This window comes from Lissotriton helveticus, chromosome 3_1, assembly GCF_964261635.1.
Source record: "Lissotriton helveticus chromosome 3_1, aLisHel1.1, whole genome shotgun sequence".
NCBI classification, from domain to species: domain Eukaryota; kingdom Metazoa; phylum Chordata; class Amphibia; order Caudata; family Salamandridae; genus Lissotriton; species Lissotriton helveticus.
This window is the reverse complement of record NC_136061.1, coordinates 1,194,783,382-1,194,855,470: the sequence shown is the minus strand read 5'-3', so window position 1 is coordinate 1,194,855,470 and position 72,089 is coordinate 1,194,783,382.

Here is a 72,089-nt window from a genome sequence, read left to right as displayed (position 1 = left end):
CCACGCAGGGCTCGGGGGCTCAGAGACCCCGGATGCTGGGCCTCAGGCACAAGTGGGGCTGCCGGAGCTCTCGGGGCCCGGACACCCGGGGGAGGACTGCCCGGGACCCATGGAGCCCGTCCCGGGCACTTTGCAACGCCGCGGGCCGGAGGAGGGAGCCCCGGATGCCTGGGATGTGTTGCCCGGGCACAGCCCATCTGGCCCCCGGCAGGGAACCGCCTGCCCGGGTGGGATGTTCCGGTATACCCTGCCCCTAGTAATCCGGAGGGAGGCTACCTCTCCTTCTGGGAACCTGTGTGTACCGAGTGACAGAGGGGACCCAGGGCGCGGAGGCGCCCAACCTCCTGGAGCCCTGGCTGGGATCCGGGAGGCGAATGGCACCTCATCGGGAATACCAGGGAAGCCTGGCCATCTGGTTGCCCCATTGGAAAGCATTGGGTGCGACCAGATGGCCGAGGGGAGAGGTGTGACCAGATGGCTGGGACCAAAAGGACTCCCGTCTGCCCGCCCTGAGGCCTTTGCGGTAGGGCTCCCGCTTGCCCACAGAGGGCTCGGGGGCTCGGAGACCCCGGCTCATGTGGCTCAGGCACAGGTGGGGCTGCCAGAGCTCTCTGGGCCCGAACACCCGGGGGAGGACTGCCCGGGACCCATGGAGCCCGTCCCGGGCACTTTGCCACGCCGCGGGCCAGAGGAGTGAGTCCCGGACGCCTGGGAGGTGGTGCCTAAGTAAAGCCCATCTGGTCCCTGGCAGTGAACCGCCCGCCCGGGAGGGGTGTTTCCCGGCATACCCTGCCCCTAGTAATCCGGAGGAAGGCTACCTCTCTTTCTGGGAACCCGGGCACACTGAGTGACGGAGGGGACCCAGGGCGCCAAGGCGCCCGACCTCCTGGAGCCCTGGCTGGGATCCGGTAGGCGAATGGCCCCTCATCGGGACGTCCAGGGAAGCCCGGCCATCAGGTCGCCCCATTGGAAAGCATTGCACGCGACCAGATGGCCGAGGTGAAAGGTGCGACCAGATGGCTGGAACTGAAATGACGCCAATCTGCCTGCCCCAAGTCTCTGCGGGACTGCTCCCGCCTGCCACTGCAGGGCTCCAGGGCTACAGGGCTCGGGGGCTGCAGGGCTCCAGGGCTGCAGGGCTGCAGGGCTCGGGGGCTCTAGGGCTCCGGGGCTGCAGGGCTGTGGGGCTCCGGGGGCTGCAGGCTCCGGGGGCCGCAGGGCTCAAGGGGGCTCTGACACCCCACCCTGGGCCTCAGGCATGGGGAGGACCACCTGAGCTCTTGGGCCCGGGCACCCGGGGGAGGACTGCCTGGAACCCATGGAGCCCGTCCCGGGTACTTTGCGACACCGTGGGCCGGAGGAGGGAGCCCTGGACGCCTGGGAGGTGTTGCCTGGGCATCACCCATCTGGTCCCCGGCAGGGAACCGCCAGCCCCGGAAGGGTGTCGGGCACACCCTTGCCCCTAGTAATCCGGAGGAAGGCTACCCCTCTTTCAGGGAACCCGTGCGTGCCAAGTGACGGAGGGGACCCAGGGCGCCAATGTGACCGACCTCCTGGAGCCCTGGCTGGGATCTGGGAGGTGAATGGCACCTCATCGGGACTTCCAGAGAAGCCCGGCCATCTGGTCGCCCCATTGGAAAGCATTGCGGGCGACCAGATGGCCGAGGGGAGAGGTGCAACCAGATGGCTGGGTTCGAAAGGACTCCCAGCTTCCCACCCCAGGCCTTTGCGCTAGGGCTCCTGCCTATCCAAGCAGGGCAGGGCAGGGCTCGGGGACCCCGGCTGGGCCTCAGGCATGGGGAGGACCACCGGAGCTCTCGGGCCCGAACGCCCTGGGGGAGGACTGCCGGGACCCATGGAGCCCGTCCCGGGTACTTTCCTAAGCCGCTGGCCTCCTGGAGATGGGAGCCCCGGACGCCCGGGGGAGGACTGCCTGGGACCCATAAAGCCTGTGCCGGGGCACTTCGCCTTGCCGCGGGCCGAATCCCCCCTCGGATGGAGGAGAGGTGTTGTCCGAGCATAGCCCATCTGGTCGCCTGCAGAGAAGCGACTGCCCGGGAGGGGTGTCTGGGCATACACTGCCCCTAGTAATCCAGAGGTAGGCTACCCCTCTTTCTGGGAACCCGTGCGCGCCGAGTGACGGAGGGGACCCAGGGCCCGGATGCGCACGACCTCCTGGAGCCCTCGCTGGGATCCACGGGGGAGCGAGGGATCTAGATGGCGGTTCAACATAAGGAATGTTCCAACTCCTTCCCCAATCCCGACAAATTCGGTCGGACTCCCAATTCCGACAAATTCGGTTTGACTCCTTATCCCGACAATTTCGGTCGGACTCCCAATCCTGACAAATTCGGTCTGACTCCCAATCCCGACAAATTCGGTTGGACTCCCACCATCCAACCCGAAACGTAATCGAGCACTTTGAGTGCGCGACTCCGAAAAAAAAATGGAAAAAGAAGAAAATAATGTAAATATATTAAAATAAAAATAAAACAAAAAATTAAACAATATTTTAGTTTGAATGTTTTAAAAACATTTTTTTGCAATTTTCAGAAAAATATATAATGTTATTTAACCCCTTCCATGCTCATGACGAGCTCAGCTCGTCATGCAGTACACTGCTTGTGTGCTCATGACGAGCTGAGCTCGTCATGAACAATGGGATTTAAAGAGGGGCAGCACCAAGCGGGAATTGCCTTAGCATTGATGTAGTTAATGAATAAAATATTTATAAATAAAAACAGTTAAAAAACTGTAGAAAATCAGTACAAAAAAATAGGTATAATTACTGCGTGCTTAGGCCCCTGTAAATTTTTGACCACATAAGGTATCCACGCCAAATCTGCGTCCTTTTCTTCCAAAATCATGGGAATTCTAAAGGTACCCATGGTTTGTTGATTCCCCTGGAGGGGTCCCAGAAATTAGCTAAAATACAGCAACATTTTTTGGGGGGGAAAAATGGGAAAAACAGGCTGCAAATGAAAGCGTCTGGGTTTTTCCCTGCAAATGTTATCAAGAAAGGGTTTGTGGGGCTAAAATCACCATTTTCCCAGCTTTTAGGGAATGACAGACTTTTGTCAGAAAACCAACATTTTTTTACACAGTTTTGGAATTTTTATGGGACATAGCCTATTTTTGCTATTTTTTGTGCTTTCAACCTCTTTCCAGTTAATGGTAGAAAAGTAGACAAAATCCTAAATTCAGCAAGGGGTCATTTGTGTAGATCCACCAAGGTTTCTTCATGGAAACTAACAGTTAAATATAGGAAAAATTGAAAATTAGTTGAAAAAAATAGCCTTTAGTGTCAACGTTTTCACCTGTAACTTCTTCTAATCATGACAACTCTTTAAAAGCAATATACCGTTACATCCACTGGACCTTCCTGGTTGTGGGTATATATAGGACTTGTAGGTTCACCAAGAACCCGATGAACCCAGAGTCAAAAACTGAGCAGCAATTTGCAATGGCTTTTTATTATGTACTGGGTATATAGCAATTATTGTGGGAAAATGTATACATGGACAAATGGGTATGAAAGACACCTATATATTTCTGAAATGGGAACAAATTATAGAGTTTAGAAACACTAAATTTTTGCACATTTTCAGAATTGGGAATACTCATACTAGCATGAGAATTATCAGTCATTTTTCAAAATGACTTCTTTTTTACACAATGTCTTTCATTTGTAAGGCAGAAATGCATCACAAATCAATAGGTAATAACAGTTGCTTTACAAATCTGAATTACACTATGTCTCCCAATAGTGCCCACGACAGAAAATGGCTCAACACTCAACATGAACAGACCACATTTTCACAATGAAAATGTACCCTTTTTTTGCAAAGTGTCTAGCTGTAGTTTTTGAACACTAGCTCTGCCGGCACCCAGGGAAAACTAGCAAACCTATACATTTTTAAAAACTAGACACCAAGGGGAATTCAGAATGGGGTGACTTGACTGCCTGACACCAGGTTATGTTACCCAGAATCCCTTGCAAACCTAAAGATTTGTCAAAAAAACACATTTTCCCCACATTTCTGTGGTGGAAAGTTCTGTCATCTGTGTGGATCCACAATTTTCCACCCACCCTGTGCTCAGGAAAGTCTTCCGAGAAAAATGGTACCTCACTTGTGTGGGTCGGCCTAGTGCCCGCGACAGGAAGCTGTGCAAAATGCAACGTGGACACACCTCAATTTTGCAGTGAAAATTTACCCTTTTTTGGCAAAGTGCCTAGCTGTAGTTTTTTAACCCTAGCTCTACCTGCACCTAGGGAAACCTAGCAAACCTATATATTTTTGAAAACTAGACACCCAGAGAAATCCTTGATGGGGTGACTTGACTGCCTCTCACCAGGTTCTGTTACCCAGAATCCCTTGCAAACCTAAAAAGTTGTTCAAAAAAACACATGTTCCCCACATTTCTGTGGTGGAAAGTTCTGGAATCTGTGTAGATCCACAAATTTTCACTCACCCCGCATCCCCCAAAGTCTTCCAGGAAAAATGGTACCTCACTTTTTTAGGTCGGCCTACTGCCCACGATAGGAAACGGCGCAAAACGAAACACGGTCACACCTCAATTTCGCAGTGAAAAATGACCCTTTTTTTGCAAAGTGCCTAGCTGTAGTTTTTTAACCCTAGCTCTACCGTCACCTAGAGAAACCTAGCAAACCTATACATTTTTGGAAACTAGACACACAGGGAAATCCAGGATGGGGTGACTTTACTGCCTCCCACCAGGTTCTGTTATCCAGAATCCCTTGCAAACCTACAAAAGTGTAAAAAAAAAAACACATTTCTGCGGTGGAAAGTTCTGGAATATGCGTGGATCCACAAATTTACACACACCCTGTGTTCCCCAAAGTCTTCTGAGAAAAATGGTACCTCACTTGTGTGGGTCGGGCTAGTGCCTGTGACAGGAAATGGCGCAAAATGCGACGTGATCGCTCCTCAATTTCGCAGTGAAAAATGTAGTTTGTGAACCCTAGCTCTGCCGGCACCTAGGGAAACCTACCAAACCCATACATTTCTGAAAACTAGACACCCGGGAGCTTCCAGGCAGGTATGACTTGTGTGGATCCCCCGAAGCTTTCTTACCCAGAATCCCCTGTAAACCTCAATTTTAGCTGAAAAAATCACTTTTTTCACACATTTTTGTGTGGGAAAGTGTGGCATCACCGGGCTCACACAAATTTCCTACCACCCAGAGCTCCCCCAGGTCACCCAATAAAAATGCTGTCTCACTTGTGTGGGAGGCCCAAGTACCCGCGACAGGCAAGGACACAAAACGTTTTGAGGCAACATCAATATTGCCTATCAAAAAAATTTTGGGGCCCTTCCCTGTCGCGGGTACTTGGGCCTGCCACACGAGTGAGACATTATTTTTATTGGTAGACCCAGGGAATCGCTGGGTGGTGGGAAATGTGTGTGAGCCCGGTGATGCCACTACTTTGCCACACAATAATGAGTGAAAAAAGTGATTTGGTTCAGTTAAAACTGAGGTTTGCAGGGAATTCTGGGTAAGGAAACTTTGGGGGATCCATGCAGGCCATACCTCCTTGGAAGCCCCCGGGTGTCTAGTTTTCAGAAATGTGTGGGTTTTGTATGTTTCCCTAGATGGCCGCCGAGCACGGGCCAAAAACCCAGGTGACCCCACTTGCAAAACCAGGTGGTTTTGAGATAGGCAATTTTGATGATGCCTCACTACGTTTTGGGCCCTTGCCTGTCGCGGGAAATTGGGCCTCCCACACAAGTGAGGCACCATTTTTATTGGGAGATCTGGGGGAACGCTGGGTGGAAGGAAATTTGTAAGAGCCTAGTGATGCCACACTTTCCCACACAAAAATGTCTGAAAAAAGTAATTTTTTCAGCTACAATTGAGGTTTGCAGGGGATTCTGGGTAAGAAAACATTGGTGGATCCATGCAAGCCATACCTCCCTGGAAGCCCCCGGGTGTCTAGTTTTCAGAAATGTGTGGGTTTGGTAGGTTTCCCTAGATGGTCGCTGAGCACGGGGCCAATAACCCAGGTGACCCCCCTTGCAAAACCAGGTGGGTTTCAGATAGGGAATTTTGATGTCGCCTCACTACGTTTTGGGCCCTTGCCTGTCGCGGGTACTTGGGCCTTCCACACAAGTGAGGCACCATTTTTATTGGGAGATATGTGGAAACACTGGGTGGTAGGAAATTGGTGTGAGCCCGGTGATGCCACACTTTCCCACAAACAAAATGTGTGAAAAGTGATTTTTCAGCTAAAATCGAGGTTTGCAGCGGATTCTGGGTAAGGAATCTTTAGGGGATCCATGCAAGCCATACCCCCCTGGAAGTCCCTGGGTGTCTACTTTTCATAAATTTGTGGGTTTGGTAGGTTTCCCTAGATTTCTGCCAAGCACAGGACCAAACACCCGGGTGACCCCCCTTGCAAAACCAAATCGTTTTGACATAATTAGTTGTTTATTTCTGAAGCGTGAGAATTTCCCCAATATTGCAAGGAAAATGTGACAGACATTTTGAGGTTTCCAGGACATTTTGGATAAAATAAATTGATGGAATTCACAAGAGAGACATCACCATGTACTTCCATGGGTTTACGACAATATCTACAGTTGGTAGGTTATTCTTAGATGCAATGTACACCTTGGCAGAGAGACTAAAAAGACAAAGATTCCTGCACAGCCATCTATTCCTCAAACACACACACATACTGGTTGGATTTGGCATGAGGGCGACTGATGGTTCAGTATATAACATTATGTTAACAGGAGATTTCACAAAAATTAAATGCACTGTCAATATATAAATGGACAAAAAACCGTGACTCGCAGCTCTTGAGCTGTGAAGCCACGGCTAGGCACCAACCGCTTTACAGGCCATTCACACACCTTTCATTCGTGATACACACAAGACCATTCACACCACCAGGCACGAAACCAACACATCACAACATTCACAAAAAGGGACAAGGTACACCCTGCTTCAGAAAGACAAAAAAGACAAATATTACTGCACAGCCATCTAATCCTCAAGCACACACACATACTTGTTGGATTTGGCATGAGGTTGCGTGATGGTTCAGTATATACAATTGTATTAGCAAGTGATTTCACAAAAATGAAATGCACTGTTAATAACTGAAAGTACCAGAAACTGAACCACTGACTCACAGCTTCTGAGCTGTAAAGCCACGACAAGGCACCAACCTCTTTACAGGCCATTCATACACCTTTCATACTTGTGACATATACAAAACATTCACATTGCCAGCAGCGGGCCCATCCCATTACAACACTCACACCAGCAGATAGCGCCATTCAAAGGCCCATCCCTTTCACATGCCCACATTCCTGACACAGCAACTACACAAACTGATGGATTGCATGGAGTGGCGCTCAGCTAGCAGTGTGTGTAATGACCAGCAGCAAGTCACTACTCACACACCACCAGCCGAGCGCCAGTCCATGCACACTGCCAGCCAAGCGCCAGTCCACCCACACCGCCAGCCAAGTGCCAGTCCACGCACACTGCCAGCCAAGCACCAGTCCACGCACAATGCCAGCCAAGCATCAGTCCACTCACAGCGCTAGCCAAGCGCCAATCCATGCCCACCGCCAGCCAAGTGCCAATCCATGCACACCGCCAGCCAAGCACCAGTCAATACACACCACCAGCCAAGTGCCAGTCCACGCACAACACCAGCCAAGCGACAATACACGCACAACAACAGCCAAGCGCAAATCCACGCACACTGCCAGCCAAGCGCCAGTCAACGCACACCACCAGCCAAGCGCCAGTCCATGCACACCGCCAGCCAAGCGCCAGGCTACACACACCGCCATCACATTTAGGATTTGTTTATACAAAAAAACACAAACAAATTGCAAATAGATACAAATCTACTAACAGAAAACCTGAAACTAAATACATTGCACTAATGCCATCCTTTAAACAGAATAAACATTGTTAAAGAATACAGACCAGGCAGTTTACTTTACCACTCATGGATGCTCCCAAAAATTATTTTGCATGTGGTATGCTCTAAAACAAGCAGGCACACATAGCCCAGGTTTAGAAGGACATTCGGGCAGAAAAGACGAGTCTCCTTCCGCAAACCTCTTCGCCAACAGACTCTACATCTCCTAGTGGGAAAGTCTTTTGAAGATGTGGGAGGAATGTAATCAGGAAAGTGGCGATCTTTAAATCGAGCCACATCCTCCTCCACTCCAACTCTAGGAACACTTGCCTGTTCCACAACAACAAGGCTGCCTATCACAGAGTGCTGAAACTGAACAAATGTCAACTTTGATGCAGGAGCACACTCCTTGAACACAACAAAAGCGTTGAAAGTTGCTAAGTTGAAGAGATGGATGGCCAACCTCTTATACCAAACATAAGCCTTTCGAATAGCAGTGTAGGGTTCCATCTTCTGATCTACTCTGTCAACACCACCCACGTGCTTATCGTAGTCTTGAATGCACACAGGTTTGTGCACTTCAGCAACCTGACACCAAACAGGCATAGGTAAAGTACTCTCATTATGGATGGTAGTCAGCATGTACGCATCCCTCCTGTCCACAAATTTCACAGCTAGTAGTTCATCACTATGCAAGGAACTGCACTGTCCCCTCTGAAGTTTTTTGCAAACAAGCTCTTTTGGATGACCTTCACAGTTAGAGCGGATTGTGCCACATGCAAAAGTGTCCACTTTAAACAATTGCACAGCAGTGTAGAAGTTATCAAGGTACAAATGGTGGCCTCTGTTAAACAGTTTTCTAGCAAGATCCCACACAATCTTCTCTGAAACTCCAAAAGTGGATGGACAATAAGGGGGGCAATAGTGAAATCTCTACCAGTGTACATACGAAAAGTAAAAACAAATCCTATCCTACTCTCAGACAACATATACAGCTTAATTCCATAGCATGCCCTCTTGTTACGGATGTACTGCCTAAAAACCAAACGGCCCTTGAACAAGACCAAAGACTCATCAATAGATATTTCTTTCCCTGGAGTATAGATATATGAAAATCGATATACAAAATGATCAAGAACAGGCGGAATCTTAAAAAGACAGCCACAGTCAGGGTGAATACGTGGCAATGCCAAAGAATTATCAACAAAATGCAGCATACTTAGCAAAAGTAAATAACGATCACGAGTCATAACTGGAGGAAATATTGCTGTTGCCATCAAGGAACTGGTAGACCAATATGAAGTCAGGGATGGCTTCCTTATCAAACCCATTAATAAAGTCAAACCCAAAAACTTCTTAATCTCTTCCAGATTTGTGGGAGTCTACCGGGTAGCTCTAGAGGGGGGCCTAAGTTTGTCACTGTTGTCCCTCAAAAACTGTTCAGCATACAAATTAGTCTGTTCACAATCTCACCCAAAAATACATCATCCATACACAACTGATAAAACTGTATAGGCAAACAAATTTCACAATCTACTCTACACCCTGCATCACCGCTAAAGGCAGGCAACACCGGCTGCACCATGTTTGGATCAACCCAGAGTCCAGCACTTCCAGTAGGAAGCCTAGCAGCCTCAGGCTGCAAACCAGATGCCTCTTGCACCATCGGCACAGCAGTATCCTCCTCTAAAACAGGCACTTCATCCGCACTGAGAGTAGCTTCATCCACACCAAGAGCAGCTTCATCTGCACTGAGAGAACATTCATCATCCGATGATTCTATGTGGAGAGAAAACTCACTGCCTGAATCTTCCCCTCCCTCATACGTACTCTCATAATCCTGCTCAGAGGAAGATTCAAGAAGCATATCAACCACCTGCTGAGTAGTCATTCTATGGCTAGCCATAATGCTTACTAATAAAGTTAACTTGTCAAACATGTCAACAACAACAAACACTTTGTAAAATAAGTAATAAACAAAATGCACCTTTATCAGAAATACCTATATACTCCAAAATGATACCACTCACTTGCCAGAAGCAGCTAAACTCACCACCATCTACTCTGCACAGACACAGTATGGATCAACAATATCCTCCTAAAAAAGAAAGAGAAAAGGAAATTACACATAAGACAATGCAACACGCATTGCAAAGAATTTCATGCTCAAAACACTAACTAAATATGCTGCCATTATGACACCACTTACAAAAAAATAAATTCATATAGTACAATATTACTCATTTGGAGTAAATAAAACAAAAATGTTTCTCTTACCAAAAAATGCAACTACCCAAAGCTGCAGAACAACCACTGTTGAAATCTCAAAAAGGAATCAAAAGCTTTACACTAGGTTAAAAAGGAGAAGAAAACATTACAATCACATATGCAAATAATGCACCAGTCCACACACTGTCCACCAGCGAAGCTAAGGGGTAGGTGGGCCTAAGAGTATAAATTAAATATTCATCCCCATAAAAGGGGAGCAACCCTTGCCCTTGAGGCCACTCCCCAAAACAAAAATTAAAATAAACTGTGGTGTCTAGTGGCTTCTGCCCCCTTGGGTGCAGATGGGCCTAAAAACATACTGCTATTCTGCCACCCAAAGAGGGCAGAAATGGCCACAATCATCCTCCCATAAAGGGGAGCGACCCAAGACCAAGGGATCGCACCCCAACATATAAAAGACCATGGTGGCCTAGTGGCCCTACTAAAAAACAAATCAGCCGATCTGCCCTTCAGGGTGGCAGAAACAGGCAAATTATTGCTCCCCAAAGGAGACCAACCCTTGCCCAAGGAGCCACTCCCCACAAACAAATCCCTGGTGGCCTAGTGGGCCTAATTATTTTTAAAAACATGGCAATCTGGCCCCCTGGGGGCCAGACACAGCCACAAATATTGACCCCAAAGGAGAGTGACCCTTGCCCAAGAGGTCACTCTCCACAAATAACTCCCTGGAGGCCTATTGGGCCCTACATTAATAAATGGCAAAATCTGCCCCCCCATGGGGCGGACAGCCAAAAACATAGCCCCCAAAGGGGAGTGACCCTTGCCCAAGGGGCCACTCCCCACTAAACACATCCTGGTGGTCCAGTGGGCAGATTTTCTTTATATATAGAAAATCGGGGGGGGGGGGCAGACAAAGCCTAAAATAAACCCTGCATAAGGGGACCGGCCTCTTAGGCAAGGGCCGCTCCCCCAAACAAAACCTGCATGCATTCACATTAAAAAATGGCCACAAAGGGGAGTGACCCTTGCCGAAGGGGCCCCTCCCCACTTCATTTATTCAAGTGGCCGATTTTAGTTTAAATAATTAAAGCCCAAAATATACCCCCATTAAGGGGAGCAACCCTTGCCTAGGGTCCGCTCCCCCAAACAAAACTTGCATGCATTCACATAAAAGCATGGCCCCCAAAGGGGAGTGACCCTTGCCCAAGGGGCCACTCCCCACTACATTTAATCGATGTGCCGATTGTATTTCAAATAATTAAAATCTGTCCCCCCCAGGGGGGCAGACAAGGCCAAAATTAATGCCCCCAAAAGGGAAGCGACCCTTGCCTAAGGGGCCGCTCCCCCAAACAGCAAAACACACTCCACTAAAAAAAAAAAAAATTCCTGGCGCTAGTGGGCATTCCTGCTGCACGATCCTGCAGCAGGAATGCACAAAAGAGGCATCGAGGGAAAGGAAAACCCTTTCCTTCCCCCCGATGCCTCTTTTGGTTAAATCCCCCCCTCCCCAGCCCTAAAACTTACCTGTTTGTTCCCGCGCGCTGGAAGCAAATGGCTTCCTGCGCATCGGGGAACAAAGGGAAACCGCCAATGACATCAGTGCGCCTCGCGCACTGACGTCATTGATGATGTGGAGGGGGGAGGCAGGGGAAGGTCTTCCCCTGCCTACCCGGTAGAAATACCCAGATCGGCCACCCACGGGGGGAGCGCCTGCGCTTGCCCCGTGGATAGGTGTCTTGACGAGCTAGACTCGTCATGAGCACATGGCTACTGTGTGCCATGACGAGTCCAGCAAGTCATAAGCACGCAAGGGGTTAAAAAATCACCATTACAATTATAGACTCATTGATATAGTTACTCTCACAATCACTGACTCTTACATATACTTATTTATATACACCAACTCTCACATACAATGCCTTTTATTTTTTTACTTTGTTGAAGATGTACAACTAAAACATATATTCGCTCACCAACACACAAATAAATACACTCAGTCACCCAAACAACTGTTTCCACATGCACTCTTAAACCTATACACCTAGTCAATCAACCATTCACACATCTGTGCATAGAGTTACACACACCCCATCCAACCACACACAAACTCAGTGTCCCATACAAATACTCACCCAACTAATCAATAACTAATATACACACTCATGTAGTTAGTGACCAACTGATGCAGCATGGTATACAACAACATAGTTAGCTGGACATTTCACTCATACAAAACCATTGAAATTCCTCCGTTATAGTTAGTTGTACTAATTGTAACTCTCGTGCCCGCAATCCACTGGTGATGATGTCACATATTACATCATTCATGACATGGTCAGTGACATCACTGATGGCATCACTGATGACATCTCAAATGACATCACTGATGACATCACTGATGACATAATCCAGTGAATGTGGTTAGGTTTGTTATTTAAATATGTATTATATATAAACTAATCTGCATTGAAGTATCAGTGGATATATAAATATCTGGTTAGAGGATTTAGTAGCACTGTGATTGATTGTTTAATTGAGTAATTTATAGTGTCACACTAAATATATTAGATAGTGACTAAACTGTGTGAATATCTGTATTAGTTGGTCAGTTGTTGTGTAAGCTGCACCAGTTGGTTACTAGCTATGTGAAAGTCTATATTAGTTATTGATTAGTTTACTGTTTATTTGTAATGTTGAGTAAATGTGTGTGTGATTCGGTGGGGGATCTATGACTACCCAAAGATATGTGAATAGTTAAATCAGTTTGTATATGAGGTTAAAACTATGTGTTATAATAGTTGTTTGGGTGAGTGAATATCATTATGGGTGTGGTGAAGAGCAAAAACATTTCTCCATGGTACATATCCAACAAAGTAGAAAAAATAAAAAGACAGTGTATGTGACAGCTGTTGTATATAAATAAGAGTACATAAAACTCATTAATTGCATGAGTGACTGTATAGATAACTGTATTCTTGATATAGTGATTACACACTAAGTATGAGTTACTATCTATATGAATAAATGAACTGCTATTTGTATAAGTGTGTAGCTGAGTAAATGTAAATAGGACACATTGTTTGCAAAAGTGAGTAGGATGACTGCATAACTGAATACTATGCGGGCTGATGTGTAATGTCAATATAAGTGTATAAGTATATTTGATTGTGTTCTATTGATCATTGACAACATGTATGAGTGAATCTATAGGTAATTGATTAGATGTGTGTGTAGAACTAGGACTCGGAATCACTGAGTGGGTTTTTAGATACTTGTATTGCTGTGTCAATGGATTAAAATATGGTACTCAGTATTTCACTATGACTGATTATAGTAGTGTATGATGAGGTGTATCTGATTGTCACGTGGATTATGTCATCAGTGATGTCATTTGAGATGTCATCAGTGATGTCATCAGTGATGTCACTGACCATGCCATGAATGATGTAATATGTGACATCATCCCCAGTGGATTGCGGGCGCGAGAGTTACAGTTACTACAACTAACTAAAACGGAGGAATTTCAATGGTTTTGTATGAGTGAATTGTCCAGCTAACTATAACACCCCTAAAACCTATGGTTTTTTCAGTGAATTTCTAAGGTTTTTTAAATGCTAATTCCTAACTATAACCTGCCTGAAACCTATGTTTTTCAGTGAATTTCAAAGGTTTTTTAAAAGATAATTCTAAAGAATAACCTGCCTGAAACCCAAGGTTTTTTCATTGATTTCGAAAGATTTTTTCAATAACAATTTTTAAATGTATTAATTGTTATATTTATTTCTTTGATACAGATTTACAATTTTTTTTTAAATATATTTATTTTTAGATATTTTATTTTTTGATTACATTATACATTTTTAATATATATTTTTTGAACTGTAATATATATATATTTTTACTTTTGGTTTACAATTTTTTGAGCAGTCCCGCACCCAAAGCACACCTCTCTCGATTACTGCGCAGAACGTAGCCACCATTTTACAATTTTTCAGTAGGATCCGCGTAGGGTGTACGATGGGTGCGTATTTTCATGCGCAATTGCTATGGGACCCGTACGTGACTTCAAGCGCATTCGCAACATAGAAGTATCACGCCACACATGTTTCTGCATGACATCATCTATGTGTTCAACGCATTGGGCGCACGACTTCTGCGAAATTGTTCGATATAAAAAAGATATATATATGTATTTAATATAAATATTAAGGGGAAAAAATAATATTCTGTTCGTTTTAATAAGCATATATTACTTTTAAATGCAATTTAGAGAAGTCGCGCTAGATGCGTGCTGCGTGTACGTACCCAACGCGGATCCCATGTGACCAAAAAAAAGAGATTTCCTTGGTTTATAACACTTACTGTTCTAACCACGGAAGAACCCCACCCATTTCAATTACTCTTCTTAGACCTTCCTTAGGAGAAGACCTATCCCAAAAAGAACTTCATTTTTTGTTCATTGGAAACCTGAACTTCTTTTTTGTAGTCAAACATGGCTACACCACTGCAAGAATCATCATCTGATTCTGATGATTTTGTTACTGAACAATTTCTACCAGAACCTCCCCCTCCCGACAGATACACATCCATCGTATGGACATTTTTTACTTTTCCGGAGGGGCAAAAGAAATGTAATGTCACCAAAGTAACATGCAAGATTTGCCAGGCAGTACTGTCCAGAGGAGATCCAAACAAGAAATACTCCTGTGGCACTGCTAGTATGCGCAAGCACCTCCAATCCATGCATCCTGTGAACTATGCTCACGAAGAAAGTAGAAGCCTGCACCAAAATGCACCTCCACCACCGGCAATACCAAGTACCTCTGCTGCATCACCTTCACATCACCACCAGACATACGTCCCCAATTCGTGAAAGTTAGAATGCACTGCGTGAAGTGCAATTGTTTAATTTGTTATGGGGAGCAATCAGTAGACCTAGTTTGCAGAGCAATTGATAACCATCGATGCTAGTTTTGTTTTATTCGCTCAAAGTTCATGGTTTTGTTCGTCCTATTGACTTTTTTTCTTTCTAAAAAAAAGAAAAAAAGAAAAAAACTTTCAAAAAATCAAAAAAAATATAAAAGTACAAAAAACAAAAAAAAAGTTATTTTCAGAACTGAAAACTCTGTTTAAAGAAAGAGCTAAATTTATATGCTAGTGTGTGAAAGTTTACATACATGTATACGTACTGCATAGTTGACTAAAGAATGCATTTGTGGTGTATGGTGAATGTATAACTGCAGAACTATAAGGAAGTGCTGTAGCATGACACTAAGCTCTTTAGCTACAGCATGCTGAGCTACTTCCAAAGCACAGAGATGCAACATTTGTACATAAATATGTTGGAAGTGTGTCCTTCCCTCTGCACTGCTGCTTAAACTGCAGGCATGTGGTGATACAGGAACCATGGTAAAAGAATATCTGAGTCGTGTGGAGTTTGTTTTTGTGCAGGAAGAGACACCTTCCTGCACAAAAACAATCAGTGAAGGCATTTTTCTCCTACAATGTATGCTGTGCACTGTAGCATATATTGGAAGAAAAAAATGCGGAGAAATAAAAACAATTCTGCTGCAGATTTACAATTTCTGCGCCACCAGTACGTCACTTTTTGGGACGTACTGGTGGCGCAGGTTGCTCCTCTATATTTACACGGAGAGAAAAAGTTACCCTGCGTGACTATTCCTTTCCTTCTAAATACGGCCCCTTCATACACAGCTTTTTACGTATATATATATATATTACGCTCCATGGGGTTGTCCAAGTATATATATATATATATATATATTACATCATTCATGACATGGTTAGTGACATCACTGATCACATCACTGATGACATCTCATATGACATCACTTACGAATGTGGTTTGCTTTGTTATTTAAATATGTATTATATATATAGCAATCTGCATTGAAGAATGAGTGTATATAAAAAAATCTGGATAAAGGATTTAGTAGCAGTGTGATTGATTGTTTACTTGAGTAATTTATAGTGTTTCACTGAATATATTGGATAGTGACTAAACTGTGTGAATATCTGTATTACTTTGTCAGTTGTTCTGTAAACTGCTGCACCAGTTGGTTACTAGCTACGTGAAAGTCTATATTACTTATTGATTAGTTAACTGAGTATTTGTATGGGAGAGTGAATGTGTGTGTGGTTCGGTGGGGGGTGTCTGACTGCCTAAAGATGTGTGAATAGTTGATTCAGTAGGTATATGACGTTAAGACTACATGTCATAACAATTGTTCGGGTGAGGTAATATCTTTATGGGTGTGGTGATGAGCAGAAATATCTCTCAATGGTACATGCGCAACAACGTACAAAAATAAAAGGCAGTGTATGTGACATTTGTTGTATATAAAGAAGTATACACATGACTCAGTGATTGCATGAGTAACTGTATGGATAACGGTATACTTGTAATAGTGATTTTATAACACTAACTATGAGTTACTATCTATATGAATAAATGAAGTTCTGTTTGTATAAGTATTGGGGGTAGTGTTTTAGGGTTTAAGGTAGTGTAGTGGTGTTTGTGTAGCGAACGGGTTGTGCTGGGGATAGGTTTAGGGTTTAAAGTAGTGCATTGGTCTTTGTGTAGAGTGGGGGGTCGTGTTGGTGGTAGATTTAGGGTTTAGGGTGGTACAGTGGTGTTTGTGTAGTATAGGGAGTGGTGCTGAGGGTAGTGTTTTAGGGTTTAGGATAGTGCAGTGGTGTTCGTCTACTGTATGGGGTAGTGTTTTAGGGTTTAGGGTAGTGCAGTGGTGTTTATGTACTGTAGAGGTTCATGCTGGGGGTAATGTTTTAGGGTTTAGGGTAGTGTTGTGGTGTTTGTGAAGTGTTGGGGTTGGCTGGGTGTTTGTATTACCATTACTCTATGACCACCCTAAGCACAATTCTCAGTAGTAACCACCAATAAATTCCAGGTGAAGTTATCAGCAGAAAGCTAGGAAAACGGTTATCAATATTAAATGCTTCTAATCAAGTAAAATTCAAATCATCACATACAGTGTGCCACAAATGGTATTACAACAGCAGTAAGTCTCCCCAACTTAGATTTAAAGTGGATAAACATGTTTCATGTGACAGACCCTAGGCCAATGCTGCAGCTTCCACATGCTTCAACACTCTCCACATACTCAGCAAGACCTTCAAATAGACCCACCCCCCCCCAATCAAGGAAGACCATCACCTAAGCACTCATCACCAGCTGGCTGGACTACGGGAACGCCCTCTATGCCGGAATCAACAAATCTCTACTCAATAAACTTTAGACTGTCCAGTACACCACAGACAGACTCATTCTCAGCATCCCATGACAAGACCACATTACCCAGCATAAACGAGCACTCCACTTGCTCCCCGTCAAAAAAAGAGTGACCTTCAAGTTGCTCACACACACCTATAAAGCCCTCCACAACACCGGACTCCAATACCTCACTCTCCTTCTACACCCCCAAAAGAAACCTCCACTCCGCTGACCAGGCCTTGGCCGAAATCCTCTGTATCCACAGAACCAGAGAGGAGGCACACCCTTCTCCTACATCATGGCCAAGAATGAACTCCCCCTCAGCATCAGATGAAGCCCCACATTGAAAGCATTCAGGAAGAGCCATAAGACCTGGCTTTTTGAATGACCAAAGCTGCACAAATCCCCCCCCCCCCCACATACTCCCCCAGTGCCTGGAAACCGTCACAGGTGAGTAGTGCGCTCTATACATCACTAATTGATTAATTGATATGCCAATACAATGTGTGTTTGAGTGTTATCAACAGGCCCTGCCATTGGTTTGGCTGTCTATAACTCTTAAGGGTAGTGCAATGAGCAGTGCTACCTTCTTTAATGTACACTGAATCTCTGCGATTGGCTTGGTTTGGCTTCACCTCTGAGAGCTACTTTCAGGGTGCTGGTGAGCTACCAGTAGCTCCTGAGCTACTGGTTGGAGACCCCTTGTATGTATAGTGAGTGGGGAATTATAGTCCTGAAGTACAAATGTGAAGGTTATTACACCACTATATGCATAATGCATAGCACTTTGAATCACTCCATTCCCTAAAGCCTGTCTCACTGCATGTGTACATGCTTACTGACTGAATGATTACATTAATATAAGTAAAGACACTTGGGGAATTTTTAATTGGTTGACTTTTACTTTAGTGAATGAATTACTACATGGTACTGAAAGAGTCATTATGAAATCGCAACAGCAGTCACACTGTGTTTGCTGGAGTAAATGGATAGTGACTGGGGAATTGTAGGCCTGAAGCACAAATGTGAAGGTGGTTACACCACTACATGAATAATGCATAGGAGTTTGAAGCACTGCATACCCTATAGCCTGGCTCACTGCAAGAGTATATGTACTTATGTAACTGCAAACACATCAACCAACCAAATCATTCTCTCTCAATTCTGCCAAATGGACACTGATTCATAGTGTGTTTCTAGACAAATAACAGTATCCCTTGCAGTGTATAAAGAAAGATAAAAAATATTAGTTAAATAAATGTATTAAACTCGGAGTAATGGAATTAAATAAATTAATACTCGGATATAAATTAGAATACTCTAAGTTTAATAGAGAGTATCACTGGTACGGGATGCAGGGAAAATAGGGGTTTAGGGTAATGAAGAATAATAAAAAAAGTTTAAAGAAAAAAGTTACTAGAATAATAAGTTGAAGGAAAAAAAAGGGAATGAATGTTAATACTCGTATTTAAAAAAAGTAACCTATAGAAATGCTTTAATAAGAAAAACGAGTTTCAATAAAGCATTTTAGAAATGATACGAAAGTTAAAAAGTATGGAAAGAGGCACGTTTACATAAACACGTGACGTACTAAAACAGTGGAAATGAGAACACCTGTCAACTGAAAAATGTGAGTTAAAAGTGGGAGGAGCAATACATTGATCCCATAGAGTGTTAAGTAACCAAAAAGTATATAAACCACACCCGTGGGATGATTAGTTTCATTTCAGAGAATCAATACAGGCGAAGAAACTACGAGCAAGGTAATGATTCAGGGCTGCGGAAGCATCTTGAGAATATCTTTCATTTCCTCAGAGGGAACATATTGTTAATGTATATTTAAAAATACATAAAACATTATGTCCCCGCCAGAGGAGTTGGATGAAGTTCAACGGAGGAAGGAAAGAATATCGAAGAGAGGTAAATTATCTGAATGGGCATATGTTTGATATTTAAAAAACAATAAAGCAAAAATATTTAAATGATTACAGAATGTGGTATGATTAAGTTTAAATGGAATATAATAACGAGTTGATGAAAGAACCATTACAAGAAATATAGGTTAATTAAGGAATTACTACGTGCAAAGTAATTATAAGGAGCGATGCCATCATCTTGAGTTTATCTTTCATTTCCACGGAAGGATCATATTGTTAATGTATATTTTAATTTACATTCAACTTTATGATTCTTAATGATTGAAAAATGTAGTATAAATAAACTATCGACGAAAAAAGGAAATACTTTGGAATAAAGGAGAATACTCTTCTTCTTGAGTGAAAATGGGCTAAAAGTATTTATATTGAGTAGTGCTTTTACCAATTTTCACTCGTGAAGAACAAGAGGATTATCTTCGCAAGCACTTTTTGGGAAAAAAATGATATAAGTGTGGCTTCAAATGTTAATTAATAATGCTTTCCATTTTTTAAAATGATTGTTAAATGTAATAATGAAATGAAATGTACATAAAAAAAGAAAGATGAAGTAGTGAGGGAGTGTTTGTCGTAGCTTTTCTATTCTACTTTATCTGAAAGTAAAAAAAAGCCCAAACATTTAAATAAAGATGATGGGGCAACACTTATATAATGTAAACAGAAGGAATGAGTGCTTATGATAAAATAAAAAATATGTGGTCCAAGGCGTGATACCAATGAATGAAAAAAAGATTTTGCATTTCACCCATATGAATATAAAAGACTCAATAAAAATATTTTGAAAACATGAGCATTTTTCTTTCAAGGATGGTTTGAAAAATTATACATTTAATAAAAGAACATAGTACTCCACGCTAAAGGAGAAAAGTCAGCACAATTATGATAGAATAGAAAATAGAATAATATTTTTAAATACCTTTACAGTCAACAAACTGGTAAGCAAAGTACACAGTTTAAGTTAAAAACACCCTACCACAACTAGTTTTTGAAACGCATTGTAAAATAAAGTGCATTACAAAATGGGCTACGTACATGGTGAGGGTATCGTAACGTCACATAGAAAAAACAAGCCAATCAACATTAGAATCAGCAAGGTAGCGTTAAGCACACAACAGCCAATCAAATGTTTTTCAAAATTTGCGCAAGGAAAGGGATTGGTCGGTTTGCTTTTCCACATGCAAGTTGCAATCTCCCCATGTGGAAAAGCAATGCCGGCTCCCGAAGGACGTGGGGAGCTGGCGGGACCGTGGGGGCATTGTGGCTCCCTCCACGGTCCCCAACATTTTTTATAAGCCCCGAGGGATAGGGTCCCCGGGGATATTAGAAATTACTGATAGGGGCTATTTTTTATGGTAAAATTAAAAGTCGCAAACCCAGCGCAGCGCTCAGTGCAGCCCCCTGGTGTGCACGCGCTGGATGCAGGACTCATAATCTGTAGGGTGCGCGACTCCAGCGCCTTTGGTGCACAACTTCTACGCGTTTGGGAGCTGGCACTGCTTTTCCACATGGGGAACTACTAACATGCAGCTTCCCATGTGGAAAAGCAATCTGATTTAGATTTTGAAAGAGAGAACAGATTTCCTTGCTATGGAGGGCGAGATGGACACCCCGGGGGAGTGGTGGTCCCTGGGGCTTTGGAGACCTTGCAGCCCCCCAACCATTTTTTTTGTATCCTCGGGGGGTAACGGGGCCCTTGAGTGCTCCAGGAGGGGGGCCACACAGTCCCCCTCTCAAAATACATAAAGCCCCGGGGGTGGTGGTCCCCGCGGCTTTGGGGACCTTGGACCCCTCCCCCCACCATTTATTTTTTTAGCCCCGGAGGGTGACGATCCCCGGGGCTGGGGGACCCCTCTGGGCCCCCCCATAATATGTAATAATTTTGCCCCCGGTATTTAGCCCCCGGTATTTAGCCCCCCCAGGGGCTAATTAACAAAAAAGCACCATTTTATTTTATTTGTTTTATGGCACAGTCCGCGCACCCGACACGCACCTTTCGGGTCTTTAAAAATTAATTGTGGGCCCTGGGGGTCCTTCTGGGACCCTCTAAGCAGGTCTAGAGGGTAAAATAATTTCTATCCTGCCCCCTTTCTACGTTTTGCACACGTATTCCACTGACTTCCTCAGCCTTGCTTCTACTGAGGCACAAAATGGCTGCCAACAGTTCCTGGTTTCGAATGTTGACTATCACTTGACAGCCAATTAGCATTCAGCGCGTGATCGGAAGGGTGCGCTTATGGTACGATGACAATGCACGCAGACTCCGCGGATCCACCCGGCCCATAGATATATAAATGATTTTAACTGTAATTTTCTCAGGAACTACTGAACAGATGGACACCATTTAAGCAAAAGGCTCAACTCTGAAATGAGGACTACCTCTTTGCCAAATTTGGTGTCATTCCGTTCAGTAGTTCAATCTGTAGCAGTGGCTAAAGGTCCCATGGGAAATTGCATGGGGAAAGCACGTTTTGAGACCCCCCTTTTTTCTCAGCCCCCACTTGACGAATCACCATGATACTTTCAGGATAGGAGCGGACCAGAGCTGGCCAAAAGTTTAGATAATTTCGCAAAGATTCATCAATCAGTGCCAAAGTTATTGGGAATAGAATGTTGCGGATTTCCTATGGATGCCGCTTAAGTGTGGCGGGCTCAGACGGGGTCGAAAACCCGAATATCTCCACACAATCGTTTAAACAGTTTTGAAGAAAACCAAAACGAAGTCTGAGCCACAGATCCTTCCCAGCGTGTCTTTAATCACGGCCTGGTCACTCTACGCGTTTCGGAGGTAGACCTCCTTGATCACGAGTAAAAGTGCATGTGAATCTTCCATGTTGGTTCAATACATTTACTGAACTGTCCATTGTTGTCTTCGTGGCTCGACTCCTATCTGAGTCATAGACGGGGGCAAATGCATAAAAAGTACATATTGAGCTGGGTCGTACATCAATAATCATCAAAATCTTGATTAAGAGAACATGATGTCCAACGAAAAATACCGCCCGAGTGGGCCGAAACATAATAGGGTAATTTCCATGTGCCGCTGTATACACAGGTTGTAGATAGGACTTGCTGTCGGAAACATCAGCTCACACCAGAGCTTGTTTGAGAGATATAGCCCAAGTGGGCATAGTCTTTAAGCAACTCCTTGACTCGTACAGTACTATCCTGTGTTTCTTGGATCTTACCAAAAAGCCCGCTGTTGCCCCTGAACATTCTCATTCATGGTGATGCGTACTTTCAAACTTCATTACGGTGCCTACCCAATCTTTCATTCCACTCTCCTTTCTATATTCAGTGAGTAACTGTGTGAAAAAGTATAAAAATTAAAAATCAAAAGGTGAACATTCATTCTTCACGTACAGTTTCCATACACTATTAAACATTTAAAATGTTAAAACTTTGTAACAGAGCTAAGGGTTGGCGAGTCTAAACATAAGTACATTATTGCTAATGGGGAAAAAACTAACATACAACAGATGTCAATTGATGTGAGCTCATTTACCCCAAATGTACAGATAAGGCCTCATCGCAGTTGAGTCCTTCATGTTGCATGGTGTGATATTTAATGATAAACCGGGATTCTAATCTTCTCAGTTCTTGGGTCCTATCACCCCCTCTCTCTCTGACTGGGATGTTGTCAAGGACACAATATGAGATCAGACTGTTGGTAAACAAGGGGGGAAAAGAATTACTAGGAGGTATCAGGAAACACAGGGAATCCCGCTTTTGCGGAACTAGGGTCCTCACACACCCAGCAAGCTAGGTGTCATGCTTCATCATCTGGACCTGCTCCTCATTGGGTCGGCACTGCAATACCCTACGGGCACCCACGAAGGGGCTCTTTTTGGAGATCTTTTGTTCCTTTGCCGTTTGATGAAGTGGGGGTGTGTGGCCCGTGAGAGTGTAGATACAGTGAGGTGTGGTGAGTGAGTGCGTTCTTTAAAAAAGGTTGGATATTCCAAAGGATAATTTTATTCAGGTTGGTTATCCGCAATGGCAACGTCAAACTCAGTACCTGCATGGCATGGACTGATGCAGTCCATGCTATGCAGGTACTGAGGTGCATGCACACAGGGGGGCGCAGAGTCACAAGGGGGGGCCCCCTTGTTTCCTCACCACCACACTTTTCATGCAGTCACACGGCCATGAAAAGTGTGGTGGCGTGGAAACTCATAATATACTTGGCGGGGCCACAGCGGCCCCGCCAAGCAAATTGCGGCCTCACGCCTGCTGCACCAGTGCCCTGGCAGTTGCTGTAGTTCCAGGGTGGCTCAACCACCCTGGTCGTAATAGGGTGGTCGGAAGACTGCCACTGCAGCGCCCCGTGAGTCTGGCGGTCCGTGGACCGCCAGACTCTTAATAAGGCCCTAAGACAACAGGCATAGGAAGCTAGCAAACTAGAAACTGGAACTAAGTTAAATGGGAAGAAAAGCAGGGACTAGAAAAGTTAAATACAGAAGGAGATAGAGTTCAAGGGTGTGCTAATACAGTGCTGGCTCAAAATTCAATGGAACACTGCAAGTAGTGCTAGTTCAGGAACAAGGATTAGCTACAGCTCATCAATGAGGAATCAAGGATCAAGAGTAGCAAAACAAGGGACATGAGCCACTGCGCCTCTGCCTGCTAGTTAAGGGCGCGGGGGAGGCATGCTTGGGGGAACTGCATAAAAGGAAGTGTATATGGAACAGGAGCCACGGCCGTAAATCCATTCAAGAGGCACGGATCAGGGGCAGCCTCATCAAAATGGCAGCCACTGCCGGCTTGGCAAACTAATGCCGAGAAAATGAACCGGAGTACAAGAAGGAGGGCCGTTGGCACGGAACACGGCCTAGTCGGCGGTGAGTCCTCCAACTCACAATCTGGGGGCTCGCTGCTGGCCCTGGGGACTGTTGGTGGGTCAAGGCCGGAAGAGCTGATGACGTGACTGAAGAGAGATGACAGTGCAGGTTCCGAAGTGATCCCCAAACACAGGAGGCACGGTGAAGCCTGCAAACCTGAAGTTAAGGGAGGTCACTGGGGATCAGCTTTGGGAAAGCTCGGTCTCGCTGGGAGTTGGGAGCATAATCCCAGGGACTGTCTGCGGCCCATCATCGCCTCTGAGGAGGAGTGCAGTGGTGAGCGGCTGGTGGGGGAAGCCAGGATGGGGCCTGAGAAGCAGGAGCTGGAAAGGCCGCAAGGAGCAGACGGAACCCATATCCTGCACCGCCGTGGAATCTGGATAGTGGAGCAGATCTCGACGTGGGGGAGAGATATAAAGATACACGAGGTTAGAGCTGATATCAAATCTTTGGCCAGGAACAAAATGCCCAGGACTGATGGCCTAGCCACCGAGTTCTATTCCACATATGTAGATATTATATTGGGGCCTTGTTTAGCCGAGGTGTACAACCGGGGGAGGCAAGATGGGAAACTACCAGGATCCACGAGAGGAGCACTGATTATCCCGCTACTAAAATCAGGGAGGCAGGCATTTCATAAAACAGCATATAGGCTGCTCTCCATGCTCAGTCTTGACTATAAGATTCTGAGTAAAATATTAGCCGTGCGCCTCCTGCCTTAAATGTCAGAACCATGTGCACCAGGACCAGGCGGGGTTCATACCATCTTGCAATAAGGCAAGGAATGTTAGAAGATTATTACGAATATTGGAAGCAGACTCTTATTGAATTGAAAAGGCCTTTGACAGTCTAGAATGGCCATACCTCTTCCGGGTGATGCAGAGATTTGGGCTTGGGCCAGGACTAGAGTTAAGACAGGGGGGCTCGTATTGAACAGTTATCAAGTGGGTAGAGGAACACAACAGGGATACCTCCTCTTACCACTTTTATTTGCTCTGGCTATGGAGCCTCTGGGCGCTAGGCCAGAACGAGAATCCCCTATCAGGGCCTGGAAGTTTTGGGTCGGACTCACCATATAGCGTTATACGCAGACAACCTATTAATATTTCTCCGGAACAAGAGAGAAGACTTCAATGAAGCAAGGGAAATGCTTCCAGCCCTGGGAAGGGTTTCGGGCCTATTGCTGAACTGGAGGAAATCATGCCTATTCACAGCTAAGGCGGGACGGGAGAGACCACAGGCTGTAGAAGACGTGTCATGGAAAGCAGATGCTTACATTATCTGGGGGTTTATATCTACCATGACCAAGCAATGGCGCAATGAAAGTTTAAGTGGCCCTCCTGCTATGTACACAGAGGGGCCCCCACTCTGGATTTTATCCGGAGCGCTCAGACCTGAGTACTGAGCTGAGGGGGGCCCCTGCAGCTAGGGCCCCCGCACCACGGGGGATGCGGGCCCTGTGTTACACCCCTGCCACCAAGCGGACCTGATAGAAGGTAACATAGAAACAAAATTCAGGGGAGCAAAATCATGCTTTGAGTTTTCGGGGACCTTGCCCCTTTCAGTGTTGGGAAGAGTGGCACTATGGAAGATGGTGACTCTACCGAGGTTGCTATATTTATTTGGGGTACTCCTGGTTTGGATACTGGTGCGTATGTTCCGCCATTTGCAAACTCTGGTGACATCGTTCATATGGGGTGCGGGAAGGCGCAGGGTTGTACTAACTACATTCTCAAGACCAAAGGCAGCAGGTGGACTAGCACTGCTGGATTTTTAATATTACTATATAGCCGATATAGCCGATTGGCTGCAGTGGCTCACAAAGTGGGTAGCCGAACGGGTGCAGAGGATTGACCGCTTGGACACTACAGCCCCAAGTCTGAGCATATGATCTTGCCTAGTGCTGTGTCTGCCTGCGCGGTTAGGGATGACACCACCGAAATAAAAGTAATTTGCAAATGTTGGGCTAGAAATGGACAGAGGTCCAAAACTAAACAACCATATGCTTTGGACATCCTGTTGTCTAACTGTATGGAACTCCAACATGGAGGAGACCGGAGAGGTTTGCAGGCATGGATAATGGCAGGGGTGACTACTGTCAGCCTGCTATATGAGGACGGGTCCCTGCTACCTTTTAACGACTTCAGGAAATTATATGACATGCCCCAGGGACAATTTCTACTACATAGTGTTCTCATAGCGGCGATACGCAAATGCTGGAGAGGGGGTCTCTCCGAACCATTATCAGAAGGGTGCCAATATATAGTAACTGCCTCTGGGACATTCAAAGCAGTCAACTGCTTATACAGAGGCCTCCGTAACGAGACATTACCAGCACTCAAACATCTACCACTACGGTCGGAGGAAGATCTGGGGGAACCTATAGATGAGAAAGTATGGGATTGCCTAGTTGAACGAGCAACCTAGATCTCTAGAAATGCCATGTTCCAATAAATAAACTTTTATGTCCTCCACAGAGCATACCTCACACGAGAACGCATGAATAGATACTTCGACACATGAACAGCTACATGTCCCCGATGTGGAGAGGGAGGGGCCGAGTTTTTACATATGATCTGGAGCTACCCTGTGCTAGAGACTTTCTGGAGGACAGTGGCCACAGTACTGATGGAAGTAATTTGAAGAATAGTGGCCATAACACCAGGGTATTGTCTACTACATTGGTTCCCTCACACCTCTAAAATTAAAGTAACAGCTACATTTCAAGACTTGGGACTTGTGCTGGCCAGCGAGAGATTACTAAACACTGGACGTCTCAAGGAGGTCCCAGAGCAGACAGGTGGAAGAGTGAACTCACACAATGGGCGGGTTACGAGAGTGCAGTATGGCTGAGGGATGTCAGACGGAGTGGGGGATCTTTGGAGGCAGCCAGGTCATGGGACGCACTGGTGACACTTCTTAGGCACCCTGAGTCCGACTCAGATGAGGAAATGCCAGGGGTAACATTAGTACTGGGGACAAAGCGCAACTATTCCCATTTCACCATGAGATGTCAACTATAGGCAATCCCTTAGTAAATATTAGAAGTATAGCTTGAGAAAGGACAGAGCACATGGACTAGATATGTACATAGAAGCATGGTCTTTTTGACACATACTCTGTAAGGGAAATGACCAATCCATACCATGACATGCCTGGCGGGAGGGGGGAAGGGATGAGAGGGGAGTTATTGGTGAGGGGGGAGTTTGTTATTAAGTGTATGCTTTAACTGAGCTCTATGATATTGTTATAGGATATATTGAAATAAAAGATGATGGTGTAAGGACAGCCACAATGATCATGAACATATGATCTATTGTGTACTTGTGAATGTACATTGTTTATGACATTACATGCACCTTAATAATGCACGTTACAATATATGTCCAATGCAATATACTGAAATCTACTACCATATATTCCAAATGCATGATGCTGAAGGTATAACAAAATTCAATAGCAAAGCAAGAACTAGCACATGCTCAGGAAACAAACAGTTGGTCTCACAGGCACACTGCTAAAAGGACCTGCGCTGGACTGAAGGAAACTAGGGCTAAAAGAGTTCATTGTGATCACATTTATCTTGTGTGAGTAAGCCAGCACCTGCCAGTCACAAGTGTGCTGAATTCCTCTACCCATCCCGGACCTGCAGGGGCAGGGCCGGACTGGCCATAGCGAGCACCGGGCAATCCCCTGGTGCACCGCACAGGTGGGGGCCGGTTTTGTGCCCCTGGAGGCCGTTTTTGTTACAGGTCCGTTTTTGCAGAATAGCTGCAAAATCGGCCCTGTACCAAAATCGGCCAAAAACCGGCCCCGGCAAAGAGATCGGAGGCACCTTCAATCCCCCCCTTAAAGTGGGGAGGGGGGGTGGCAGAGCACTTTGCCGGACCGGTTGTGGTTCCCAGTCCAGCCCTGTGCAGGGTTGGAAAAAAAGCAGTGAGGAGGGAATACTAGGCAATGGAGTTTTTAGCATGAGTAGACTGGCTTCCACAATGAGAATTTCGGAATATTGTCTAAGAGACTTAAAATCAGTATATGAATGGATTGGAAGATTCGAAAGCTTATTAGAACACAGGAAGGCCCCGTGGTGGTGGGCATCAGAGAGCAGGTAGTGAATCGTGACAGTTACCTATGTACCATTTATATTTTGGATTTCCTTTTTGAAATGGCAGCACTTTAGTTTCATCCATATTTATGGTACTTATTTTCTAATTACAGTATTTAAAAACATGTCTAATTTTCTCTTAAGTGCTAATTCTTCCATGTTCATAATGACAAGGCCATCTGCATATAAGAGACGTGATGTGAGAACCATTCATTTTAGAGCTTCAACACCCTGCGTATGCTTCGCAAGATCTTCCGCTGGATCCCGACCGAGACCAGGAAGACTGTCACCCAGGCACTCGTCACCAGCCGACTGGACTACGGAAACGCCCTCTACGCCGGAACCACAGCCAAGCTACAGAAAAGACTCCAGCGCATCCAGAACGCCTCCGCCTGACTCATCCTGGATGTCCCCCGACGCAGCCACATCTCCAGCCACCTGAGGAACCTGCACTGGATCCCCGTCGACAAGAGGATCACGTTCCGGCTCCTCACCCACGCACACAAGTCTCTCCACGACCTGGGCCCCAAGTACCTCAACGACCGCCTGACCTTCTACACGCCCACCCGCCAGCTACGGTCCACCAGCCTCGCCCTCGCAGCCGTACCACGCATCCGAAGAGCCACCGCCGGAGGAAGATCCTTCTCTTACCTGGCTGTCAAGACTTGGAACTCCCTCCCCATCCACCTTCGGCTGACCCAGGACCATCTCGCCTTCAGGAAACAACTCAAGACCTGGCTGTTCGAGCAGTAGCATACCCCTCCCCCCAAGCGCCTTGAGACCCTCCTGGGTGAGTAGTGCGCTATACAAATGGCATGATTGATTGATTGATTGATTAGAGCTAAAACTACTTGAAAACTGTAGCTAAGTACGCTAAGAAATTGAGAATAAAAGTAGGGTTAACATGCATCCCTGCCTTGGACTGTACTTAATTGATATTCTGTGCGACACTGTTCCTTCCACATCAACTTCAATTTTGGCCCAGTTTTCTATTCGTAGTTCCTGCAATATTAGAAGGAGATCATTGGGTATGCCATAATTCACTAAGGTTTGCCAATGCTGTTCTCAGTGCACTGAAAAAACATGCAGAACAAAGTCCACAAAGCAACAGAATAAATTGTCTCTTAACTCTCTGAACTTTCGTGCTAGTGACCACAAGCGAAAACAGTGGTCACCTGTGGAATGCCCCTCTTTAAGTCCTTCTTGTTCAATAGGGATTATACTCTTTGTTTTTATCCATTCTTTCAATAGGGTCAAGATAATTTTCTAAAATGAATTTTCTCCGACATCTAACATATTTATCTGCCTATAGTTTTGTGAGCCATCACTTCATTTTTCTTAAATTAAGGGTTTATAATAGCCCCGTCCAGCTTTCCAGGAATATTCTTGTTTTTACTATTCTTTCGAATACCTAATGAGAGAGCCTTGTTCCCCAATCCATCGTTGTTTTAATTATAATAATTGTTCGTGGATTATCGGGACCAGCTGCTCTTGTTAGTTGTAGAGACATTATATTCTCCTTTATAACCACTAGAGAAAACTGGGCTGTTATCTCCTTTTCTATTTGAAAGATTTCAGCATGATCAGTATATCCATTAGAATACATTTCCTCCAGATATGCTACCCATGTTTTACCCCCACCACACACCGCAGCTTCCCATCAAACCATATATTTGTGTTTCAAATTTATAGATTTTGACATTTTTCCCATTGCTTATTTCTTTTTAATTCGACCTTTAAGCACAAAACCCCCTACCTAATTATTTCATTATACCAATTTATGAATTCTACTGGAACTTCCTCCTCCTGAATTATTTTTTGTTTTTTTCTGTAAATTCACTAACAAGGATAAATGCCTCTCCGTTATCTTTGTCGTAAGGCACTTCAGGAAGTCCATTTGTAGAGGGAGAACATTTTCTCTTACACAATGATCCCCTGTGTTTACCACTAACTGTAGGGGTCGATGAACATTCACTTCCATTTGCAGGACTTCAAATCACTCAACCCAGTTAAAAAAACCTAACATGCAGGAAAACATAATCTATTGGACAGACCGTATTGCATACCATTCATGCAAGTTTTTCTAACAGGTCTCTCTGAAGTCACAGGTCCAATTTATGACATTTATGAAATCGGGTTTAATTATCGTGTTATAAAATTGTACTCAACAAGTTAAGATCCATTTACTCTTGGCCTTATTCATAACACATTGCTGGCGACCTTTGTAGCCATCAAAGTCAGAATACCCACAAATTGAGGGTCTGATTTTTTTATGCACTTCTATTAGCTTGTAAAAACACATCTTTTGGGGGAGGCTTTGCAAAGCCAAATAAAACATTTCTAAATGCATAAAATTCCTTAGGCCATGTATGTTCCAGGAGAGTATTGGAATTCTGTGCAAAGTGAATAAACCCTTATCTATATCACTCAAGTTACTCAAATTCTCTTCTATTTCATCAAAGGGGGATCAAACAAGCATACCTGTTCCAGTGAATATTATCCTACATATCCCTACCAGCGGTAAACAGTCATAATATCGATTCCAAAATATAGAATGGACATAATATCGAAGTAAAAATATAGAATGGACAAAATATCGAATGGACACAATATAGTGGTTAAAAATATCGAGTTTAAGGTAAGTAATATCGATTTTCAAAATATAGAAGTCAAAATATCAAAGTATACAATATGGGCATTAAATATATCGATTTTTTAATAATATCAATTTTTTTAAAGTGTTTTGTATGTTAGTATATGTGTGAAAAGTGTATATTAGTTTTTGTAATGTATGTTTAATGTATTTTAAGTAATGAATTTTATGTTATTTAATTTTTGCGTAATTTAATTCTGTAGCGGGTTGTGGGTTTATAGGGGAATAGGGTGGGAAGTAATTTAATTATAATAAATTAAATATGAATTTTTAGCAATTATTATTAATTTTTAATTAAATTTTGCTTTTTAGTTCTGTAGCGGGTTGTGGGTTTATAGGGGAATAGGGTGGGAAGTAATTTAATTGTAATTAATTAAATATTTGTATTTATTTATTGGTATTCATTTTGAATTTATTGTTATTTTTTAATTGGTAATTAATTTTTATTAATTGCCAATTTATTTGTATTAATTGATTAATTGTTAATTATGTTAATTTTCTAAATTTATTTTCTGTAGCGGGCTGTGGGTTTATAGGGGAATAGGGTGGGAAGTAATTTAATTGTAATTAAGTAAAAAATAAATCATTTATTGGTATTGATTTTAAATTTATTGTTAATTAATTTTTAATTGGTAATTAATTTCTATTAATTGGCAACTAATTTTTATTAATTGGTAATTATTTTGTATTAATTAAATATTTGATAATTATGATAATTGTATTAATGTATTTTCTGTAGTGGGATGTGGGTTTATAGGGGAATAGAGTGGGAAGTAATGTAATTATAATTAATTTCATATTAATAATACTTTTTGTGTATTGATAATTAATTTACTGTTAATTTTTATTGGTATTAATTTTTATTAATAATTAGTTTTTGTTATTGGAAATTAATTAGTTGTTAAATAATTATGAATAGGTTATTAATTTTTAATAACTAATATGTAGTTGTATTTCTAATTAATTATTACATAATATTAAATTGGTTATTAATTTCAAGTAATGTTTTATTGGTATTGATATTTAATTTATTTTTAATAATATATTAAATCATTACTTTCCCTACTGTTAAACTCACTGGAGTGGGAATAGTAATTTTCACCCTCCCGCTATCCAACGCTTTCCCTACTGTTGCACTCTCTGGAGTGGGAATAGTATTTTTTACCCCTACGCTATCCAACGCTTTCCCTACTGTTGCACTCTCTGGAGTGGGAATAGTAATTTTTACCCCTACGCTATCCAATGCTTTCCCTACTGTTGTACTCTCTGGAGTGGAAATAGTAATTTTTACCCTTCCAATATCCAATGCTTTCCCTACTGTTGCACTCTCTGGAGTGGGAATAGTAATTTTTACCCCTACGCTATCCAACGCTTTCTCTACTGTTGCACGCTCTGGAGTTGGAATAGTAATTTTTACCCTCCCGCTATCCAACGCTTTCCCTACTGTTGCACTCTCTGGAGTGGGAATAGTAATTTTTACCCTTATGCTATCCAACGCTTTCCCTACTGTTGCACTCTCTGGAGTGGGAATAGTAATTTTTACCCCTACGCTATCCAACGCTTTTCCTACTTTTGCACTCTCTGGAGTGGAAATAGTATTTTTTACCCCTACGCTATCCAACGCTTTCCCTACTGTTGCACTCACTGGAGTGGGAATAGTATTTTTTACCCTCCCGCTATCCAACGCTTTCCCTACTGTTGCACTCTCTGGAGTGGGAATAGTAATTTTTACCCTTACGCTATTCAACGCTTTCCCTACTGTTGCACTCACTGGAGTGAGAATAGTAGTTTTTACCCCTACGCTATCCAACGCTTTCCCTACTGTTGCACTCTCTGGAGTGGGATAAGTAATTTTTACCCCTACGCTATCCAACGCTTTCCCTACTGTTGCACTCTCTGGAGTGGGAATAGTATTTTTTACCCCTACGCTATTCAACGCTTTCCCTACTGTTGCACTCGCTGGAGTGGGAATAGTATTTTTTACCCCTACGCTATCCAACGCTTTCCCTACTGTTGCACTCACTGGAGTGGTAATATTAAATGTTACCCTCCTGCTATCCTACGGTAAAATATTGTACATTTTTTATTAATAACTTAAATAATTATATCTTAATTTTAAGGTTATTTGAGTATTTTTAAGTATGTTTTAGTTAATTATATTTATTATTTCATTCATTTTAAATTACTTTAAAGACATTCAAAAAAATTCGATATTTTGACTGACTATATTTTTTACAGACTATATTTTGGATTCGATTTTTTTGTACTTACCTGTTTGTAGATAGGAATTCGATATTTTGGCATTCTATATTTTGGTGACTATATTTTGGTAAGTCTATATTTTGTCATTTTATATTATGTCAGTGATCCCTACCAGCATCTTCTCAGGGAATAATGACTTTCATGGAACCTTTATTTCAACTATACACCCATTTTAGGGGCCGATTCAGATATCGTTCGCAAACTATTCTGACCAAGTCGGTTTCTGAATCATTTTCGACTGAATCAGGTTCTGCGAGTCCGAACGAACGATTATGATGCTACAGAACATTGTTTAGTCGGACTCGCATTGACTTCAATGAGAGCCGGTGTTCCGAATGAGAACACAGGCTCCCATTGAAAAAAGGGATGGTTGGGGAAAACCTTTGACCCTGTGACAGGCACCCCATGATGCCTGCCACTCTCTGCATGGCTCTAAAGAGTGGGTACCAACAAGGGCCCAAACCGAAGGCCTACGGGTGAAGGGGGCCTGCTACAGGCCCCCAAAGTCAGATTCCGACTGCGATTTAGTGCCGGACAAACTGATTTAGAACTGCTGCCAAATCGGACATCGTACTCGCTCAGTCAGACACAGTGTCCATGCAGCTGTACGTTTCGGCTCCAAATGACTCGGCCTGTCCAAATACTGATTAGAACCAATTCGGACAGCTCAAACAATTTCCTTGCATCGTAATCGGTTGTTCGGCAATGTATCTGATTCAGTAGGAAACATAGGCCCAAATCAGATTCTCCAAATCCCATTTGGAGCCTTTAAGAATGCCATCGAAATCAACCCCTTAGACTCTGTGTTTATTTAGTGTTCCCAATAAGATAACATTTCCCGATGTTTACCTAAAGCATCATGGCATTGAAGGAAATTTTTAATGGCATCTTTCGTATTCAAAATCTCTTTTCCCAAGGTAAATTTGATACCTTGATTTAATACCTCTCTCTCAGCCTTTTGCAAAGCTTCTTTTAATAACTTGGAAAGAATAAAATCTTTGTAACCTCGTTTCCTGCCTTACTTCCATGTAGCCCACCCCTTTTATATCATTTGTGAAAAGCATTTTCAGGCTCGGGCATTTCAAAAGGGTGTAAAGCAATTGTGACCTATTTGAAGGATTTAATTGTGTGTGCCTTTTACCGTATTTTAACCTTTGAAGGGGCTCTACAAAGACCCATAGATTATTTTCATCCTGATCCCCAGTTTCATAATTTGATATAAAACCTCCAACCTCTCTTTCATCTATCCTAAACTCCATGGAACTATCTTTTCTTTTTTCCTGTAGAACTAAGTGGTCTGTCTCTCCTGTGGATATTTTTGAGACATAGTAGGCTTTTAATTTCAATTATCAACGCGCTTAGCCCTGACATTAATAATTAACACTTGTAGTTGTTTGATTTTAACCTACATCCAGGTACTTCATTTTGTTCGGATATATATTGTTACAATGCATACCATTACGATGCATACTTTTACATTGCAGTTTTTACACAGCAAATACCATCACAACACATGTTTTTACACTGCAAGCCATTACAACACAAATTCATAGGGTTGTATTAAAGGTACCATTACATGCAAACCATTACCACAAATACTAATACAACTCATACCATTACAACGCATAATAAGGGGCCTATTATGATTGTGGTTTTCCCGCATCCTCCGGGCCGGCGGAAGCCACCGCCGGCCCGGAGGATGCGGGAAAACCGCTGCGGAGCCTAGAAAGACCCACTGCCATATTAGGATGGCTGGTGGGTCTTGCATTCAGTCCGCAGCTTTTCCGGTGCGGTCGCCTTCCGACCGCGGCGGAAAAGCTTTAACCAGGCTGGCGGCGTCTATCAGACACCGCCAGCCATATTAGGATGGTGTAAAATGTATGTTTTTCCGCTGCAGCTTTTCCGCCGTGGAAAAGCATACGGACCTTCACTTCGGGGGCCCGTTGCGGGCCCCCTGTGTGAAGGGGGGTGGGGGGTGCACATGGGGGGTACCTATGGTACCCCCCTGCATTTGCGTGAACAAAGCAGCAGGCACTGCACGGTGCCTGCCGCTTTGTACACGCAAATGCGGTGCATGCATTTTTAACATTGCGGCGGGTGCAGCTTGAAGCTGCACCCGCTGCAATGTTAAAGATAGAGGATGTGATCGCCACCCTGGCGGTCACATCCTAATCTGCACGGAAGGAACGCCGCAGCCCATGCGGACGTTCCCTCCTCCTAATCGACCCCTAAGTGTGCAATATAAAATATTAACAATATTGGTAAATATATATTTTTTCCATCCATACTTAGGGAAGGGATGCAAGGGAAACAGGGATTTTGGGTGGGGGAGTACATTAATACCCAGGCATTCATTTTAATACTCGAGTATTAATTCAAATACCGAAATATTCAACAACATAGGTATTAATACATTTCAGAATTTTCCAATAATTGGTTTGACAATTTTTCTTAATAAAAAAAAGAATTTAAAGCATATATACAAACAACATTTTAAAAGATACACTCTACAGTTTGTGACATAAACACAATGTACCTACAAAGCACAGAAAGCATAGGAAACGGGAGTCCTTCAACTATTTCCATTACAGCACCTGACCCATCATCTAAATGGCTGACATTCTAAAACGGAATGAATAAACCAACATTTTCACACTACACATAATAAATATACATTTCTGTCAGGTTCTGATTCACGAGAAAAAAACTTTTCAAAAACATATTTTATTTCAAATTATCGTTTACCCCAGTAAAACGTATAAAAGAAGCTGTCCACCATTGTGTGCTCACTGGTGCACTGACTTCCATGGGGAACACATCCATCAGAAGTAGGAGGAGACTTGACCAGACTTTCAAGTCGTACACTGCCATCTACTGACAGAACTAAGTGTACGTTTAACACAAAACACCTTCAGAATAAAACAAATATATATAGTATAAGTACTTAAAAAAAATTACGATTATTTACATCACTTCAAAATTCAGCCTTAAGTCGAACAAACACATTCCAGAATCTATATTTTCATTTAAAATTAAGTAAATATCAAACTACATTTTTAATTACAAAAAAGCCCAAAAACAATCATGAAAATATGATACATTTTTAACTGTTTAAATTACTAGACAGATTGAAGAAACACCAAAAACAATTATAAATCAAAGAAATCAATCAATTAGCAAATCAGCTGTAAGTAAACATTATAATATAATTTTTTCAACAAAAAAAAACGTTATAAATTTCCAAAATAAAATGGCAAATAATATTCCGTTCAAGAGGGCACATTATAAAGCAAATTACACCAGGGGGCCGATTCCGATCCGGTAAAATCCCCGTCCGTACGAATCGTATCCGGAGCCGTTTCCGTACGACTCGTACGGACGCCGTACGACCGGACGATTCCGATCCCGATCGGCCGACCAGGACGCGATTCGTACGGTACACGTCGATTCGTACGGAAAAGCGCACGATCACCTACACACCGTACGGCGCGTACCCCCATGATCACAGGGGTACGCGCCGTACCCCTGTGATCATGCGGGGTACGTGCCGTACACCCAGCGTACATGGGGTACGCGCCGTACCCCTGTGATCATGCGGGGTACGTGCCGTACACCCAGCGTACATGGGGTACGTGCCGTACACCCACCGTACATGGGGTACGGTGCGTACCCCATGTACGCTGGGTGTACGGCACATACCCCGCATGATCACAGGGGTACAGCGCGTACCCCTGCGATCATGGGGGGTACGTGCCGTACCCGGGGGGGGGCGTTCCGTACCTTTTTCGGCGCGAACTCTGCGTTTACGACTATTTTCAGCTCCCGTAGGAAAAGGGTCGTACGGTGCGTACCCGACACGAATCGTACTTGCTGGGTCGTAAAAACCAGCCGCAAACCGTAGTGATGTCGCGTACAGCGGGTTTCGAGTGAGACTCGTACGGAGATTTGATTCGTACGGAGTCCTGTACGACTCGTACGGAGTTCGGCTCCTGGTACGGATCGTACTTCGTCGTACGTACGGGACGTTTTCGGGTACGATTCGTACGGGGAAAAAACGCTCCGTACGACGATTCGGAGCGCATTTTACCGGATCGGAATCGGCCCCCAGGTGTTTGCATCAGGGAATGTGCTGGACAGTGTGGGGGGCAAAATTAGTATTCTACTTCCACCAGGTTTTTGCATCAGGGAAAGTGCTGGTCAGTGGTGGAGGGACAAAATAGGTATTCTAACTCCACCAGGTGATTGACTCAGGGAAGGTGCTTGACAGTGGTGGGGGGCAAAATTCCTATTCTAACATGTAAAGGTGCTTGACTCTTGCAAACGGTAGAAAAGTGATGATGTATAAAATGCAAGTTAATTGACATTTACTTCTTCTAACAACATATTCATTTTAAAGTTGAACATATAATCAATAAACTTTTTTTCCACCGGTTTACTTACTCAGCAAAATCAACCATCCAAGAATAACCAGCTGCTAAACTTCAACGAAATCTCTCCAGCACTATCAGAAAAATCAAAAGGCCTTTCACAGGTAAATTATTTAGAAACCCTCACAAAACAGGCAAAACTAACTAGCCCAATTCGCATAAGTTTCCAAAAATAGTTAAACAAAAATCACTTTAAAAACCAAATAACAAATTGCAAACACAGACTAACCAGAGATAATTTCCCAAAAAGTCAGTAAATCTCATCTTTATCTTTCAGACAAACAACAACCAGAACTGAGAAAACTAAAATCAACCCAACCACTAGCAAAAAGTTCAAAACCCTCAAAAGGACAAGCAAATAAATAAGAAAACCTTGAAAAGGTGAGTAAAATTACAGAAAAGACAATAAAAACCTAATATTCTTTTTGCAGGGCTCAACTACAAAACAAAACCACGAAATATTAGCATGCAAAATAAAACACAGTCAATAAAATAAACAGCATGTTATTTCAAAATTCAATAGACAATCAATAAATAATTAACCTATGTTTTTTATTTCACCGGATGCAATCAATAAAAAATGTCAAAATGTTTACTTTTTTTAAATATTTTTTTACAAGACAATAATTAAGATGGCAACTGGAAGACAAACAACATACCGGAAATCCAACAGAGTCAATAGGTTATTAAAGTACAGTGGCTGCATTTATTGTAAAGAGAGATTAACTTAGCCCAGGAGTCATTGGAGGTGTGTGCAATATTACTTATCACATTGCACAGGCAGAGCAGTTACTCTTGGTGACACTATTGAACAGACCACAGAGCATAACCACACTGCCTCTGTAATGGAGATTGAGGTGAGAGAAAACATAAATCAAATGAAAAAACTTGCATCCGCCTCCAATGAACCCTGTTGCTCCGTTTTGAGATAAGTATCCCAAAACATTCCTTAGCTTGTAGAAAGTTGTATGCCCACAATTCCAAACATATGCAGGATTATACAGCGTAAAAAACAAGCAAGTTACCCAAATGGGTAACACCCCAAACATTCTCTGATATTAATATTCCTCCTGCACTAAGGGCCCGTTTCAATCTCGTTCGGAAGGCCATTCCAGAACCGTTCGGAGCTGGACAGTACAACTGACACATACTGGGAGCCAGTTCTACCAAATGACACAGTACAATGCCCTAAACCCTTTACTTACCATACAACCCGGTCACTCAGATTTCGTCCTCATTATCTAAACAAGAAGCCTCCGGAAACGCTGAATGGAGTTGTCCGGAGGCATTTCCAAGCCGATTGTGAATGCCAAAGTTCGATGCGTACTTCCCATGCGCCAAATCCGTCGTCTCAACCAACAGGTCAGAGCATCCGGAAGTGGAGTATTTCAGCTTTGATTCGCACCACAACAGGATTCCTGCAAATTACACAATGCAGCCATAAATCCGATTGCACATGTTGTCCCCATACTCTATCTCTTTGAGCACTACTACAACCACAAGTGAGGCATTCTTCGCAGAAGGTGAGTCTAACACCTACACATACAGAATAACGTAAATACCACACGAAAGACAATACAACAGAAAGCAGGGTCCCCAAGCACAGTCAAAAGGGTGTGGGAGAATATTACTTGCGTGGAAGTGTCAAATTGGTGGGTGGGGGCAAATACTCAAAGCAATGTAGAGTCAATAGGGTAGGGTGGCAAATACAATTAACAAACTACATAGAAGGGGGTCCAAGGGCTAGTTTACCGACTCATACTAGATACATGCCCCTAACAGTAACCTAATTATACACAAAAGAATATCTAGGAGTCAAAAAGTGAAATCAAATCACAAACAACTGTTGACGTGACAACCAAGAGAGGGGTGACAGCTAAATTAACCAATTGCACCACGTGATATTATATCACCGCATTCAGAAGTAAGAAGACCCACCGTTCTTGTCTGGTGGGCGGTATCAGTGTGATAGGACAACTGAAAAAAGCAGTGCGAGTGAGTGATTAGTGAAAATATAAAATTAGGTAAGACTGAGTAAAGGAAAGACTTTTAATGTTTTCTCTCAGCTCCCTAACTATAAAAGCAAAAGTGTGATAACAGATTTAACAAAATATCTGCTCAGCGAGTGGTCAACATGTTTCTGCATCAAAAGGAAGTACCTATGCATTCATCAGGACCTAGTTGGTGCTACTGCATTCTACTGTTTATCCTGTAAGGTACTGAAAATGACATCACTGACCAGAGTCACAGGCGCTATCAAAAGTATAAAGTATCTTATTATACCGCATGATTGCTTCGGCAATCCTGGAGACACTGTCCAGTGACCCTGGTTTCGAGTTACACATAATCTATGCATTTCATGCACTCAAGACTGTCGATGGTATATATAATATCTTATTATGCCGCATACTTGCGTCCGCAGTTCTGAAGTCACTGCTCAGTAACCCTGGTCTCAAGTTACACGTAACCTATACATTTCGTGCCCTCGACAATGCCGGTGGTATTAAGATATCAGCATCTGGGAATGAATTGCAAACACCCAAATGTATCGTCAACACAGGACCCCTTACCCGTAACTGGGCTCGCCACAGTAGCTCGAACAATGCGGAAGTTAATAGGCCAGGAAATACACTGCGCGTGACCGCCAAGCACTCAGAAAAGCCGTAATTAGGCTCTCCACACTTGCTCAAGTATGGCCGATCTTAGTACGCCATAAAACTTAGCTACATTCATAAAGAAACACACCCCGTGCGTGAGCATTCGGAGCAGTAAGCGGTCACCTCTCCGTCGGTGTCTCCAGGCGTTCCTCTGCGCTGGACTTGGGGAGGCACTGAACGGAGGAGGCGCCGTCTATTTGATAACTCGTATTCTCGATGCGCTCACGTGATAGCACATGGGATGATGGTTATTGTGGTTCATGAAGCGTACTGACGCTTTATGTTGGAAAACATACTATCTTAAAGATAATTACAATGGGCTTACTGATTAGATCTCGCTACAAAACCAACACACACCTGTTGGCGCCTACTCGAGGCCAATATATACAACGCTCAGTATATATAACGCTCGTGTGCCAAAGACTGCCACTCCTGTGCCCACAATTGTCATCAAGACAGGAGTTGCAATTACTGTGGTGGAATACGCTAATGCACATTTGCCAACGCGCCACTCAGTGCATGCCCAATGCCTCCCTTGCTAGAAAGTGATATTCACCACCATTGTGGAATGAGATGCTTTATTAATGCCGCCCAATGAACTTTTTATATCAATGCGAAAAAGTCTATAAGGACAGTGTAAAGCGACCCTCTAGACGACACAAGTGAGACTGTTGTTATGAAATAGGAGGCTTAATCCGTAAACCCCAGTAACCTTCCATAACTGCGATGGTGTCACAAGAGAGATATATGGAAGAAATATATACAAGAAATATAAGCAATATACAGCGATCCACTATGCCATGCACATGATACCAATCCCTGCATCTGTACCAGCAGTGTGTATGTTTGGGAGGATAACAGTCTAGGTATCATCCTGGTAAATATTGCTCAAAATCTTGATCACCTTTTATGATGATAACCAACAGCATATTTTTTGGATCATAGCGACATCCAGGGAATAGGTTCGTTTAGGCCCTCCTTGTCGCTGTTAAGCTTGTACACCCATTTCTGTTCTTTTTTTAACAGAAATTTGCTTACATCTGGGCAATGGTCAGGAATGGTTGGCTGTTCTAGTATAGTCCAAATGAAATCATTAGGGCCATGTCCTACTTCTAGGAAGTGGGCTGTTAGGCGCGTCGCTTGTTTGCTCGGTGCCGCAAATATGCTGTTGGTTATCATCATAAAAGGTGTTCAAGATTTGGAGCAATATTTACCATAGTGGCATAGTGGATCGCTGTATATTGCTTATATTTCTTGTATATATTTCTTCCATATATCTCTCTTGTGACACCATCGCAGTTATGGAAGGTTACTGGGGTTTACGGATTAAGCCTCCTATTTCATAACAACAGTCTCACTTGTGTAGTCTAGAGGGTCGCTGTACACTGTCCTTATAGACTTTTTCGCATTGATATAAAAAGTTCATTGGGCGGCATTAATAAAGCATCTCATTCCACAATGGTGGTGAATATCACTTTCTAGCAAGGGAGGCATTGGGCATGCACTGAGTGGCGCGTTGGCAAATGTGCATTAGCGTATTCCACCACAGTAATTGCAACTCCTGTCTTGATGACAATTGTGGGCACAGGAGTGGCAGTCTTTGGCACAAGAGCGTTATATATACTGAGCATTGTATATATTGGTCTCGAGTAGGCGCCAACAGGTGTGTGTTGGTTTTGTAGCGAGATCTAATCAGTAAGCCCATTGTAATTATCTTTAAGATAGTATGTTTTCCAACATAAAGCGTCAGTACGCTTCATGAACCACAATAACCATCATCCCATGCGCTATCACGTGAGCGCATCGAGAATACGAGTTATCAAATAGACGGCACCTCCTCCGTTCAGTGCCTCCCCAAGTCCAGCGCAGAGGAACGCCTGGAGACACCGACGGAGAGGTGAGCGCTTACTGCTCCGAATGCTCACGCACGGGGTGTGTTTCATTATGAATGTAGCTAAGTTTTTATGGCGTACTAAGATCGGCCATACTTGAGCTAGTGTGGAGAGCCTAATTACGGCTTTTCTGAGTGCTTGGCGGTCACGCGCAGTGTATTTACCGGCCTATTAACTTCCGCATTGTTCGAGCTACTGTGGCGAGCCCAGTTACGGGTAAGGGGTCCTGTGTTGACGATACATTTGGGTGTTTGCAATTCATTCCCAGATGCTGATATCTTAATACCACCGGCATTCTCGAGGGCACGAAATGTATAGGTTACGTGTAACTTGAGATCAGGGTTACTGAGCAGTGACTTCAGAACTGCGGACGCAAGTATGCGGCATAATAAGATATTATATATACCATCGACAGTCTTGAGTGCATGAAATGCATAGATTATGTGTAACTCAAAACCAGGGTCACTGGACAGTGTCTCCAGGATTGCCGAAGCAATCATGCGGTATAATAAGATACTTTATACTTTTGATAGCGCCTGTGACTCTGGTCAGTGATGTCATTTTCAGTACCTTACAGGATAAACAGTCGAATGCTTATGTTTATATGTGTTTTTCCAAACAGAGCGGTGCTCCTCATTTACCTGAGCTGCAGCCAGGTGAGGTGAGGCGCGATCCCCACATTAATTGGGTGAGTGTGAACATGTCATGAAATATGTATTGACAAGTCACCTAAATAACACTACTGATGAGTGTATTTTTTCATAACACTGTGTGTCTCTTTTCACTCTCCCCTTCTGTTGATGTGATTTTATTTTGTAGATTGTGGTGGAGCCTCTGAACCTGACAATCAGGTGATATGATTCCTTTTTACTCTTGTCACTAATTTTACAGCAGTAGTACCAACTAGGTCCTGATGAATGCATAGGTACTTCCTTTTGATGCAAAAACATGTTGACCACTCGCTGAGCAGATATTTTGTTAAATCTGTTATCACACTTTTGCTTTTATAGTTAGGGAGCTGAGAGAAAACATTAAAAGTTTTTCCTCTACTCAGTCTCACCTAATTTGATATTTTCACTAATCACTCACTCGCACTGCTTTTTTCAGTTGTCCTATCACACTGATACCGCCCACCAGACAAGAACGGTGGGTCTTCTTACTCTCACAGTCCTCTTTCCCGTTTTGTGTGACTGTGTGTGTACTGACTCCTGGGTAAGGAGAACCCAAATGATGTAAAAGTGGCGGTACAGGTAGACAACTGATGGGAAAATTCTTACCTTGAGTATGTGCCTCACGTGAATGCGGTGATATAATATCACGTGGTGCAATTGGTTAATTTAGCTGTCACCCCTCTCTTGGTTGTCACGTCAACAGTTGTTTGTGATTTGATTTCACTTTTTGACTCCTAGATATTCTTTTGTGTATAATTAGGGTGGCAAATACCCACAGCATTGTAGAGCCAATAAGGTGGGGTGGCAAATACCCACAGCAATGTAGAGTCAAAAGGGTGGGGCGGCAAATACCCACAGCAATGTTGAGTCAATAGGGTGGGGTGGCAAATACCCACAGCAATGTAGAATCAATAGTGTAAGGTGGCAAATACCCCAAATGTGTAGATGTATTTCTGGTTTGGGGGAATACCCCATATGTGTTGATGCGTATCTGGGTTTGGGGGGAAATATCCCATATGTGTAGATGCATATCTGGGGTTGGGGGAATACCCATATGTGTGGATGCATATCTGGGGTTGGAGGAAAAATACTCCATATGTGTAAATGCATATCTGGGTTTGGGGGGAAATACCCCATTTGTGTTGATGTATATCTGGGGTTGGGGGAAATACCCCATATGTGTAGATGCATATCTGGGGTTGGGGTGAAAATACCCCATATATGTAGATGCATACTGCGTTTGGGGGAAATACTCCATATGTGTAGATGCATATATGGGGTGGGGGGGCAATTACCCCCAGCAATGTGTACATGCCCAATGTAAGTTCTGTTCGAGCAAAGTGCCTAAATTACTACAGGTGGAATACATGCTGCATGAATGTCTACATAGACAATCACAAAGGGCTTTTTCAATGAAATGCATTCCCATACTGTTGCAGCAAAAGTAACAGACAATGTTGAGGAATGGTCTGAGTGAAGATGCAAGTGCTCCAGGGACCATCAGCAAACAAACAAAGACTCATCATCTAATAAATGGTCTCTTACAAACCTGTGAAATACTGGGGGCTGATGCAAAAACAAGACAGACCAGCCACCTATAGCAGCTCAAGGACTGTATTGGTGTGTTTTGGGAAACTGTCTGTGCCTGGGATGACACACACGACGGGGGGGCTGAAGCCCATAGACCCCTATGGGTGTTGAGATCCAATCAGAAAGTTTACAGCATACCCTTGGATTAGCATTGGTTGATGGGTAGGTCCACCAGGGTCAGCTGTGGCCCATGGTTTTGTGTGCCTTCCTATACCACACCAATGGACTTACTCACTTACAAAGTCCCCACCAGGACGCTGCAAAATGGTGCCAGGATTTTCATGGATCCGCAGCTGTTCTGTAAATAGAGGCTGGGGGAAACCCTTTGGGGCATAGCCACCATGCCTTGACAGAGGTAGTGTCATCTCCACCACACAGTCATCACGTTCAGGTCATGGCAGGTGCTGGGAGGTTGCGTTGTATGAAGGGGCCTTGCACGGAGGCAAGTCACAACTGGACGGATCCCTCGACCCCTCGCAGTCCGGTTTAAGAGCCAACCACAGCACCGAGACCGCCCTGATCGCAGCCACCGACGACATCCGAGCCCTGCTCGACAATGGGGAAACAGCGGCACTCATCCTCCTGGACCTCTCTGCAGCGTTCGATACTGTCTGCCACCGCACCCTAGTCCAACGCCTCAGCAACATCGGCATCCAAGAGAAGGCACTGGAGTGGATCATCTCGTTCCTCGCCGGAAGAACACAGAGAGTTCGCCTCCCCCCATTTCGATCCGAGGCCAACGAAGTCATCTGCGGCCTACCACAAGGATCATCACTCAGCCCCACCCTCTTCAACGTCTACATGAGACCTCTTGCAGCCATCGCACGCCAACACAACCTCAACATCATCTCCTACGCCGACGACACCCAGCTGATCCTCTCCCTCACCAGGGACCCCAACACCACCAGAACCAGCCTACACGAAGGGATGAAAGACGTCGCCGAGTGGATGAAGACCAGCCGCCTGAAACTGAACTCAGACAAGATGGAAGTCCTCATCCTGGGACCATCGCCCTCCGCCTGGGACGACTCCTGGTGGCCCCCCGCCCTGGGCACCGCTCCCAAGCCAACAGACCACGCACGCAACCTGGGCTTCATCCTGGACTCCTCCCTCTCGATGACCAGACAAGTCAACTCCGTCTCCTCATCTTGCTTTCACACCCTACGCATGCTCCACAAGATCTTCCGATGAATCCCGACCGAAACCAGGAAGATGGTCACCCAGGCACTCGTCACCAGCCAACTGGACTACGGAAACACCCTCTACGCCGGAACCACAGCCAAGCTACAGAGAAGACTCCAACGCATCCAGAACGCCTCCGCCCGACTCATCCTGGACATCCCCCGACGCTACCACATCTCCGGCCACCTGAGGGACCTGCACTGGCTCCCCGTCAACAAGAGGATCACGTTCAGGATCCTCACCCACGCACACAAGTCTCTCCACGACCTGGCCCCCAAGTACCTCAACGACCGCCTGACCTTCTACACTCTCACCCGCCAGCTACGATCGACCAGCCATGCCCTCGCCGCCGTTCCACGCATACGAAGAGCCACCGCCGGAGGAAGATCCTTCTCCTACCTGGCGGCCAAAACATGGAACTCCCTCCCCATCCACCTGCGACTGACCTAGGACCATCGGGCCTTCAGGAGACAACTCAAGACCTGGCTGTTCGAGCAGTAGCGGACCCCTTCCCCCAAGCACCTTGAGACCCTCCTGGGTGAGCAGCGCGCTATACAAGTGTTATGATTGATTGATTGATTGATTGATTGATTGATTGATTGATTGACAGTTTGACCAACATATCACCCCCTTGATCAGCAGCAGTGTGCATTTTACAACAAAACCAATGACAGGTAAAAACACAGAGGCCAGGTTCAGGAGATGATCACAAATTGTGTGCCTCTTACTCTATAAGGGCCTGAGCATCATTGTGATCACAATTAACCCTGGGCGTAGTTTGCGAAGTAGCGTTACGCGTAGCTACGCGAAGTGCACTTCGCACTATGTGAGCTACGTGTAGCTTCGCAAACTGCGTAGTACACTGTGCAAGATGCTGTTCGCATTGATTTCACAGTGCCAAATGCTTGTCTGCACTGTGCAATCAGTGCAAACTGCATCTTGCGCAGTGCAAGCAGTCGTTTTCTGCTGCTCGAGTAGATTTCTACTCGAGCGGCAGCTTTCTCAACTTGGACTGGTAGTTTCTCATCGCGAGCGGTCGCGAGCATACACGACCACTCGCAATGAGAAACCTGACCTCCCCGCGTTGAGAAGCTCACCGGGAGGTTTATTTTCCATGCTCGCGATAGGCAACTTGATGTTGCTGATCGCGAACGAGGAAAAAAGTCTCGCCGGGATGTCATTTTGCTTGCCACGGTCGCCAACTTGACGTTGAGGACCGTGAGCAAGCAAAAAAGGACCGCTGCACTACGCTACGCGTGTGTGCACTGTGCTACATGCAATTTGCATAGCGCAAAGTAGCTCAAACTTTGCAAACTACGCAAGCATAGCGTAGTGCTTTGCCCAGGCTTAATCACAATCCAAACATGGGTCAAAAGGATGTCATGTATGTATAATGAGGTATAGTCATCATCAGGTAGATACATTTAGCACGCTAAATACTGGGAGAATCACACATTTGACACTGGACCTGGAATTGCAAAAAACACACATATACGTGTATCACTAAATGAATGCATGAGTCCACCATAAAAGACACAGAAACATCACAGTACAATTGAACTATGATATACTCACAATAGTATGACATTGTGATGCATCTGTGTACAGTAAAGCACAGGGGATATAGGCCCAGACAACACACATGTCCACAGACAAATCCACGCAGCACTGATTTCAGTGTCTCCAACTACAACAACACAGAAGTGGTTGTGTTGCACTCGCCTGGGAAATATCTGTATTCAAAATCCATATTGGTTTTGAAAGAAGCATGGGCCAACAACAATGTAGGATACAGTCCCCATGTGTGGACTGATGCTGCTGCACACAATTCTCAATCTGCATGTGTCTATCGTCATCTTTGGAGAATGTCATTGGCAGCTAATCTGCATCAAGCCCCTCAAGCTGTAGAGTGCCGGAAATTACTATTCACATTTTTAATGTGCAGATTGTGTCCTGCATAGTAGTAAGAGTACGCATGAGTCTCAGGATGTAGCATCCACAAACAGTGTTGGTGTGTCTAGTGCACAGCTCATTGTGTAAGATAAGTTACCAGCATGGGTGAGGATGCTTGGGGGTCACTCAAAAACACAATTCATACAGTCATCCTGAAGCTAGGGGATATGGGGGCAGATTTGCAGTATGTGCAGATTTAAGCCTGCTCTCTCCACATTTGGCACTGAAACAATGTCCAAAATCCATGGAAGTATCAAGGAGACTTTCAACAAACACATATAACCATAAGGCAGTATTTAATGGGCACAATGGGAGCCCTCATGGACACACACAAGGGTGACACTTGCAAAACCATATCAGAGGTAACAAAGGTTTTGAGAATGCAAACACGTATGGAACTGTGTGTACTGTTCCAGTGTCAAATATGTGTTTTTTCAAAGTGCAATGTGTTTTCCTCAGATCAACTAGAGAAAACATCAAAATGACTCCATCTCCTTGGTGTCAACATACCTCAGACATTCAAAGTCAGAATGCCAGCAATAACCATGTGTGTGTAGTGTACTGGCAAGTGTGGGCATGCATACCTGGGATAGTCTTGCATCAGGTGGAGCAACAACACACATCTATTACTTGACCATTGATGGGGCTATACCCCTCAAAGGAATGGTCTGCCATTCAATGTTCTATAATTATGGCTGTGCAAATGTAGCAATCACAACATCCATGCATGGGCAATTTCCTAGGCCAAGAATAACCAATTGATTAGTGTAACTAACTACAAAGGGATAAATTCCATATATGCCAACACACAGCTCAGATAAGTCAAGGCTAGGTGGAGCCAACTTTTCCAGTGATGCCAATAGGTATTGCACGTGACAGTGTACTCAAAGTGGCCATTCACACGATCCAAAAAATCAGGGGGGAGAATGAACCACTTGTCCTGTATTTCCAGAGTCTATGATAACGTGGAAGAAACCACCTTTGTAAAAAAAAACTCAGATGCAAACACAGGCGTCAGGCGGTATATCTTGGTTCTCCGCCATTCAGTGTCGCAACAGCAATATCATTGGGTCTTTTCCTTTGTTATGCTGACCTCCCCATGGAGGAAGACCAACTGGTGTAACAGTAGTGGCCAGAAATAGGAATAAAAAGAGGGTGTGTTGTGCTCTGGTGAGTGAAGATGTTTAAAATTCTCTATACTATGACTCTCGTATTTTTATTCTTCAAATCATAGGTGTAGGAAATTAAAAACAGTGACGTGCGGTTGTAGGCCTAGTTACTAGCCTTACGCACTGGTGAATATGATCAACATGTTTCAGCCTTCTGGTACCTCTAGAGGCTTTCGTCAGGATCAATAATAAGAGCCAATTGTGGCTCCTAATCTTGTCAAAGTGGGTTACTCACCACTTTTGTAGATGGTGAAGATACATTATATCTGCACCTAAAAGGAAAAGACATGTATGTAGTAATTGTTGACATGCAGTAATATCAACATTTGTGATTAGAGCTATTGCACATTCGTTGGTACTGATTTAGATATCTAATGGTTCATACTGTGAACACAGTGTGTGTTTTTGAGCTAATATGCTACGTGGGGAGAGAGAAGGTATCTCGAGGTATAACTATCATGGCAGAGTGAGGAGGTATAAAAGGCCCAGTGGTATCGGGTCAGTTATGCGGTCAAGTATATACATAGGGATAGTCTGTGGGTAAAAGAAGTCAATTCGCTTGCATGGCGTCTCTTTGTAAGGTGTTGATAACATCGCGCCTTGTTTTGAAAATACGCCATATTTATATGAAAAACAACTTCATTCGTTATACACTAAGGAAATTCGTAGCTACGCATGGTCTCATCGTGAACACAACATACTAATCTCACTGTCAACTGTCGATGGTTAATTACATCCAAGGCATTGTATAGTCAGCGCATTGCGAGCAGGTAAACCAGTGTTCCAATCCGTGAACACTCGTTCGTTCAATGATATCGCTATAATGCGTCGGCGTCTTTACCTTAGAAGTAGAGAAATCCGGCGCCATCTAGAACCGGGGCCAGCTGGGCAGACCTATTGCTGGCATTCAACATGGTAAAGGTCAGGCCAGATGGGCAGTAACATTTACTTACAGTTTACTCTCGGAAGACGGGCTGCCATTATGCGTCTTACCGGCCTCTCTGCTCTTCTGACTTGTGCTGGCTCTGGATCTTTGGGAGACGCGCTCCTGTGTCTAACCGGTTTTATGCAGCTTGCAGTTAGTAGTGAAGAGAGACTAACCAGCATATTGCAGTTGGAATTAAAATACTAATCTTAATATAACAGCAGCAACAATGCGATCATTATTTATTAATAGAAATAGCTATTGTGAGATGATTAATATGAAGTTATTTACATATGGCGAGTGTGTTTTGGGAAATGCACATTCTATGTGGGTGCTTTTATGGAAATTCCAGTGTGTAGTATATAGGCGGACAGCTTTTGGTCAAGAGCTCACTGGTTTGGAAACAATCATATATATAGTAATGTGTCCTTTTCGCCTTATATTTGAGGTAGCCTTATTTTAACGAGTCAGAAGGGCGAGTCCTCTACATGATATTATGCAAGAGAGTGCCAGGTGATATTATCGTTCATCCCTTCCCGATCTGTTTTCAGACGGTGGACCCAGCGTTGTTCTCTTTCATATAAAACCCGTTCTGCGTTGTGGTCTTTTTTGGCGAGTGTCTCTAGAATCACCCATTTGATGTCTTCAGTGGAGTGGTTGACCTCAATAAAATGTCTACTCATCTTAGTGGTGGCTTTTCTGCATGAGATGTTGCTCCTGTGCTCAATGATGCGTTGCTTCACCTTGCGGCAGGTCATCCCCACGTATTTTAGCTCACAGGGGCAGGTGATCATATATACCACGTGGGTGGTATTGCAGTTAGTGTGACTGCGTAGCTCCCATTTCAAGTTAGGGAGAAGTTGTAGACTTTTGGTCACTTGTGTCAGTTTGCAAACTGAACAGCCTCCGCAGGGATAGTGTCCTTGTATTGGGTTCAAGTTCCATGTTGACAAAATGGTGTTGGTCATTTTCATTTTGTTCGGTCTGTATGTACAAGCATGTCCTTCAGGTTTTTGGTTCTCTTATGTGCAAACCTGGGTTTTGGTCACTTCAGTATATGGGAGGTGAGAATTCTCCAATTCTTATTGACGATTTTCTTCACTGTGTTAGACACATGATCCGGCATGAAAATCCATTGGCAGACAGCAAGCTGCAGACAACACATTCAAAATCTTCACATTTACTTTGGCAACTGTATTTGACTACTTACATACACAAAATCTACACATATGTACATATCAACATTACCTCATGGCATGCATGAACTCTACTTGTGCAGGTATGACCCCTCTCAAATCTGCTCCAAAGTACATGCTCAACTTTCAAATTAATCAAACACACAAACATGTCATAAGCAACCTCTGCTGCAGCTAGATGCAAAGCATGTCTGCCCTGCAAGCTACAGCCTTGTGCTCAAACGGTTCAAATACAATTCTCACAATCTCAGCCTGGCACTGCCCTTCTCACATACACATCTACATGCACAGCGCCACTCTTCATCACTAAGTACACAACAACTCTCACATACATGACGTGCACACAATGTACTGTACTAATCATCTCCTCAACAGATGTCAAATGTAACATGTAAAAAGGAACAGCTCCTCACCACTTGCACCCTCTGTAATGTCTTAGACTGCACTCATATCACAATCTGCAGCATCACTGCCCACTCCGACATGCACACTTTACACATCACCACATCTCACAAGACACTTACATTGCTCAATGGTTATGTCCTCAGTCAGTCAGATCACCACATACACACACACCCCACTCTGCTGAAGTTATACAGTCTGCCATTTCTGAAACACATGTAAACACAGATGCAAACACAACATCCATCAACTATACAACACCACACATCTCACCATTCTGCATATCAAACTACACAACTGGCACATACCTTTCACAAACAGTTATCCACTTTATCAAAAATGACAAGTTGAACTTTGTCTCACTGGGGCCCTGTCACATCCACATGTGACTTGCATGCTCAATACCACTATTGATGTATGCGCATCAGCAATTATCCTCACGCATTACAAATGCATGGTTACAGTCATCCCTCACTGTAGAGGCACAGACTACAGCTCACCTTCTGCCTGAATACAACCTTGTCTAAGTGCTTAAACACCTATCACATCTACCTATCCATCCTATACCTTGCACAAGACTTAACCGGTTGCATAGCCTGAATCACATTATTCTATCTGTCAACACTCACATAGGGTGAATGTGGATACCTCATTTCTCCTGCACAAGATCTGCCTATACACTCAGCTCATACCTCACACTCACCGTCCATCACGAAAATTGTCCTGCCATCATGACGAATGTATCTCCACTTAAAGCAAAATTTAAAACACTACTCACTCTCACCTTTACCCTCGTTGAAGGTAGCTCAGCACATGCTACATGAACCCTTGACTATACATCTGCAGCCAGGACGCATATTCCCAATAACACATCCTCCCATGTGTGCCAACTAAGGGAATGTCAGAGACTCCCATTCTTGGAGCATCTGCACAGTGGACAAACACACATCCTTTTCTTTGCACTCACTGTCCACTTGCCTTATCATATGTATCACCTGGCAATTCAAAAGACTTCACAGCACTCATAGCTCAGCTTGGTGTGGCATGGAACAGCATCAATCTAAGCTCAAATCAACACCCCTGTCAGTCATCCACGAAATTAAAATAACACACAATTTATATGCTCAACTACAACAGGTGTGTGGTTCCAAAAGGAAATCCAAGCTGGGACAATCCATAAACACCATACTTGTAATGTCACAAAACAAAAGTAGGATGGCCTGACCGACTTGTAAATGAGTAAGCAATAGACTATTAAAACAACACCCACGTTGCCTAATAGAAATGCCTGCAGTAATTGGAGTCCTGTTGAGGCAGAGGGTTGGAAGACTGTGAGAATACTGCTCACCTTACACTCACCATGGGCTCAGGAAATGCACCAGATGTGTTTACTGCAATGAAGGCTTTTTGCCCACAGTGGAATGCCACCTGATGCAAGGTTGACCTTGCCACTATTCTACAAGATCTGAAGAAGACACAGACATTGATTCACAACTTTCAAGTCACATGCATGTATTGTAACATCAGTTTGTGTAAAGGGGTGTGTACAAAGTCACAGCCATGCAGTCAACATCCATATGTATCCAGGTGAATAGATGAGACAGGTGCCTTTCTGCACATCACAAACATATGCAGCATGCTTCGCATAAACTGTTGCACTATGAGACACTTGCACTATGTTGACAAATGAAAGAATGACCTATGTGTAAGTGTGCTAAAAACAATTAAGAGGTTTGTGACTTCATGTCACACTCTTATCCAAAATTGAAGTTGGCAATGACACCCAGGAAATTTAGACCCTACATTCTTGAATACAGTGTCAAAGTGCTCATACTCCATGGAACATATGCAATCCATGCCATGCTAACATCATTGTACATATAAACTACTGAATGTACATGCTATTCAGTTGACTCAAAAACAAGTTGGTGGATACAGAAGTTTATTAAGAAAAATAAAAACATGCTTTATCAGCCCCAAAATGAAACTTCAATGAATAGCAAAAGGTCATTGGCCAGTCCATCAATGTACATTGTCCCGATGAGTATGAAACATCATGCTCACCTATTCTTGCCTGCACAATTCCTTTTCGTTTTTGGAGACAGAGGTACTGGGCATGTCTGGAGAGCTACAGGTTGCAGAAGTGGATGTTTTATCCTTGGACCAGGGGGATTTATGGACAGGAGTTGTTGTTTTCTGTTGTTTCTTCGGGGTGGCGGGGCAGATGCTGATGCTGGTAATACCAAAAACAAGAAGGTCTCCACTCAAAATAAATCAAGAAGGTGCTGTAAAGTCACCAAAATAGCAATCTCCCTCCTGGAAGGTAATCAATAAACACAATTCTGGAATGTATCCAAAAATAACTTTTAATCAATATTCCATAAATGTACAAATAATTGATTTTTGTCAATGCAAAATCACAACAAAAAAGTTAACAGACGATACACCCCACAGCAACAATCATTCACACACTCACACCACCTCGTATTCCTCAATCACTCAGTCACATCAGTCCTGATCCTAGGGGATCCAAACAATAAATTAAAGTACTTCAGTCTACAGAGGGTACTGAACCAGAGCTCTTAATAATAAACAAGAAAAGGACCTATATAATACCTGAAATGAATGTGTTTCATCTAAACAATAGCACAAACTCAAAATAGAAACATTGCAGAAACAATGGCAGAATCAATAAAGTCAATTGATGTTAAACAAAGGAAATCAGGACAATAAATTACAAATAAAGGGGAAGAGACAATAAAGGGTTCAGTCCAACAACGTTTCCTTCTGTAGTAGTGCAAACGTACGTTTCAGTGTATGACCTATAACAGGTCTCACCTTCCCCAGGGCAGAGGCAAACGTGGGGGGTATCTGGAAATGTTAAAGGTCATTAAAATACACAGCATAAACTAAAAACTATATATTAGCAATAGACATGATGAATTCAATTTCTTCAAAAAGGCCCAAATCAGGAGAAAAGGCCCAATGGCACTGCGGGAGGGAGAACAATAAAATGCTGATGCTGGGTCAGTTGGGAGGAGCTTTCTTTTCTTGAGGGGGTGTATGCTTGGGGAGGGAAGATTTCAATGGGAACAAGGGTGTGTGGCTGGGCTGAGGGGGGAACCGGAGAGGTAAGGGTAGACGCTGTGGAGGCAGAGGGTTGTGAGGTATGCAGAATGTCTCTGGATGCATGGGTGTCATGTGCTGTCATGTCCCTGGAGGTGAGTGTGCTGTCTGTCCCCTGACTGTGCATGTGTGGTTTGCAACTTCTGTCTGTGTGTTTGGGTGCTGCATGTGGATGTTGAGGTGTGTGCATATGTGTGTTTGCATGTGCTTGGGTCAGGGAGGGTAGTTGGAGCATTGGATGAGGAAGAGGTAGGTGGGGGGAGGCACTGCTGGAGAAGGGGCAGTACTCCCGTCAGTGTAGAGGCCATAGCAGGATTTGTTCTCTGTAGGGCAGACATGTTAGAGTGAATGCCCTCCATGTACGATTACAAATCTGTCAAAAGAGTGGTGTGTGCATTGAGGAAACTCAGCATGGATGTCTGCACCACAGAGATCTGCCTCAGGAGGTTGTTGCCCTCCACAGTGAGGGCAGCAGAGGAGCCAGGTGCAGGGGGTGAGGTGACTGGCCCAAAGGAGAGTTTTCCCCTGCCACAGGAGTGACCACAGATATTGGTACTGGGAGCAGCTGGTAGGGTGGAAATGGTAGTGGTGGAAGTGGTGGTGGACTCTGAGGTTGTTGATGCAGTCACTGTGTCTGCCACCACCACATGGGAGTCGTCATCAGACCTGTAATCTTCTTCGGACCCTGGAGATGGAGTTGCAGAGCCGCTCCCAGTGAGGCTCTCCTCATACTCTCCGTCACTGGGTCCCTCCCTGGACGCCTCTTCACTGGACCCAGACTGACATACTGCTCCCCTTCATCCGTGGCACTGTCTCCTCTGGTGGCCGCTGATGATGCTGTGACCAAGAAAAAAAAACTATTTCATGAGTCATCCATATGTACTTGACACATAGGTAACATCACAAATGTTCACAGATCCAAGATATCAGATCTAACATTGAGTAGTGCTATTAGCTCTTTCTACGTTAACATACATAGCACTTGTTAGACTATCAGTTAACCATTGCTAAATCACACATGATGTGATCAGTAACCATGGGTGGAAAACTCTGCTCCGCCCACGGAGTGTGCAGAGTTTTGCCTACTCCGTGTTCCGCGGAGAATGCGGAGTAGGGAAAACTTTGCACACTTTTCGGCGGGGTGGAGGTGGCCAGCCGCCCGCCTCCACCCCCCATTTTAAAAATTAATTAAAGTACAAAAAGGAGTAAAGTAAAAAGTATTACCTTTGGTGTGGCATCCCTGGGCTGCCGTCCTCCTCTTCCTTGCGTCTCAGGGTGATCTGCTCATGCGCGTGTGCCCGCGCATGCGCATTCCTTGCAAGAAATGTGCATGCGTGGGAGAGCACGCATGGGCAGATCACCCTGAGACGCGAGGAAGAGGAGGACGGCAGCCCGGGTGTGCCGCAGTGAAGGTAAGTCTGTTTTTACTTTACTGCTTTTTGTTTTTTTATTTAATTTTTTAATAGGAGGGGTGGTGGCGGGTGGCGGAGTTTGTCTCCAACTCCGTGGACCTCCGCATAGTGCCGCTCCACCAGTTCCACCCAGGGTTAGTGATCAGCAACACTGGGTATATCAACATCAAAGTACATAACCACAAGGTTGACTAATGGAGTCTGTAGCAGGGGATGTTTTGTCTTGTGCTCATGACGGTCTTGTGCCCTGACATTTCTGTCACTTCTACTGCAAGTGAGTATTGCCATCACAATGGGAATATGAATCTCAGATTTGCATTGAGACATGGTATACATATTCAATCAATCAATCAAGGACATTTATAGAGCGCACTACTCACCCAGAGGGTCTCAAGGCGCTAGGGGGGGGGGGTGCTGCTACTGCTCGAACAGCCAGGTCTTGAGCTTCTTCCTGAAGGAGAGGTGGTCCTGGGTCAGGCGGAGGTGGGTCGGAAGGGAGTTCCAGGTCTTGGCGGCCAGGTAGGAGAAGGACCTTCCTCCTGTTGTCGCTCTTCGGATGCGGGGGACGGCGGCGAGGGCGTGGTTGGTCGATCGGAGGTGGCGTTTGGGAGCGTAGAAGTTGAGGCGGCTGTTGAGGTATCCTGGGCCTTGGTTGAGTAGGGCTTTGTGTGCGTGGGTGAGGAGCCGGAAGGTGATTCTTTTGTTGATTGGGAGCCAGTGCAGGTCTCTCAGGTGTCTGGAGATGTGGCTTCGTCTGGGGACGTCGAGGATGAGTCTCGCCGAGGCGTTCTGGATACGCTGGAGTCTCTTTTGGAGCTTGGCGGTGGTTCCGGCGTAGAGGGCGTTGCCGTAGTCCAGACGGCTGGTGACGAGTGCCTGGGTGACCGTCTTCCTGGTTTCGGTGGGGATCCACCGGAAGATCTTACGTAGCATGCGCAGGATGTTGAAACAGGACGAGGAGACGGCGTTGACTTGTCTGGTCATGGAGAGGGAGGAGTCCAGGATGAAGCCCAGGTTGCGTGCGTGGTCTGTCGATTTGGGTGCGGTGCCCAGGGCGGGGGGCCACCAGGAGTCGTCCCTGGCGGAGGGCGAGGAGCCCAGGATGAGGACTTCCGTCTTGTCTGAGTTCAGTTTCAGGCGGCTGGTTGTCATCCACTCGGCTACGTCTTTCATCCCTTCGTGAAGGTTGGCTCTGGCGGTGGCGGGGTCGTTGGTGAGGGAGAGAATCAGCTGGGTGTCGTCGGTGTAGGAGATGATGTTGAGGTTGTGTTGGCGTGCGATGGCCGCGAGGGGGCTCATGTAGACGTTGAAGAGGGTGGGGCTCAGCGAGGATCCTTGAGGGACGCCGCAGATGACTCCGGTGGCCTCTGACTTGTACGGTGGTAGGCGGACTCTCTGTGTTCTTCCGTCGAGGAAGGAGATGATCCATTCCAGTGCCTTCTCGTGGATTCCGATGTTGCTGAGGCGCTGCCCTAGGGTGCGGTGGCAGACAGTGTCGAAAGCTGCGGAGAGGTCTAGGAGGATGAGGGCCGCTGTTTCTCCGTTGTCCATCAGGGCTCGGATGTCATCGGTGGCAGCGATGAAGGCGGTCTCGGTGCTGTGGTTGGCTCGGAAGCCAGACTGTGAGGGGTCGAGGGATCCATTCGTCTCGAGGAAGGTGGCCAGCTGTTTGTTGACGATCTTCTCGATGACTTTGGGTGGAAACGCTATCCTTAGTCATCAAATGGTGAGCCATTGGCTCATATGTCGCAGCTCAGATGTCTACCTTGTCAAACATTCCCAATGCATAGTCATTGCATGAGTCATGTCACAAAGTTGTCAGTGATTGATCACATTTGTCCTGTAGCTTAGCTTCCCTACTGTCAGTTCAGACATATGACTACTATTTGGGAGACACCAAGGTAGTACGCATAGCTGGGCTGACAGCCATGTGGTACATTACACTGTGTCATATATGCATGGTGTCATGTAGCAGAATCAGAATGTTTTGTACATTGAAAACAGCTCAAGTTTCACAGATGTAAAAAAAGGTCTACAGACTTCCAAGTCTGATGACTGCAGCTTCACAATGTCTCAGGTGGAACACCATTCCACTAGCACATCTGGGTGCAATTATTGTAGAGACTCTTGTTACTGAACCAATATTCATCATGAGTGCAGTCCACACTGTAGAAAAATATTGGCTAGACTGCACAAGTCCCCATTTGTATGGACCAAGTCTGAATGTTCCTCACTTCGATTACACATTATGCATACTTTGTACTTGTACTGCTGTTATTGCATCTGTTTAACATCTCATTTTGGGTACCCAACTGAAATTCAATGCATATTTGACATCTCTATAACAGACAGAGATGCAAGACACACATTGTTTAGTAAGCCATCAAGTTGGAATAGTCAAGACCATTAACACACGTCAACTTTTGTGACTGTGTACCTCACATCATACCTCACAAGTGCAGCCATGTTGCAATCAGTGTCTTTGATACTGAATGGCTTGTGTTTTCACCCCCACATAGTCCTACACATGGACTCACTCTTTAGAATGGTCTGTATGGATTAATCAACAATATCATGGGTGAGGTCAGTGTGCCATGTGACCAGAGTATGCCTAGCTGTGACTGGCCCATGGGATACATGTGAATACACTTAACAGCACATCTGGGACAAAGCATTGGGACACAGACCAAGACAAACTAATCTAGGCCTGAACAAACACATTTCAATGAGTTTTTCAATTATAGGCTCACCCATCAGTGAACGTGTGGACACATGTCAAGCTATGGGATTCATACTGAAGCTCATCCACATTGGTTCAGAATTTTGGGAAAACACATGTGCATGGCACTACTGTTACTACCCTGAGCATAACTTACTCACATGTCCCTAATGAAAGGGGCATTATCTGCCATCTATTGATCCTTCAGCATATGCATCTGGTGAAAATAACTGCACATTTGGCAGACTTACGACCTGTAAAAGTGCCATCAGGCTAACATCTTACAACATATGTATGATTAAAGATGTTAGTGTAACAAGGAATATAACCACCCCTCCTTGCCGCAGTTTGGCCTTCAACTGCCCATCCAGGTCAGGGAAGCCCACCTCTAGGATGCGGAGCATGTGGGGGGTCAAGGTTCGCCACCCACCTCTCTTGCCAGGTTGTGACAGTCCTTGCTGGACATCACCTATCCTTTTGGTCCAGCCATGAAGGTCCTGCCACCTCTTGCGGCAATGACGGGCATGACGATATGTGACCCCCACATCACACACCTTCTTGGCAATGGCCAGCCATATCCTTGCCCTTCATGGGAGTTGACCTGTAAGGATGACATGGTGACAGTCTTTTAGTTTACATGCGTCATGTTTCTGAGTAATACACTACTACACATAGGTCATAGTCAGATTGGCAAAAATACCTAAGGGTATTTGCATGTAGCATCATATGCATTCGTCCTGTGACCAATGACAACTCTCTTCCATGAGAACAGGGATGATATGTTTGCCCCAGTACACACACTTCTACAGCAGTGTACCTGCCCTGTTAAACTTTGAACAACCCAAATGTAATGTTTTTCAAATAAGATTCCTGGTGCTAGTAGTGCATGGTAATTGCACATGTCTAAGGCCAATGCACTGTTATCCTCACTCTCCTGCTCCTCTGGTTTGCCATACATCTGGCTGTGCAGTGGCAGCAGTGTGTCCAGCAGGGCCCAATTCTCCTCCTCAGATAAAGCTGTGTCCATGCCATAGTGGCTACCAGAGGATGTGGTCACAGCAGCAGAGAGATGGATAGGTGCAGGAATGAAGCAGTTAGTGCAGGCAAGTGCAGTCTCTATGGACCAGACATACTTATATCTCTACAGCAAAAGCAGTATCAAATCCATGCATCAAAAATGATAGGTTTGCATCAGTCGCATTGTCTGAATCGGTCTAATGCTTAACATTGCTCGCAAACGACATGCCTACTGTGACATTCAAATACTCTTCATCTGACCACGATTGATTTTGATACATTGGCGATGTGAGGTAAAGTCGGTTTCCACGCTCTGATGACATGAGTCCAAACGCGTGTCAATCACCATAACAACAAACAGCCAATGGCTGTGACCGAATCAGTTCGGCTGTTACTACCGCGTCCTTTGAATACTCACCTGCGTCTTTCAGCATAACAACCAACAGCCAATGGCTGTGACCGAATCGTTTCGGATGTGGCCACCGCATCCTTTGAATAATCGGTCGTCAGAGCAGACACTGCTGACATTGTTGTATTGCATGTGTGAATGCACTTTTTCACTTATAACAGTTACCTTTAAATAGATAAGATGCATTCCCATGAGCAGCAAAAGTTGAGGGGCACATGACAGACTGTTTTATTTGTAAATACAACCATGTTGGGATAGAAATCCAGTTATCCGCATAGTATTGGTCACAGTACCCATTTCTTTTGTGTGGGGGTACATGTGCCTTATTGCCTTGTCACTGCATTAGTGGACTGTATGACACATTGTGCAATTGTTTTCATTTCAGACTGTAGATGTCTGTTGTGTAAGTATTGGCTAAAGCTTTTACGATTGGACGAGTAGACAGGGAAATTATTCTGTATCTTAAGCTTGTTTGTGAAATGTGAACTACTACTTCATCTATGTGACCAAACCTGCAGTGTATAATGTTGCTACATGTTTTAACATCCTCAACATTCAACATAGTCTGTGTATGGGATTGTATGTGTAATGAAGACATGACTACATGACAATGTTCAACCTGTAACATTGGTGGGCATGATTACATAAGTGAGATGGTATGTATATCAGGTGTCACACATCTCTTGCATTACATGTTCCTATCCTGTCCACCTATTGAACATGTAATTGTTCATGAAAACATAAAAGTATATTACTTTTTATGTGGAACATTTCTGTTGTGGTGCTTTCTCACATGATGATGAACTTAGACACTAGTGATTTGTACACTACACCGCTCTAACTTCTGTGTCACCATACCTTGGTAACATGTCTGGGTAGGGTACTGATGCTGTAAGATGCATCTAAGGTCATCCTTTTTAATTGGGATTTGTATTTCAAATCATCTGTGGCTTCAGTTGTTTTCAAATTTCATGTTCAGCTTGTCTGAATACATGTTGCTTTGCACATTGTGACCTGACGTGAATTGTGTTCACTCTTTACACATAGGTATCGCAGACGATCTTCAGTCCCCAAGCCCTTTCCAGACCTACAGACCATGGAAGAATGTGACACCATCAGGAAATACTGATTCATCAGGCAAATCATTGAGCATTTGTCTGTGCAGTAATCACCTTATCTGCAGCCTGCTCGCCCATATCCTCCTGCACTGACACCCAAAGTGAAGGTTTTGGCAGCTTTACATTTCTTTGTCACCGGTTCATTTCAAAACATAGTGGCAACATCTTGTGGAATGTCACAGACCATGTCAGCCTTGTTCTTCATGATGTTGTGGGGACATTGCTGCATTACCTGGAACACTACATTAAGTTCCCCATACCTGGTGATTTGGTAGACATCAAGGCTGACTTCTATGCATTTGGAGGGATACCCCATATAGTTGGCTCGATTGCTGGCACCCACGTGGCATCGGTAACACCACAGGAAATGAAGTGGTGTATCACAACCGCAAACATTACCGCTCCATCAATGTGCAGGTGGTATGTTTGCCTGACATGTCCATCTCCCACATCTGTGCACATCTTCCAGGATCTGCACATGATGCAAATATCATGAGGAACAGCGCCAGCCCCTGTTTTATGTCTCAGCTGCAACCTGACCGTGCCTGGCTAGTTGGTAGGTGATGTGGCATGTGTGTGTTTTGTCATGTGTGTGTTTTGTTGTGTGTAGATTGTATGTCAGATAATGGTCTGTTAATCAACAACTGAATCTATTTTCTGTTTTCAATATATGAGACTCCTGGTACCCCAAACAACCTTGGTTACTGACACCACTCCATAACTCAGTTACCCCTGCAGAAGTGCAGGATAGAGAGGCCCATGGTAGGAGCCGGCGAGTCATTGAGCAGAATTTTGGCTTCCTGAAGAAAATATTCCACTGTCTTGATCAGACAGAGGAGCCTTACAATATGCACCATGGAAGGTGTGCCACATCATCACCATTTGCTGCATGCTCCACAACATGGCTATATGAAGGTAAATACCACTCATACAGGGATGATCCTGGGCTGGGACATAATGACGGTGTGGATGTTGATGATGGCGTGGATTTGAGACAACAGCTCATTCAGAACTTTTTTTTACCTGAGTGTAGGTATGCAATGACAGTAGGGGACTAGGCAAGTGTTTGTTGTTGTATTGCAGGTGGACAATGTGTATGTATGCGTGTGAGTGTTTGTAAATTGCCATGATGTTAGTTGTATGATAAGTTTTTTTGAGATGGAAAAGTTGACTTGTTCAGTGTTACCGTGATTCATAGGTAGTGTCCACATTAAAAATCTTGAGCTTCAGATGACATTGTTTGCTAAAGTGAACAGGCTTAGTCCTGTGTGCCTAACTCTTTCTATGTTTCTCCTTACCAGGGTACTTTGCCGTGTCAACCTGCAAGTTGTGATCTCACCAGACCCCTGATCCTGTTACCTAGTCCAACATTGGACTGTTTTGTAAATCCATGGCACGCACTTCTTTTTGGACTGATGGACATTTTTCTTTACTTTAAGATCCTTTTGTTACTGTGTGTTGTCCTTTGAAATTGGGTTAAGGCACAAGTTTGTATCAGGAGAATAAACCTGTGTTACACAATGAGTTGAGCCTTGTTTGTCTTCACACATCCAAAGGTTATTTGAAAAACTGACATTCTCCATTATGCACTTGTTTGCTGACAATGTTTGCTTATTGTGCTTGATAATGGTGTTAGTATTTTAACCCCTTGACTGCGGTGTTAATTCTCCCGCAGTGTGGGAAAATGAATGAGCGGGCAGGACTTCGATGTCCAACGGACGTGCGCAGCACCATGGAGGTAGTGCTTGCGCCGGGCGCTGGCATTGCATCTGTAACATGTCCTACAGGTTGTGTCATGACCTAGTGGTGTCAATATATCATGATGTGACAGTGTGAATATATTCCCAAGACAGTCATTTACTTCTTTAAAGTGATGTGTTACCAATGTTGTAGACATTTTCGTCTTTGAGTTTGCCAACAACATTTCAATTATTACATTTTGCATTGAAAGACACAACATTACCACTTTGTGGGTGCAGAGTGGTTTATTTTAGTGCATAATGTGATGAAAACAGTCAACATCATGATGGTGTACTCAACCAGAAAAATAAAAAATAAGTGCAGCTAGGAGTTGGTAGTGTTTGTAGATGAGCAATTTCAAAGTAGATCCACAGTTATTTGAGTCCATAGTCCAACTTAGACCCTCCAGCCAATTTGGGAGAGTTCAGAGACAGTAAACAAAGTGAATGCTTGGCACACAATTGAGGATATCAGGACCAGGGAGTCACTTCCTTGGGCTGATACGTAGCCATCTGTCTCTCACCATTTCTTCTTTGAACGACCGACTCCACGTTTTTCTGGGGGACCCTCAGGTGCAGGCAGCGGCGGTGCATGGTGCTCTCCGCCAGAGTCCACATCCCTCCCTGTGGCTGGTGCAGATGTTGTTGCACTGGATGTGGTAGGCACACAGGGAGATGTGGACATGTTGGTGGCAATCTGGCTGAGGCAGGTGAGAATGTCCCACATGGGATTCCAGTTGAATCAACATGTATGGATGGATCCCAACAACAAGGGAAACATATGCGAGTTTATGGAGGAAGTAAACTCGACATGGCATCCTGCAGGTAGGTGTCCCAAGAACACAACTGTTCCGAGGACGACACCTCGTTTGTCTGCCTGTCTTTGGATCGCCGCGTAGACGCGGCGATCCAAAGACAGGCAGACAAACGAGGTGTTCTTGTGGAATCCCATGTGATCAGTTAATTGGTACATTGACCGAATTACGGTGTGACCAATGTTGGGACGGGCAACAACACACGTCCTGAAGAAGACCGGGGTGACCTTCGTGGCACAGTAAGTCGGTCGAAACATGTTGACAAAGGCGGTATTAGGAGGGTTGTTTTGAGAATCATGAGTTTCTCTTGGAAACATTACCCATCCTCTTATTTCTTTTAATCCTGGTTGTGGAACCTGTTAATAAAGTTTTCGTTTGGTATCCACAAACTAGTTATAAACACTTTCCCTTTAACTGCACGTGTTGTGGACCTTTTCCAGTCACAGGGTGATATCCACTGATCACTATTTGATTTATATGTTTATATGTTGTTTGGTCTTGTACATCTGTCTTACGGTCTTTTTATGTTAAAACCCCCCTCCCTATGCTCCGTCCAGAGTGTGGCTACACCTGGGCGTATTGTAAGCAGATCCGATGATGAAGCATGTCACACACTTCGGTGTGTGAGTGAGGGCAGTATTCTCAAAACAAAGGACTTTTTGTTTTGTGGAGTGTTTAGGGGTTTTCCTTCTTCTTTTTCTTGTTTTTCCTCTCCACCTCTCTACATGTGTACAATTATTACTTAGGGGGTTCGGTGTGTGAGAGCTTTAGACACGATTGACCCTCTCCCCTTATTTGTGTTAAATGATGTGTATAAATGGGCCTGTTGTATTTAGTTGACATTACTTCTACAAAGACAAAGACTGGTTCCAGAAACCCTGTGAATGACACAGGTGTTTTTAGGTTGTCCACTTCTTTACTTTCAAAGTGAGATACATATACTTTCTCTCCCTATGTGAGAACCTTTTTGTGCATGTCTAGGGGTCTTAGTGCATGTCTTTAGCAGTCACATTGGTGTGGCTGCCTACACACTCACATTTGGTTAACTGAGCCCGAAAGTTGTGTGAATTGAGTGAATGATGTGCTTCTTGTGATCATCTCATTGAACACATGTGGATGTCTGGGAGTAGCAAGCAACATTGTGTGACTGGTTAACTTTGTGGCCACACAGATCATGTACTTTGTATATCGACTCCATCGGCAACTGATTTCACAAGCTCAGCTTTCTGCAAGTTTGTGGCAATGAACTATGAGAATTTGATGTATGAGTGCTTGTTCTCTATTTGTGAAACGTACACACCTCCTGGCAGCCAGCCCCACCAGGCCACAAGGAAGAGTGTTGTCCAGACAATGATTGTAAGTGTATTTGCAAGATATTTGTCAATGGTAGCTTGTTTTTGTAGCTCATAGGCTAATGTGGCAGTTGTGATGGTTCAGACAGCAGTCCCCAATGTCTTCCATCTTGCTAGTACACATGAACTTAATGTGAGGTACACATAGCCCCGGAGGAAGTGGGTGTGCTGCGTGTGTAGGAATGTTTGCTGGTCTTCCAAGTCCCACCAGGCCCAGTCCTACAAACACCTTCCTGTCCTGTGCAAACAGGACAACAGGACATGTGCTTACCTCACATTGTGTCAGAATGTCCCTGCCACATGTCTGACACTGGGAAGGGGTGTCTGACTTTAAGACGACTCCCCTCATAGCCTTCTGTTCCAAACATCAGTCATGAGTCTCTGTCATTTTACTGTTACATGTCCTCTTAATGTCAGGTAATCATGGTTCATAGTGGTCTTGTATGGCTGGATGGGATGAGGAGTGATTGCAATGTCCAATACTACCATCTGGCCCTGTACTACTTTGCTTTCCTGAGAGTGAGTGGCTATGTACTGGAAAAGATGGCTGACACTGGTAGCTGGTGTTTTGAGCACATGTCACTGTTGGTATTTGTGGAAAACTCTGACACCAGGGACCAGTGTCATGCATCCTAATAGTGATTCCAAAAACACTATGGTCAATCTCAGTTCCTGTTGGTCTGATTGTGATGTTTTGGAAGGTGTATGTTGGACATTGCCTGATGTGAGTTGTAGCATTTGCAAATACTCCACCTCCCCCACATCCCAGGTAAGTCCTTTGTGAATATGGTTAACTGGCAGTGAGGTCAAGTGTACTAATAAGGATGCTGACATTGGTGCTTGGTGTTACACTTGAATCCAAATTCCAAAATAAAGCCTTGTGCCCCAAACTGCATGCACCAGCATCAGGCATCTTGCTAGTGCACTTCCATCCACTGTCATGTAGGCATAGTCCTAATAGGAGGTGTTATTCTGGGTGGGTGTAGGAGTGTTTGCCATAACTCTAACTTCCACCAGGCTTTGTCGTTCATACACACTCCCCACCCAGAGACAACTGACCACATGTCAGAATGGGTTCATAACCGTGATTGGAAATGCATTATCAGGCTGTGTAACAATTGTGCCTGGTGTCTGATTTGGCACACATCCCAACAGTGCCTTGTTATCCACACAGCACTCCACAGTGTCATCTATCGTATAAGTACATATCCCATTACTGTCAGGTATGCTTAGATCAAGGTGTGCTATTTGTGCTTGGTGGACAGGGCCTGCTGGGAGATGTAGTCAGGGCTCACACTCCTCCAACCACCCATCCTAACCAGCCCACCATGAAGCATGCATACCTGACAGTGAGTGGAAGTGTACGGACGAAATAGCTGACACTGGTGCCTGTTGTCTGACTTGACTCCAATAGCAGTGTCAGCCACCTTGCCAGTACACTTCCCCTCCCTGTGAGGTAAGAATTGGACCAGAGTAGTTAGCATGGCTGGGTGTGCGGATGAATATATGCAATGGCTACAAGTCACATCAGGGCTTGTCACACACACACCTTCGCACCCATCTGCAAAAGCATACCTGTAACTCAGCTTCCCTGACAGAGTTTGTGAATGTACATGAATGATGTTTGTCACTGATGACTGGTGGGTATTTGTCCACTACTCCTGGCAGGGGGTAGCTATCCAGACACCAGTCCCCAGTGTCAGACATTTTGTCAGTACATTTCCACTTACTATCAGGCAAGCATGGTCTCTTGTGGTCTACTTGTCCTGGTTGGGAAGAGTAATGTTTGCCCTGACTCCCCATCAGTCTCTGTCCTCCACACACCTTCCTACCAATTCTAAATATCTTACCTGTGACTCTCCTTCCCCGACAGTGAGTGGCAATGTGCTGCCAAGAGGTTTGACACTGGTGACTGGTGTCTGATTTGTCCACAACTAACCAACAATGCCTTGAGGTCCAAACAGCAGTCTGCAGTGTCAGTCATCTTGCCAGTACATTCTCATTGACTGTCAGTGAGGCTCTGTTCTATGTGGGCTTGTTGGTCTGAACGTAAGGAGGAGTGTTTGCCCTGACTTCAACTCCCATCATGCCCTGTCCTCTACACACCTTCCCAGCCAGACCAAACGGCAGACTTAGAACTATGCAGTCCCTGACAGTGGAAGGAAATGTACTGGCAAGATGGCTGACACTGGCTACTGGTGTTTGGAGCACAAGGCCAAGATGTGAATAGCAGTCAACTGCCACCAGGCAGCAGTGTCAGACATGTTGTAAGTACACTACCCCTCATTGTCTGATCACCACACTATCTGGTGTGCTGTTAGACCTGTTTGGGAATGTGGGTGTGGGCATAGGAACCATGGGACTTGTAGTTGCAGCAAACACTCCTCCCCACACACAGCCCAAACAGACCCACTGGAACTATGCAACCCTCACAGTCAGTGGAAATATACTGACAAGATGGCTGACACTGCTGCATGGTGTTACGAGCACACGGCCTTAGGGGAGTTGTAGTCAAGTCAAACAACATGCACCAGTGTCAGACATCTTGCAAGTACACTTGCCTTCATTGCCTGAACACCACTTTTCCTGGTGGCATGGTTGGGCTGAGGGGGAAAGGTGTGTGTAGGACACTGCCTGATCTGAGACGCAGTCAATGTTAACAGTCCTTCTCCCACACTGCCCAAACAACTTATATGGGCCTATGGCTTCCTGACACTGAGTGGAAGTATACAATCAAGATGTCTGACACTGGTGCATGTAGTTTGCATGGACTTCAACTCCCCTTAGGCCTTGTGCTCCTGACACCATGCAGCAGTGTCAGCCATCTTGCCAGTACATTTCCACTGGTTGTGAGGGTTGCATGGTTCTAGTGGGTCTGTTTGGGCTGTGTGTAGGAAGGAGGGTTTGCTATGATTACAAGCAGCATGGTGCCTGTGCCCACACCCCCCTTCCCAGCCATTCCAAACAGACTACCTGTGACTCAGCTTTCCTGTGAGTGAGTGGAAAAGTACCGGCCAAGATGTATGACACTGGTGCATGCTGTTTGACTTGACTACAACTCCCCTCAGGCCTTGTGCTCCTGAAACCATGTAGCAGTGTCAGCCATCTTGCCAGTACATTTCCACTGACTGAGGGTTGCATAGAGTCAGTGCGTCTGTGTGGGGCTGTATGTGGGGAGGAGTGTTTGTTGCGACTACAAGTCACATGGTGTCTGTGCCCAATCCCCCTTCCCAGCCATTCCAGACTACCAGTAACTCAGCTTTCTTGTAAGTGAGTGGAAAAGTACCGGCCAAGATGTCTGGCACTGGTGCATGTTGTTTGGAGCACAAGGCCTTGGTATGGTTTTGTGAGACGTATGTACATGGTTATATTTTAGAGCATTTTCAATTACGTTTTTTGTTATCATTTTGACATACACATCACATGCCCTTAGAATCTCACTATTTGTATATGGTTATACTGTCCTTTGTTTGTCTGTATCCTTTACAGTGATGTCTCTAGGGGTGTAATCAGTAACTTTATTTGAATGTGGATTGTGTACTCACCGGGCTCTGTTGCTCCTGGTATTCCATAGACGCCCTCCAGCAGAAGGATGTCACATACCTTCTCCTCCCAGGAGGTGAAGTGGACAGGTTGTGCAGGAGGGCAACCGCCAGTCTGCTGGATTTGGGCTTGTTCCCTGACCCTCCCTCGCACATCATAGTACCTGGTCCTGATATCATCCATTGTGCGCAGATAAGGTATTTGAGCATTGACCTTGTTAACTATCCTCTCCCACATCTTATTTCGCTGGGAAAGGGGGGGTCTGTTGGACTTAGTTCCCAAATAACTGTGGCTCTACTCTGATAATTGCATCTACAAGTACTTCCAACTCCTTATCTGTAAAACGTGGCTGCTTCCTTTTGGCAATGGTGATGGTGACTGTGGAGGTAAGTGTGAATATGAAGAGGGGTGGGTGTTTGTGTGTTTTTGTATGAAATAAAATCTGTGCAAGTTGTGTGGTGTGTGAAGTGTGAAGTGTGAGTGTGTGAGGCAGAGAGGCAGAGTGCAGGGAATGTGTGGTTGTGGCTACTTGGACCTATTAGCAGTTGCGGCAAGGGATCACAGTCATGGTGTTGGCCTTTTATATAGGTGGATTTGTGGGTGTGTCTTGTTATTTTGGGGGTGGGGGAGTTGCCATTGGTTGTTTTGACTGTTTTAGACTCCCCTCCCTTGATATTTGATACACAGACAGACACGGTTGCAAAACCGAGTCTCATGCAACGTCATCTGCTCGCGTTTTAATACGAGTCAGATTCGTGACCGGCATGCTGTCCTTGAGCGTTTCCAAATGAGTCATACGCATTGGTGCTGTTTCCGGAAGTTTTGTTCGGAAGGATAGCATTCGGTATGACTTGCTTGAGCTTAACATGGCATGCCTCGTACTCCGTCACTCGGAGGGCTCGCGGTCGAGTTGTTCTGAAAGCATTCCGGATCCGTGTCTGTCGGAATGCTTTTCAAACTAGATCAGAATCGGGCCCTGATGTCACTGTTATCAAGTAAACCTTTCTTTGGCATGATAAAAAAAACACTCAGAAAAGAATACTAAGATTTAGCACAACCCGTAACCTCATGAAAGTAGAGACTAGTGATATTTGGATGATGGATGGCACTTTTAAAACTACACCCCATCCATTTACCCAAATATACACTATTCACACCCACATTAATAACACAGTAGTACCTTTAGTGTACAGTTTACTCCCTGATAAGAAAACCTCAACTACACTGAATTTGTATCAGTGGTAAAAGCTAAAATCTTGAACAAAAATCCTAGAAAAGTGTTCAATGACTTTGAATTACCCATGATTAACACCATCACCAAAATGTATCCAGAAACCCAAATTATAGAATGTTATTTTCACTTTTTGCAGGCATACTGGAGAAAAATTAAAAAAAAATTGTTAGTTGAGGATTACATATCAGACAGTTAACTCCAATTCGAGTTAAAAAAAACACAACAGCTTTGTTCCTGTAGACTGTGTAGATGAATACTACACATCTATTACTGAATCTGAATATTTTACTACAAACGATGAAAAATTGGCACCCCTTCTACATTTTTTGAGGAAACAGGGATTGGGCATCTAAACAGGTCAGGTCACAGGAGGAAGCCATGATTACATGTCAAGTGGTGGAACTGCTACACAACCTGCTTAGAGAAAAGCTAAAAACTATCAATGCCATAGAGGGATGGCATAACTTCTTCAACAAATCCATTGGAAAACCTCCCCCGAACTTGTATCATATTTGGGAAATTTTGAAGAAGGAGCAAAGTTTCCAAGAAATGAGAATAGCGCAATCATTGACTGGTAGTCTAAACCCACGAATTTCAAAAAGAGCAAAAGAAATGTCAGAGCAACTATTTGGTCAAATTCAACAATTTTTGTTGATGGTGGCTTCAGACTACCTAGCCAATATTGCACACATCCTACATCCTACATTTCTAATCTACACTAACCCCTATTCATCCTCACTTGCATGTTTTGAAAAACATTTTTACAAATTCAATTGGCATTTTACAAAAATACATTTTAAATTTAAAAATAAAAGTCGGGTTTCCTACCTTACATTGTCTTCTTTCTTTGGCTCTTGGACTTAGGTAAAATCCCACATTTCATCAAGAGTCTTGTGCAGTCTTTAAATCCAGGGAAAGTAATCCAAAACCATGTAGTAATTCAAAACCAGAGTCAAACTTTTGAAAAAAGACCAGGTTTGGCATAGCCATGTTGTACAGCTAAATTAGTGCTGCAAACAATACTGTGTCTGCCTAAAAAAAGAATTAATCCATCGATGCAATTCTCTATTCACTGTAATTAACCATATTGCAAAAATCCTTTAAGCAAATCTTTTAAAAAATCGATTCTGCCATCCATGCCATCTGTGTTCTTGAACCTTCCATCTAGACAAAAAAACGCGACTACTCGAGGCTTTTTTTTTTTTAGAAAGACAGAACGCTTTAAAATATTTTTAAAAGATTGCTTTCTTTACACTTTGGATTTTTTTAAACAAATAAAGCATTCTTTAAAAAAAAAAAAGAAAATCTTAAACCAGAAGTGTCAAGAAAGCAATCAACCTGATGTGGGCCTACACCGGCTACCTTTTAAATCGCCTTAACTGGGCGCAGTTCTTCCTTCCATCTGATCTTGACCGCGATGCTCCAACAACTCTAGAAAGTTATGTACAACCGGCAACGTCATCTTTATTAGTCAAAATAAAAAATGGACATTTTCTCCTATTGATTTCAATGGGAAACCATGGGGAAACCTACATAAATGTATTTTAAATATGTTAAAGTACAGTAAAGTTGCAATGTGGATTTTTTTTACCTAATATTTTTTTTTTAAAAAGAGTCTTTTTTTTAAACATTTACATTGACTGTCATATTGTTTTTTAGTAATAAACTTTTTAAAAATGCATTTTGAGTTGTCTTTATTATTTAATATCTATATTTTATATTTTTATTAATCTTAATAATTAACTACATTTACTCCGACTTAAGCATGTTTACATATTATTTATTATTTTATTACCTATTTTATTACTTTTACGTCTTTAATTATATTAACCTTTTACTATAAATTAATACCCAAGTATTAAAATGAATGCCTGGGTATTAATACACTCCTCCACCCATAACCCCTGATTCCCTTGCATTCCATCCCAGGGGATGAGTGTCTATGCCTTCTATTGTTTTATTCTTTTTTTTTATTATATTAGAAATGACTTCTAAAAAAATTATATCAGAAAAAATAAATACGCAGGTATACACTTCCCCACCCATAACCTCTGATTCCCTTGCATCCCGTTCCTGGGGTTGATGTCAAACCCACTACAAAAATAATTAAAATATTATTTTGAATAAAATAAATATTGTTATGTATTTAATTTTTTAATTACTCACATATTAATATGAATGAATACATACCTGGGTATTAATATGCTCCCCCACCCATATCCCCTGACACCCAAGCATTCCGTCCCAGGGGATAAGCGTCGAACCCTACTTCAAATAAAAATGTATTTATAAATAAACGTACAAAATACTTTTAAAAAATCTATTTTCGCTAAAATGTAATACTCAAGCATTAAAATGTATA